Here is a 57,496-nt window from a genome sequence, read left to right as displayed (position 1 = left end):
AATTTATACTTAAAGACTAATAGTTAATAGATCTAATAATAAAAAGTAATACGTGACTAAACTAAAAATAGAAAAGATTAAGAGCTCTAGATATTAGATATTAAAGTGTAGATATTAGTCTAGTCTAGATAGATTCTATATATATTATAAATTATAATATATAGAAAAAATAGTTAAAGTTAAAGTATAGATATTACTATATTAGATATCTAGGTAAAATATCAAGACTTGCTAGATTATTCTAGCTCTAGAAGCTACTCAGTTATTCAACTTACTTGAACTTGGCAATGCGTTTTCTGTCATTCTCGCTGATTTGTATTGTTTTCCCAGGTGGTACAATAATTAATAATAATTTAATTAATTAATTAGATGAAGTGCTGGTAATCTCACCATAACATTTGTTGAGTTTCGTAAACATTCGTTACTATACCTCAGCAGTCAGCATAAAAAGGGATAGTGTGGTCAGCACTATGTCCAGATGTGTTTACCTAGTGTTAGTACCTACCTACATATGCGTTAGTCATGGGTGGACTCAGGGATGTTCGATCTGTGGACTTTAACCCGGATTCGACCTCAAAACTTTGGGTTAGCCTTGGTATACTTTACCGTTTGACCATGCCATCATATTATTAGCTTATTATGTTGATTATTAATTATAAACAGGTTACACTCTTGGTAAACTGTAAACAATATAAGCATATTTTATATTCTAAAATTAATATTATCTAAAATTAAAAGATTTAGATTAAATACAATAATTATCTCATTATATTAACAAGCGTGACAATTGGAGGGTAAAAAATTCCCAGATCTTTCCAAATGAGTGAGGTGGGGGGGTTATAGGCCTAATTTGGGGAGGGGTTCTTGGCACCGAAATAGATTGCTATACCTTTGTATATTACCCTGTCTATAGTTTATATAATATAAATATAATAAAAGTTATTAATTAGTATTTACTTTTTTATAAATGGCTATAACACGTTTTTGTGCACCATATGGATCGTGCCCTAGTTCACCTTATAGATAGCGCCATCCCTGCCATTGATATATAATTATTTAAATAATCAGTGCATTATCTTATCTTATTTTTTAAAGAAATAACTTCTAGGTTAACTTAGCACCATTTGTAAATCATTTGGTTAAGTTAAGCTTAACATGTACAAATAACAATTGATAATGTGTCATTTCAAAACCTAATTTATACACTTTTTTTTTACTTAAGCTTTAAGTATACCTCCTTTAAAATATTATGAAACCCTTACCCACATTAGCGTTTCAACTCATGTTAAAAGGTCCGATGGGAATCAAATTTTATTAAAGCATCTGAAATTTAAAATGTTCAGCAGGTATGTAAAAACAATACTTTTAGCAAATTTATTGGCTCATAGCCTAATTTGAACACTGGGGTTCAGAGCAAACTGGGGAGCTATATATATATATATATATATATATATATATATATATATATATATATATATATATATATATATATATAATTGTATATGTTTATATATATATATCTAGAGAGAGAGAGAGAGAGTGTGTTCTTTTGAAATCATATTTTTATAAGCTGTTATGTAAAAGAACTATTCTATTAATAATAGTGAAATAGTTTTTAAAAATATGTTTTCCAGACTGTTTCATGTGTCACTTAAATCAGGCACTGATGTACTAGCCAAAGGATTTAAAGCACATCTTGTTCATGGAGATGGTAGGATGACCTCTTATTACATAGATCAAAGTAAAATCTTCACTGGACATCTTTCAGGTTGGCAACTAAGATTTTAAAAGTGTTTAATAGACTTTAGAAACTACCATCACAATTAATTTTAAAATAATTTATATTGGTCTATGCCTATGTTATAATTTATTGTTTTTTTTTTTAATAAATTATATTTTAAGTTTAGATTATATATTGATGTTTGATAATAAGTGTTATATGTTTAGACTAAGATCAAAATTGTTATAACTGAGTCCATTGTTGATGTTAGTGGGTTATCCCCCACCTGACTTGGTACAGGCCTTAATTCGATAGGAAGGCATTTAAGTCTTACCTAGCTGGTCTTTGGCATGAGGTGAAAGGATAGGGGTGGATGAGATGGAGCCCCACCTGACCTGAACTGGGGATTCCATAGATAGGACAGTGACCCATTATAAACTAAGTTACTTTTAGATAAATGGCCCTAAGGTGTCTAAAGATATGTCTTTATATTAAATAAAAGTTGAAACAGTTATGGATGTGTGTTTATGTTTGTTAGAGTTGCCAGGGTATTAGAGGTCACATTTAATGTATGCATAGGATTGGGACCCCACTCCCCCTAGTAGTAGTAATAGGTGATGTCATCTGGGGGGGGGGGAGGCTGAAATAAGATCTGGGGTGAAGCTTTGGCTGAGAGAAATTTGATAATTGAATATTAGCCTTGTGACGATTTAGACGTGTTTCCTATTGTAAGGACTGGCGGCTAAGACAGGTCGCTGCTGACGACAAAGTTTCTCCTCTGCAATAGTCAAGAATTAAATTTTTAGAGATTAACTAATATCAACTATCATTAAAGTTTTGTGTCTTTAAATAGCCTACTTTTTGTATGTCTAATTCACCACACAACCTGTCACATAAAAAAATAATACCATCAGCTATACTGATGACTTTATAACAGAAAATTGTCCACCTATATTGTCAGTATTTCTCTTCTTTTATGTTTTTATTCTTGTACATCTAAATATGACTTTAAAAATGCTGTTAGAGAGGTAACAATGCTAATGTGTACTTGTAAACTGACCAATGCTAACACTCATCTTAACCATGATGTATTGCTGTACTGCCATTTTTTAAAAAGGGCTGATAATTTGATAATTCTTTTGCAGACAATACAGAATCATCAGTAAATGCCCACATAGAAGATACTCTCTGGTTTATCATTATTTTTGATGGCAATGAAACTTATACTGTGGAGGTAAATCTGATGTATGTTTGTCTGTGTGCATGTCTTAGCCACACATAAAATAATTATCAAAAAATATATATCAATTCAATGTTAATTTGAATTGAATCTTTATACAGAAATAAACTTTAGTAATTAAGTAATCATTAATTTGCTTAAAATTTATGTATGATTTCCTAGCCTGCAAGAAACCTTTTAAAACCTTATGAAAACCTTCATAATGACACCCTTATTGCTTACAGAGGTTCAGACTTAAAGAGCGAAGGATCTCACTGGTAGGATTTTTTAAGTAGAATATTAGAAACACAATTTTGAGTTATTTATGAACAATTTTTACTTGCTTTTTTTGTTCAAGATGGTTGATATACTAAAACTGGTAACCTGCTTGTTAAAAAATAAAGTCAGACTTTGGTTTTGCTAGTGTTCCTACCAAAAGCTATTACCATTTGTGTAACTTGACACTGACAGAAACAAAGTGCTATTTTATGTTAAGATTATTAGTTAAAATGCAACTTATCTCTCCTAAGATTCGGCATAAAAACCTAAAGAGCATCATTGTTGATGAAATGGAAAAACTGCAAGATTTTTTGCTTTCTGTTTGAAAAACAAAGAGACCAAAACCAAAAGTTTTGAATAATTCATCCTTTGACCAATATAAGTGAAAAGTCATCCTGTTAGCAGAGCTAGACCAGTTGATTTCAAGAGCTAATCACTGGTAAAAAGGAACCACTCATGACCACAGCATCTTATTTTTACTAAGCAAATAAATCATATATAGCCTATAATAAACTATAGCAAAGTGTGAAAATTTTTTCTAAAAAGACTTTTTCTTCTAGAATGTAGAATGAAATTGTTCATTTTGACCTGTATTTTCTAAAATTTACATTTCATTAGTAATGCTTTTAATAATGGACAGGAAAAAAAAAGGGGGGGGGGGGGGGGGGAGAGACTGAAACATGATATTCTTTTATAAGGATGGGGTAGGGCATGCACAAAAAATATGCCAAAAATAAATGTGATTTCATTTATGTATGAGCCCAGTTGTTCACAAATTTCATTATTATTTTAGACTAGCACTTTTACCTTTTTATAAACTGCAGTAACCAAGTTATTTCTTTTGATTTTTCTCATTAAACATGTTTTTTCTCTTACTTTAATAAGCAATACTTCTTTTATTTACAGTGGTGTTAAATATCCTGAAGATTTTGCAGGGCTGCATGTTAGACAGAGTAGAGGAACATTTGCTCATCATAGTAAAGGTTTGTCTTGTTTTCCATTTTAAATGATGGTAATCTATATTTCTATGTTAAAAATACAACATTATAATGTTAAACAAAGCTGTGTAAGATATAGAGTTTTGTGAAATATTTCATTATTATATTATAGGTCTATTTTACCTAAAATAATTTAAAATAGCTTTTTAGAGACTTGTGATGTGTTACATGGGGGAGTGGAGTTTATAGAAAAGTGAAGTATATATTCTGGTTAGGATGCATAACTTTATTTTACATAAGAATATGGTTATATGGTGAGGAGAAATTAGCTAAAGAAACAAAATAAAACTCATGACCTTCATTTAGTGGGTTCATTACTGTTGCTTGGATGATAATTTTATGACAGTAAATGTGTCTCTGTTTATATCAGATCGTAATGCTAAAATGAACACATTTTTTCCTCAAGGCAGTGCAAATCGTCCTAGAAGAGAAGAAAATAGGGATACCTGCTCCATGTACTATGTGGCAGACTACCATTTCTTCTCTAGGCGCTGTAGGAAACAGTACCTAACCTGCTCCTCCCTGATGGTATGTAACTTGACTTGATTGTGTGCATGTTTTTGTTTCAGGTCTGTCTAAGCTCAGTTGCAGTGGGGGTATTTGCTGATACACAGTGGGGGTATTTTAGGAATAACTTCTTGCTTGTTGATACACAGTGGGGGTATTTTAGGAATAACTTCTTGCTTGTTGATACAGTGGGGGTATTTTAGGAATAACTTCTTGCTTGTTGATACCAGTGGGGGTATTTTAGGAATAACTCCTTGCTTGTTGATAAACAGTGGGGGTATTTTAGTAATAACTTCTTGCTTGTTGATACACATTGGGGGTATTTTAGGAATAACTTCTTGCTTGTTGATACACAGTGGGGGTATTTTAGGAATAACTTCTTGCTTGTTGATACACATTGGGGGTATTTTAGGAATAGCTTCTTGCTTGTTGATACAGTGAGGGTATTTTAGGAATAACTTCTTGCTTGTTGATACACATTGGGGGTATTTTAGGAATAACTTCTTGCTTGTTGATACACAGTGGGGGTATTTTAGGAATAACTTCTTGCTTGTTGATACACAGTGGGGGTATTTTAGGAATAACTTCTTGCTTGTTGATACACAGTGGGGGTATTTTAGGAATAGCTTCTTGCTTGTTGATACACAGTGGGGGTATTTTAGGAATAACTTCTTGCTTGTTGATACACAGTGGGGGTATTTTAGGAATAGCTTCTTGCTTGTTGATACACAGTGGGGGTATTTTAGGAATAACTTCTTGCTTGTTGATACACAGTGGGGGTATTTTAGGAATAACTTCTTGCTTGTTGATACACAGTGGGGGTATTTTAGCAATAACTTCTTGATACACAGTGGGGGTATTTTAGGAATAACTTCTTGCTTGTTGATACACAGTGGGGGTATTTTAGGAATAGCTTCTTGCTTGTTGATACACAGTGGGGGTATTTTAGGAATAACTTCATGCTTGTTGATACACTGTGGGGGTAGTTTAGGAATAACTTCTTGCTTGTTGATACACAGTGGGGGTATTTTAGCAATAACTTCTTGATACACAGTGGGGGTATTTTAGGAATAACTTCTTGCTTGTTGATACACAGTGGGGGTATTTTAGGAATAACTTCTTGCTTGTTGATACACAGTGGGGGTATTTTAGGAATAGTTTCTTGCTTGTTGATACACAGTGGGGGTATTTTAGGAATAGCTTCTTTCTTGTTGATACACAGTGGGGGTATTTTAGGAATAACTTCTTGCTTGTTGATACACATTGGGGGTATTTTAGGAATAACTTCTTGCTTGTTGATACACAGTGGGGGTATTTTAGGAATAACTTCTTGCTTGTTGATACACAGTGGGGGTATTTTAGGAATAACTTCTTGCTTGTTGATACACAGTGGGGGTATTTTAGGAATAACTTCTTGCTTGTTGATACACAGTGGGGGTATTTTAGGAATAACTTCTTGCTTGTTGATACACAGTGGGGGTATTTTAGGAATAACTTCTTGCTTGTTGATACACAGTGGGGGTATTTTAGGAATAACTTCTTGCTTGTTGATACACAGTGGGGGTATTTTAGGAATAACTTCTTGCTTGTTGATACACTGTGGGGGTAGTTTAGGAATAACTTCTTGCTTGTTGATACACAGTGGGGGTATTTTAGGAATAACTTCTTGCTTGTTGATACACAGTGGGGGTATTTTAGGAATAACTTCTTGCTTGTTGATACACAGTGGGGGTATTTTAGGAATAACTTCTTGCTTGTTGATACACAGTGGGGGTATTTTAGGAATAACTTCTTGCTTGTTGATACACAGTGGGGGTATTTTAGGATTAACTTCTTGCTTGTTGATACATGCTGATCTAACTTAGCACTGGGATTTGTAATACAAGCTGATAAATGAATCTGACGGGTTGCTCATCACTTGACTTTATCAAAGTAAATTTCCCTTTCAAACCTGTATGTCTGCATAATTGATGCAGTAGAGCTCATCTTTAAGAAAAAGAATTTTTAGTATGCTCACTGCATAGCAAAGCGAATCCAATTTATAGTTTAATATGTCCTGTGATTTCTATTGAGAATAGCCCAGTGAATTAATACTTTTCACTTTTGGGTTCGATGTTTGCTGTTACTAGACTTCTTTTGTCAGAAATGTAAATCCACTATTACTTCTGTGTTAATATTTGTTTTTATTAGATTACTTTTGTGGAAAATGTAAATGCAATAATACTTTTTAAATCTGTGTTAATATTTGTTTTTTTACTAGATTACTTTTGTGGAAAATGTAAATGCAATATATAGAAGGTCCAGATTTGTAGACAGGAACTTTCATGTTATTGAAGGCGCAGGTCTTCAGATAGGGATGGTATGTTAATATTAGCAAGTAATCTGCTAAATTTCTTATACTGTCTTTAATGTATGTTACACTTACTATTACTTATTGACCATCCTACACATATAGGTCTTACACTGACCATCACACGCTGAAGTCTTACACTGACTGTCACTTACTGTAGTCTTATACTGACTGTCACACACTAAAGTCTTACACTGACCTTCACTTGCTTATGTCTTTGACTAAAATGTGTTAGATATTTCATAATTGAACAATGCTTTTTCTATAAGTCTTTAAAGCGATATATATAAATATATATATATATTTAATATTCTTATTTTTAGAGTAATTACGTGTGCTAATGTAAAGGATTTTTAAACTTAATTTTTTTTTCCCCCAACAGTAACAAGAATTTAAAACATAAAATAGTATGTCAGTTTTAAAGTTTTAAAAAACAATTTGCCGACAATTTTGTCTTTCAATTAATTCTAAATGAAGTTGACCCCTTTCCCCTTGCAGACATTAAGCGACCTAAGTAAAAGCTTGTAAAAAGAAAACCAATTTACAACCACGTATGATGTGAAAATGATTCCTTTTGCAGCTAATTTTGTATGTGACTCCAACATATTCAGCAGACACTATACAGCCTCACTTCAATGCCAAAGATATTAGGTGGGAAATGCGAAATAAACATAAAGTAAATATTATTTTTATACTGTCCACTTAGTTTTAGTGTTATATGTCCTTGTTTTTAAAAATTATCAGTTTTTAAAAAATAAAAGCTATAATAATCTTTAATTTAAATAATTAAAAATATCTGCTTTTCAATAAATAGCCGATAAATTAACTAATGATGTGAAACATTCTATTTCATATTTTATATTCACTTGTAACTTTCTATTTTCACAAGTACTTGTCATATAGGCAGAAAAGATGGTAAATAGTTCTAACAAAAATAATTTCTTTTGCAGTCATTTTCGTATTTTACCAGTTACGTTGAAGATTTTTACTGCCACCACCACTTACTGACTAGTTATCCGATGCCCGGCCGTATATTAGGAATGGCCTACATAGGGGGAGTATGCCATTGTAAGCTTTTTTCTTTACTTCCTACCTGTTCATTCCATTAATATAAAGAATGAAGATTACCCTTTCGGACCTGGCGGACGTGTAAAGTAGAGTTCACCTGTTTTAGTGAGTTTGGCATATGAAGGGGTGGTCAGTTCTATGCCTCGTTGTTTTTACTTTCTCTAACATCATTCAGAGCTAGCCGCTTGGTGGATTTAGGGATATCCCACAGACTTGAACCCACGATTAGCATTGGTGCTCTCTATCTCCCAGCCATCCCATATGTTTACCTAATACCTTTACATAACAGAAAACATAGTTTGACTTTTACCTTTATAATATGTGAACCAATTAATAATTAGTTTATTCTATGCGTTGTTCTAAAAATAATTAATATTTGGTGATATTTTTAATATATTCCTAATTAAATGTTAAAAGATTTTCTAAACATTGTTAGATTTTATTTGAGAATCTAAAATTAAGATTTTTATGTATTATTCTAAAATTTAAGCAGGAGTGACCTCCCCTAAACTATCTCGTATATCCAAATAGAAACAGTTTTCACTTATTTTGTTCTCTCCCCCCCCCCCCCCCCAATTTTCCAGTGCCTGTGAGAGGTTATCTGGTAATGAACACTGGAGTCTCGTCAGGTATAGACAGCCTGGATGGTGACATACCAAGTCTACAGTTTAACCTAGTGATGGCACACGGTAAGTCTAGTGCTATAGACCTGTCTAGTGCTAGTCTATAGGGCCTATCAAGTCTCGTCAGGTATAGACAGCTTGGATGGTGACATACCAAGTCTACAGTTTAACCTAGTCATGGCACACGGTAAGTCTAGTGCTATAGACTGTCTATGTCTAGTGCTAGTCTATAGGGCCTATCAAGTCTCGTCAGGTATAGACAGCTTGGATGGTGACATACCAAGTCTACAGTTTAACCTAGTCATGGCACACGGTAAGTCTAGTGCTACAGACTGTCTATGTCTAGTGCTAGTCTATAGGGCCTATCAAGTCTCGTCAGGTATAGACAGCTTGGATGGTGACATACCAAGTCTACAGTTTAACCTAGTGATGGCACACGGTAAGTCTAGTGCTATAGACCTGTCTAGTGCTAGCCTATAGGGCCTATCAAGTCTCGTCAGGTATAGACAACTTGGATGGTGACATACCAAGTCTACAGTTTAACCTAGTCATGGCACATGGTAAGTCTAGTCGTCTAGTGCTAGTCTATCAGGTCTAGGTCTAGCGCAGGTGCTATAGCCTAACAGTCTACAATTATACCAAGTGATTGCTAATTTTTTGTCAATAGTAATAAAACAAGTCGTTTTAGTATCTTTGCAAATTTGTGAGCAAACTAACTATTATTAGTTTCTGCATAAACCTTACTGCAGCTACCGTTTATATATATACATATTTTCCTCACTTTTTTTGTTTAGTGCTATAGCAAATCTGAAATTTAACTTGTTATTTGTACAAGTTTAGTCTATGCCATACCAAATGTAGCCTATTGTTTAACCAAGCTCTTTGTTGGCCTAAATCTAAAGTTATAGACCTACCTATATTTTCTTTCTGTTATTGCTACATTGTCTCGCTTATAATTTTACTTATTGAATTATTATAGGCCTACCTGTCTTCTCTGTCTGGTATTGCTACATAGTCTAGCTTATAAGCTTACTTATTGAAGTGTTATAGGCCTACCTATATCCAAGCTCAATTACAATGACAAAGACTCATCTATGACTGTTAGAATTTCAGTTCTTAAATTGCTTAGGGGAGCTTTCATAAAATATGACATGCTTATTTTACAAATTCTGCTGCTTGTAAAACTAGATTTCTTCATTAAAATTGGCAGATTATCAAAAACTGCCTTTGGAGGATTGGATTAGGTTTTAATATAACTATAGACTTTTTAGAACCCATTTTAATAGTGTAAAACAGATCATATCCTTGGTAACCCCAACCCTTCTGCTACTGTGAATGACTGTCTTTACTGTTCATGATAGGTTAGGCATTATGTTAAATGCAGTATTTTACTAATTGATACAATTTCTTTATTTTGTCTCTTGCAGAAGTTGGTAAGTTTTGTTTTTTTATTATTTCAGTTGTTTTTTTTTCTCACATTTTTTTATTGTTTTGTTATATATATATATTAGAAATTTTTAAACTCATGCTGCACGGTTGAAAGTTAAGTGAGAAGGTACAAATTTTTTCTAAAAGATCTTCATACTAAATTAAACATGTTAAAAAATAATAGCAGAATACTAAATGGCGACAAAATAAATTTATAGAACTCAACAAAACCAAGAAAATAATCGTAAAAATGATAGATAATGTCAATATAAAATATCCTTTGAATATATGATCATTTTTAAATATATAAATATATACGACTGAATATGCCTATATATTTAAGTAGGTACAAATGTTACTGAACATGAAGTAGCCTATCACTTACCTATTGTTCTTTTTAGGTTAGTAGGCGTATATTTTTGTGCTTGTCGAGTTTTTATGATGAAGTTTATTTTGTACGACTGTAATTTTAGGTCACATATTTGGGTCAAATCATGACCCAGACACAGGAGAGTGTTTGCCTCCCACAGAAGATGGTGGCAGGTATCTGATGTGGGATAGAGCTGTCACGGGGCAGAACCCTAATCACAAGGTAATTTACTAATTAAATTCCCTCAATTGTCAAACTGATAAAATCAAAATGATAAAAGTCTTTGAAATTTTGTGTCAAAAAGGACATTTTACTATTTAACTACAATCTAAAAGAAATGTAAAGGTTTGCAATATGTTGTATGGAAGTCTTCAAGGGACATTTTTCTACATCACCTTTTCCCATTAATGCCCAAGACACATGGGGCATATGAAGTAGAGTTTATCTGTTTCAGAGACCTCGCATATAAAGGAATAGTGTGGTCAGCACTATACCCAGCCACCTTTGCGGTAACCATCAGAGTTGAGTGGACACAGGGACATTCCACTGACTTGAACCCGGAATTGAACTTGAGACTTTCGGGTTAGCAGTCTAGCTCTTTACCACTTAGCCATGCTGTCCCATACACTTCTTATGATTATGTTGTTAACAGGACTTGAGTTTGTAGGGCTCACCTGACTCCACCCAGCTCTGGTGGGTACCTGACTCACAATTTGGAAAGTAAAGTGAGCTGGACACAGGAATGACCCCATTATCCCAAATGAACTCTACTTCATTTTCCCTACATACTGAAGAGCGTAAAAGGAAAAAAAAAGATTGTGTAGCTGATAGAATTGTAATATCAGGTTTAGTAGTTTGGTTAGAATTAGGGTTAAAGTTATGCTGGAACTTGGTTTAAGGATAGGATCAGTTCTATTGGTTGACATTTTCCTAATCTTTTTCCCCTTTTATTTTGCCTTGATGGTTTTCACAGGTACTCTCCCCTTGTTCTCTGAGAGAAATTGGTGATCGATTGAGTTATGCCTACTGCTTAGTAGGTAATGTACTCAGTACTTTGGCATTAGTTTGCTACTTGTATATTTGTCCTTCATGATAATTAAAAAATAATCCTCTATTTGAACACACAACCACAAAATGTGTATACCTATAGTGAGTGAGTGTGTGTGAGGGATATATAAATGTGTACTTGTATGTAGATGTATAGGTATATAGGCCCAAAATATGTATATATATATATATATACATATATATGTGTGTTTGTTTATGTATTTTATATATTTATTTGTATAAATATTTATATATATATGTGTATATATATATATATATATATATATATATATATATATATATATATATATATATATATATATATATATATATATATATATATATATATATATATATATATACATACATATTGCGCCTTTTATCCTTTCCCATCCCCATATCATGAAAAGATGGCAATATACTTTTAAATACCTATTGTTTTTTATTTTATTCTAAATTTATGTTTAATGCATCAAAAATATAAATTAATCTTTGAAAATATAAAGAAAGTAAAAAAAAAAATCCGGATTTTTTTTTACAGAAAAAAGTTCCATTTCTTATTTCTGTGGTAATGGGATTGTAGATCCCGGTGAAGAGTGTGATGCTGGAGCCTTAGGCATTGCTAATGCTGATGATTGCTGCACTAGTAGCTGCACATTGGCACCTGGGGTACAGTGTAGGTGAGTTTTTACTGTGGGTATGTCCCAGCGAACATTAGATACTTTTGTTATCAGTTCTGGTCTGTCCCTGCAACACTAAAACAAAGACATGAGCCCTTCTATGTCAAAAGCCCAGACTTTAAGTATTTATTAATGTAAAGTTGTTAAGAAAGTTCTTTAAAAAATTGTAGTTGTTTAAACATAGGATTGATTCTTGACAAACATCAGCCTGTTGTTTTTTCTTCCACCTGTGTCAGTGATGTTGTTTTTTCTTCCACCTGTGACAGTGATGTTGTTTTTTCTTCCACCTGTGTCAGTGACGTTGTTTTTTCTTCTACCTGTGTCAGTGATGTTGTTTTTTCTTCCACCTGTGACAGTGATGTTGTTTTTCCTTCCACCTGTGACAGTGATGTTGTTTTTTCTTCCACACGTGTCAGTGATGTTTTTTCTTCCACCTGTGTCAGTGATGTTGTTTTTTCTCCTGTGTCAGTGATGTTGTTTTTTCTTCCACCTGTGTCAGTGATGTTGTTTTTTCTTCCACCTGTGTCAGTGATGTTGTTTTTTTCTTCCACCTGTGTCAGTGATGTTGTTTTTTCTTCCACCTGTGTCAGTGATGTTGTTTTTTCTTCCACCTGTGACAGTGATGTTGTTTTTTCTTCCACCTGTGTCAGTGATGTTGTTTTTTCTTCCACCTGTGTCAGTGATGTTGTTTTTTCTTCCACCAATGTCAGTGATGTTGTTTTTTCTTCTACCTGTGACAGTGACATGAACACCGAGTGCTGTCAGAACTGCAGGATGGCAAAAAAATATCACGAGTGTTACAACAGTGGCAATATAGAGTGCAAGAAAAGGAGTGTTTGCAGGTATTGTATTGTATAGAGTGCAAGAAAAGGAGGGTTTGCAGGTAGTGCATTGTATTGTATAGAATGCAAGGAAATATCATGAGTATTACAACAGTGGCAATATAGAGTGCAAGAAAATATAAGTGTTTTAACAGTGACAATATAGAGCGCAAGAAAAGGAGTGTTTGCAAGTAGTGGATCAGTTCATTGTATTACAGCAGACCTGGCGTTGGTGCTGTTACGCTACCTATAGTGTGTTTGTGTGAGGGTGGGTGATCTCTTTTAACCCCCTACCTAGAATAACATGAAGGAAGATGATTCCACAAATATATTTGTTATTCACATTTAAAGACACATGCAATTCTTCATACAACCACTGCAACATCTTATACCTAACAACACTCACGCCCTAGTAGTGTTTTATTTGCTATCCCACATTTAACCTTTAGAGGGTGCAGTGTGGATATTATCAGCCAATTAAATCAGTATTATAATTTATTAGAGATGTGCTATTTTTAGAAAGGGGTTCTAAAACTACTGGGTGTATCTATCATGTTAATATGTAGGCCAATGTCTAAATTAAGCGATTAACTGTAAATAGAACACTTTACCATTGTTATAATAACATACATCTTGACAATACAGTGGAAATAGCTATTCCTGTCCCCTACCAAAGAATGCTCAGGACTGGACTCCGTGTTTTGATGGGTTGGTAACACATTTACTTCTAATTATTCTTTGTAAAAGGCCTACTTTCTTTTGTAAGGTAAAAAAATATTTTTATTAATTAGTAACCTTAAATTTTTGCATTCTGTTAGTAGATAAATAAATGTTAAGGTTTGAGTAAAAATTGGGGATTTGGGTGTAAAGGCTGAATCTATTGGAATTGGGGCTAAAGACTTCTGTTCAACTTTGGTCTATGGAAATGAAATAGACCAAAATATTTTGGGATATGGATTTATCATGAACCAGTCAACAGCAATTGTGAAATGAACATTTTTTTCAAAGTTTTTAATTCTAAGCCATGTTGTATGCTACTGATGCTGTATATTTATGACAGAGGTTTATGCTACAGAGGAAGATGTCTAGGATTCTGTGAGGTCAAGTCTATAAAAGAAAATGTGTCCTTGAAATCTTGCATGTGTCAAGGTAATATCATTCTTTTTAGTCATTAAAGAATAATAATCTTGCATGTGTCTAGGCAATATCATTCATTTTAGTTAAAGAAAAAATCTTGTAAAGGACTTGTGTCTATATCAGACCTAATGAACAGTAGCCATGAAACCAAATGAAATGAAAACTATAGAGTTGATGATTTTCCTCAAATTCTCATAAAGAAAAAAAGTATTTATATTAAAAAAAATACCAGACCACTTGCAGCTGAAAACATTTATAGGCAGAAACTGCCGGCATTGTGTACTATCCCCTCCCGTTTTGTTGAGTTGTAGGTTGATAGATAAAAGCTTAACAAAATTTGCTAGATAATTCACCATTTAAATCCTTGTGCAGTAGTATCTCAACAGTGGTACCCGGCACGCACAAGACTATTTTATTTTAGATTTTAGCAGTCAAGCAAACTAATTTTTGCCATTTCAGTTATTTCATGACACATGTCTAACTTATTTTCTTAACATTCTGGAAAGGAGGAAAAAACAAACCTCCTTTTGTTTTGTTTTAAATGAACTGCTGAAGTTAAAGTAAAGCGAAGACCATTGAAAAGAAAAGCCCTCACAAAAATTAAATTAAGCGAAACTAATAACAAATTATTAAGTAGCATTTAAGGACATTTATGTTCAGTGAATTTTAGTTCAGTTCCATTAAGTTTAGGGATGAAAGTTTGATACACAAGCAATGTTACAGAACAAATAAAATTTTTATATCGAGGTACAAATGTATTTAAATTAGGTTAACCAGCTAATATGGCCTAAAAAAACAAGTTTTAATTCACCATGTGTTGTTGATTTTAACTGTACTTTATCACATGCAGCTATGAATCTGTAACCTTTGAACTCTGTGTGGCTTCAATGAAAGCAAACTGTTTGTTTTGACAGGTGACAATGCATGCAAGTGGTGTTGTTTTGATTACAGCTCACCCAATCAACCAGGCCCTTGTAAGCCATATTCAGATCAAATTTTATTGGATGGACGCCCTTGTTACTATGGTTACTGCGAGGTAGACTTTATTTTGCTCATCTTGAAGCTTTGAGATTAATTCGGGCTGGTCCATAAACTGTATCACACACTCAGTGGGGTGAGGGGGGGGGGGGGTGTCAGAAAGCGTAATGAATTATAATGTTAAAGCAAAAAACATCTATCTGTTAGATATTCTGCAAAATTATCACAATGTTGTTACTCAGCTAAAATTTAGGCTGAAGATTTTATTCTATAATACAAAAGTTATTTTTCTAATTAAGGCAGAAAGAATAAGTATTTTTTTTTGAAAATATAGTCAATTGTCAAACAGACAGGAATACAGCTAATGTACTTTAAACAATTTTGTAGTTACCTAGAAACCTACTCAAAATAAATCACATAGCTAAAAAGTGAAATGTTTATGAGAGAATATTTCAAAGTGGCCTAAGGATAGATTCACGCATCCCTTTAATCTGCCCCACCAGAAACCTTTCAGACTTATTTCTTAGTTCAGCTGTTGTATGGAATGGTGTAGCCAAGCATTAGAAAGCCAGACTGATAACCTGAAAGTCTTCAGTTCAAATCCAGGTTCAAGTCTGCAGAACAAAAATGAGTCCACCCAGCTCTGATGGGTACCCAACTCAGGTTTACAAAAGTAAAGGCAGCTGGGCATAGTGCTGACCACATTATCCCTTCAAATGCCGAGATAACAAACAGGTAAACTCTACCTCACTTGCCCTATGGACCATCAGGTCTGAACAGGGGAACTTACAGCTATTTGTCCATTGAACAAAGTGTGTATTTGTGTATCAAAACTTCAAGGATATATTTGTTTTGTTTCAGGGGGGAGAGTGTAAGAGAAACATCACATCAACCATTATGAGGATATATTCCTACCTACAGACCATCCCATCATCAAGCTACAGTTTTGGTAAAATGGGTTTTCAATCATTTTTTAATTAACCTGATTATATGGTTCTTTATCTGTGTGGTAAATAAAATAGGACATATAAAATACAACAAATTGAAAATTAATACAAGTAGCAAACCATATTTTTTTCTCTCGCTTGATGCCAATCATAAATTATTTTAAAATATAGTAATATATTATATTCAAGTTGTGTTAAACCAAGAACATATTTTAAATGTCGTAATTGCTTTTTAAAAATTTCAGGTGAATTCTTGAAGTCAAATATTGTTTTAATGGTCATCTTAGTGGTTTCTTTGTTTTGGATACCAATTTCCTGGGTAGTTTATAACTTAGTAAGTGTGATGGTTTGTTTTGTTTGTGGTGGCCCAATGGCCTGTTTGATTGTGGTGGCCCAATGGCCTGTTTGTGGTGGCCCAATGGCCTGTTTGATTGTGGTGGCCCAAATGCCAAGGTTGTAGTGGTAGCTTACATAGTAAGTGTGAGGGTCCATAGGCAATACCTTAAGTAATACATGTGGGGACCCATAGGCCAAATATGAAGCAGTAACACATGCAGCAAGTGGGGGGGGGAGGCCAAAAAGCCTATTATTTAAAAATAGTGAATTATATTTTAATAATAATTGTAATCACAAAGTAAAGGGTATATCACTTATAGGATAAACTTTTGTGTCCACTGATAGTCTGGTGAAATAAAAGATTTCATCTACTTTATTTTAAACCACTGTTCAGTGGAAGAGGTATAAAACCTATTATTTTAACATAGCTTTTCAATGATAAACTCATCAAAAATCGATTTAGAAAAAGTAACTGGTTTTAAAAATGCCAAAGTTGTTGACTGTTTGTAAGCCTAATATCTTTCATTAATTTATTTTAACTGATATTTTTCTCATGTTAAGTCTGAGTTTTAAAGACATTAAATTGCTTTATTATGGGATGGCATGGCCGGGAGAGAGGGATCCCAGCTGCTAACCCAACAGCCTCCTAACTCCTAGGCTTAAGACTCTAGTATGTCCCTGAATAGAATATTCAGTTTTAAAAAGGGTTAAACTTCAAAACTTCTCAGGATTCTGAAAGTCGGGAGAAAGTTGAGAGGAGATTTTTCTGCATTTTCCGATACAATTTAGCTGCTGTTAATAAAGCTCACATTGTAAGCATTTTCTCTTTTTCTATATTTATATTTTCTTCAACAGAAACTTTTCTCCTATTTTTAAAATTATTTAATTAACTCTGTAGATAATGTTGCTATTCCTCTAAGCATATTTTTTTGTCAAGGCCATTTTTGTGTTTCATCCTGAGGTCATGTTTTTATTCTATTCACCAGAAGAGGATCCAGCAAGTAGCCAATGTTATTCAAGTGAAAGAAGATAAACAGTTCTTAATTGAGAGGTAGCTAACATTTTTATTTAATTAACCCAGGTCAAGATAAACAGCTCTTTACATTTACAATGAAGTTGTCTTTCTTACCATGGTAGAGTTCCAACCTTTGGCCCATTAGTTTGAATGACTATCCTTGGCCCACAAGTTTTTGTGGCTCGCTTTGGCCCACAACACAAGTTTTTGTGGCTAGCTTTGGCCTGCATATTTCAATGATCTTTGGCTTATACACTTTTGTAGCTAGTTTTGGCCTGCATATTTCAATGATCTTTGGCCCATACGCTATTGTAGCTAGTTTTGGCCTGCATATTTCAATGATCTTTGGCCCATACGCTTTTGTAGCTAGTTTTGGCCTGCATATTTCAATGATCTTTGGCTTATACACTTTTGTAGCTAGTTTTGGCCTGCATATTTCAATGATCTTTGGCTTATACACTTTTGTAGCTAGCTTTGGCCTGCATATTTCAATGATCTTTGGCCCATACGCTTTTATAGCTAGTTTTGGCCTGCAGATTTCAATTATCTTTGGCTTATACACTTTTATAGCTAGTTTTGGCCTGCAGATTTCAATGACCATCTTTGGCCCACAAGTTTTTGTAGCCAGCTTTTGCCCCGCAAGTCTAAATAATCACTTTAGCTCTAAAGATCTTGTGGCCCTTTCATCCCAGGTCTTGAAACTTGAAGAATGAGATGAAAAATATTTTATTACTTTCATTAATTAACCTACTCAGTGACTGTTTTGTTTTCTACCACTGAAACTTAGCCAAGACACCACAAGACATAGTGAAGATTCCGAAGCCACCTCTGTCAAGACAGACACCACAGTTGAAGGAACCACCTTCTCTGAAAAGCTCAGGCGTCCAACAAAAAGACATAAAAAAATAAAAGTTCCGCCACAGGAAAATGAACCCAAAGAAAGTTTGGTTGCCTGTATTCAGGGCCCATTTATAAGGAATGCATCAATCTCTGTTAGAAAGGCTTCAGATCAAGAGTCTGTAGAAGGCAATGTGTCAGGGTCTTCAGGTGGGGACCCTAGTTTGTCAACAGAGCTCCAAACACTAGACAAACCTAGGCAGGATTCAACTAACATAAAGTGATTCGTTGAATCTTTAGAGAGCAAGCCAGCATTGGAATTTTATTTTGTAGAAGTGATTGCATGAAGACAGTCCAATACAGAAAAAACTCTATTTTTGTTGTGACATTGAAATTTTTTTTTTTTTTTTTTTAATAAAGGCCCTAAGAGTAATAATACATTTTTTTATAAATAAAGTAGCAGTAACACTTTAATTAGCTATATAACCCATGCACATTATCTAGCTTTTACTTTAAGCTGTAACTTATTTGCAGTGAATTGTATGACTTAATTAGTTATTTGTATTCATTTCTTTTTATTTTGATTAAAATATTTTGTCGAAATATTTTTTTTAAAATTGTGTTGTTTACACGTTTCTTTAGAGTTAAAAAATAAATATGTCCAAAACAGCCTGGCTACTGTGATTAGACCAACATCCAAACAAATTTATCAGCCCAGCATAAACTTAGCATACACAAACATCAATTTCAAAAACAAGATCAGTTTTTACTTAGGATTTTATTTTAATTTATTTTTTTGAACCTAAGCAGGTTAAGAAATAAAATTTGGTTAAAAAAAAAAGTCCAGATCCTTTTTTCAACCAGAGTAGGTAGGATGGTGTGAGGTCAGTAAAAATAGATGCAGCATCCCTTCCTGCATGTTACTCTGTGCTTGTCCTTGGAGTAGCCCTGGCAGTCGTGTGACTTCCGGCATTGACCTACAGGGGAGACAGATTTGTCAACAATTTATCTGGTCGCTCACCCAGGCCTTCGCAAGTTTTATATACAAATAGGGTCGTTGAAGTAGAGTTCACCTGGAGTGACTTAAGTATATAAATGGAAAGTTTGGTCAGCATAAGGCCTAGTACTCAGCTTTTACATTTCCTGAATCAGACACCCATCAGTCTAGTATCCGAGCTAGAGACTTTTAAGTTTAAGTCATACGCTCTACCATCCAACCATGCTATACAATAAAATGTATTTTAAGAAGATCATCGCTGATGATGCAGCACATATAATAATATGGACCCATGATAGAGCTGATAACAAAAGTGACCAGTCTTATGGTAGACTAGTCAGATGATGATGACCACTGTTGGTCATAGGCCATCACAGAACTAGATAGCATTACAACCAGTCAGTGTGAGTTTTATAATTAAGGATTGTGTGAGTTAGAGTGTGATGTCAAACTATGTGTAGTATTAAAACTACATGGCCTCTAAATGGAGTATAATGTAACTGTATTACAGAATATTGCAGAATTAGTGTTTGTATGGGGGGGGGGGCGAGATTATGTTTGATTCGTGAGAAATTGTATAATTGGTGTTAGACTAGAATAGTAATTCTATTATTTGTGTTTGTATAATGGGTCATTGTATAATTGATGCAGGTAATTGTATAAAAGCTATTTATTTAAATAATAGCACATATATCTCTATATGATGTGGTTTGATTCACTACCCTCAAGACCTCATATGGTCAAGTGGAGTAGAGTTATTCTATTTGGCATGTAATAGATCAGTCTGTGAAACACATTACACCTATAGAATCAGGTACCCATCACAGCTGAGTGGATTCAGTGAAGTCCCACTCACTTGAACTCATATCTTTTAGGTTAACACACATTTTGGGACACATTATCCGGTTAAGAAATATGTAGACTAGTGAAATGAATTACCATGTAGGATACACGACATGTCGCGTGTTAGCTTACTTTTGGGCATCTGTTCACTTGGTAAAACTGAAAATAAAAATACGCACACATTGACTTGAATATTGATAACTAATACTATTACTACACATATTGTTGAACACCAACCTAGTCGGATAGTGATCAAGAGCTGTTACATAACACTTGTTATTAATAATTTGAATTTTTTTTTCAAAATTCCTTGTTTTTGTTTCCTGTCTAATTGATTTAATTTCAAAAGTTCTTGCAAGAACTGTGTGTAGAATTGTTTTATATAAATATATATATTGTTTTATATATATATATATATATATATATATATATATATATATATATATATATATATATATATATATTTAATAAGCAGTGATGACACTTAAGGTTTTGTAATAACATAATTAAATGTAAGTATTTCAAACTATTTGTAGTTTACAGTAAAGGGTGGGGGAAGGAGGGGGTAATGGTTTCTGGATTTGTGTTTATATGGGGGTGAGTGGTTCTATTGAATCGTTATATAACAGGTGGGGTTGTAGGTTAAAAATTGGTTAAGGTGTGACATCGCTGTCACATTTGTAAAGTCTATGTAGGGGAAGGAGACCTACTAAATTAGCATGTCATTTTGGATGACCCCCTGTTCCGCACATTTAAAACGTGTAACTAGTTTCAGCATAGAACATAGACCAACATCTGAACGATGTATCTAACAAGTAAAATGGCGGTACTCACAGGTACCATTATGTTAGTCTCTAACAAGTAACATAACGGTACTCACAGGTACCATTATGTCTGTCTCTAACAAGTAACATGACAGTACTCAAGGTACCATTATGTCAGTCTCTAACAAGTAACATAACGGTACTCACAGGTACCATTATGTCAGTCTCTAACAAGTAACATGACGGTACTCAAGGTACCATTATGTCAGTCTCTAACAAGTAACATAACGGTACTCACAGGTACCATTATGTTAGTCTCTAACAAGTAACACGACGGTATTCACAGGTACCATTATGTTAGTCTCTAACAAGTAACACGACGGTACTCACAGGTACCATTATGTTAGTCTCTAACAAGTAACACGACGGTACTCACAGGTACCATTATGTCAGTCTCTAACAAGTAAAATGGCGGTACTCACCGGTACAATGGCGTTAGTCTCTAACAAGTAATCTAACAGTACTTACTAACAAGTAACACTAAGGTACTCACAGGTACCATGGCGTTAGTCTATAACAAGTAATACGACATTAGTCTCTAACAGGTAGCTTAACAGTACTCACTATTCACTAACAAGTAACACTAAGGTACTCACAGGTACCATGGCGTTAGTCTATAACAAGTAATACGACAATAGTCTCTAACAGGTAACTTAACAGTACTCACTATTCACTAACAAGTAACACGACAGCACTCACCAAGTAAAGCTGTCAACAGCAGCACAGTCAGGCATACAGCTCTCATGGTGATTCTCTCGGCAAACTTCTTGTCGCAGCTGTCTCCGAGATGCTGGTCAAGTGTCTGACTTTAAAACTAATTAACACTGAAATGTTACATTCTAATTATCTGTCAACAAGAGTAATTAAAACACAATTAAACAATGCTATCACGTGCGGTAAGGCATGCCGGGAAAGATAGGGGGGAGGGTAATCTATAACAACGAGCCGACCCGCGGCGTATCATACGCCGCTATTTAGTTGTTTTATTTTTTACTTGTCAGTAATTCATAATTTGTGAATTCGACAGTACCAATGCTGCCACTGAAAATATTTGCTTTAAAAACACTAACCCCCCCCCCTTTCCCCTAACCCCGACCCTACACCCCCCCCCCCCCCCCCCCCCACGTGAAAGCAGCCTCCTCTTAGTTATTTCTTAGTTACCTCCTGTAAGTTTAAAATCGAACTAAATTATTTGCCCCTAATAGAAACCCGACTCTACGATTTGTAAACATTTAGCTTTGTAAACATTTAGTGTGACCACAGCTCACCAGACCATTTGGGGTGGGGTGGGGGTGGTAGTGATAGTGATAGAGAGAAAGAGAGGGGACTGCAAGGAGGCGCTTGCAGCTTGTTTTCTAACGGCTCCAAGAAGAGAATTATATATATAGATATTCGATGCTCGTGTTTATTGTTGAACACAAAATTTTATATAACCCTACACATCATGAAAGTGTGTTCGTTAACGCGCAGTTTACTACTATACCACGCCGTTCCTTATAGCCATAAGCTTGGGTCGTTAATGACCGCATACAAATAAACACAAAAGTAGATATCAACACGATAAGAGTAAATTATCCCTTCGAACCTCAAGGTCCGTGGGGCAAGTGAAGTAGAGTTCACCTGTTTCTGTGACCTCGGCATATGAAGGGATGGTGTGGTCAGCACTATGCCCAGCCGCCTTTACTCTCCCTAATGTGAGTCCGGTACCCATCAGAGCTGGGTTGACTCAGGGACGTTCTACGTTCTTGAACTCGGATTCGAACTCAAAATTGTAGGGTTAGCAGTCGTATAAAGACACGATACATAGGTATTAAAACTATTGATAAAAACACCTTTTTTCGTTTTAAAATAGATTTAAAACGTTAAATTACATATAAAACACGTTGTGTAAATTACATATCAACTAGAATGTGTTTAAGTGCATTATCTTTATTTAATTGGTCGTAAATTTAGTTTAACTGTAGAGGCTTGCATACAGAGTTTCTTGAAGAAAGTCTACCGCCCCCCCCCCCTCCCCCTCGAACGAAATGGAATTTATATAAAAACATATATTTTACCAGTGTCCGCCCTATCCCCCCCCCCCCCCCCCCCCCCCTGAGAAAAGAGTCTGGAAGAAACACTGCGAGCATACCGTACAAGTGTCGTCTTTGTTTTTCATCACTGCACTAATTGAATCGCCAACAGACCACACCGTCTACCACATGTCATCAGTGTATTAATTACTAAACGCCCATTTATTGTAAACACTTTTCCACAACACTGCGGTAATTAATTAGCTTGGTAAACAAAACGTGACTGAGATTTTAGGATAAATTTCTGTTCATTTCTTAGAGAGCGAGCAGTTTATCTCGTGTGTGTGTGTCTATCATGAAGGGTGCGTACTTCACGCTCTTGTTGATTACAGGACTATTTGGTGAGTACCATCACGCAAACGTTCGCTCTCTCATTGAGTTTTCATATTTCACTTTTATTTGTTATTTCCTGGTGAGTTTCAGCATGACCTGCGCACATGAATGCACTCACTACCAACCTCAATCAGACGTTAAAACGTACTGTTCACTTGTAACTTTCTTATAATAAACTACAGGCTTTGTTTGATGTTCATTGTGGCAATGCAAATAGATATGCATTGACTTTCATGCAGTGGAAAAACGGCCAATCAATAGAGCTCAAGATTGTTATTGATTTTTTAAAACTATCCTGTAATCGTTCTTCTGTCCTTTAATCTAGGTTGACCGTTGATGCGCAGTCAGTCGCAATTTGTGTTCTTCTGATAAAATTACTCCATTCTGCCATACAAAAAGCGACGCATTACCTTAAACAAGTTAATTAAAAAGTCTAGTGACATTTAAGCGCAATTTCCTTATGTTATCTAAAAATAGCTCTGTCGTGGCGTAAATCAAGAGCAGGGTTAGTAAAACCATTGGTTAGTTATTAAAACGTTTTTATTAAAAAAATTTCAGTATTTTACATGTTTTATTTACAACAGAGTTACATGACTAAAAACCATTGCGCCCCTAGCTACTGAACGTGATGTCGCAGCCATTGAACGTGATGGCGCAGCTATTGAACGTGATGACGCGTGTGGTGTGGTTGGAAAAAATGCCTACTAATTCGGTCCAAATTTTAATTAATTCAAAATTTTTTTTGTGACCGAACGAAAGTATATTTTTGAAAACTTTCTTCGGCAATATTGTTCTAAATTATGGCAGGAATCGATTGGTACATGTTTCAAGTCGCTAAGTGGTCTGGTTGCCGAGATATGGGCAAAAAGCTGCATTTTTTCGAGGTTTTTTGGCTTTTCCGGGAAATCCATGAAAGAAACCCGGAATTTGTATGGCCTATGCTCATCCTCGTAACTTGCTTAACGTAATTGCTTTTGGAACTAGTCATCGATATTGCTTCGTTGAGGAGGAGATACGACTTAAAGCTGCGGACACACATTCATCCATTCATCCATCCATCCAGAAATGACGGGTTAATAAACGCAATTCTCCAGAATGGAAATTGCGCTAAAAATCAACTTTCGGAAACGTAAACATCTTAATTAAGATTTGTTTCACGCTTTGCTATCGTTAAATTTTTTTAAAAAGTTATATGTGGGATTTATTCGTATATTTGAATTTTGTGGTATTTTGCGGTTATTTGACAATGGCTATAGCAGTCCGCACTAAATGATGAGTGCACTTCCGGTCATCGGAAATATAAGCCGGTAGAAAGGGAATTTTATCATTTTTCACTAGGAATAAACTATGTAGACGAGTCAGTATACACCGCAAACACTACGCGTGCTACGTGAGAGTTATGTTAAGAGTTTATGTCAGAGTTTCTTCCAGCCATCTCCTCAGGGGGGCTCTGCCCCCCCCCCCCGAACGAAATGGAATTTATATAGAAAATATATACTTTTAACAGTGTCCGCCCCCCCCCCCGAAAATTTCAAGTGTCCCCCCCCCCCCCCCCCCCCCACCCAGAAACACTGCTGGCTGTTTCGTTAGTTTGAAATGTTTAGTTAGTTTTTTTTTATCATGTTTAGTTATGTATAGAGAAATGATTAGGTTTTTAAAATGTGCAGGCTGTTTGATAATCTTTTGTTTTTGTAAACAAGCTGTAATTGGTTGATTATCTTTCTGGTTATATTAAATTGAGATTAAGATATTAGGAGTTAAACACTGCGTTTAGCCACAGTTTCACCTAAACCCGATAGTTTATAGTCATTGTGGGTAGATTAGCCCCCCCCCCTAAGTTAGGGCTTACATATTTATTTTCTAGCCAGATGAAACTTTTAGACATTTATTTTAGATTTTACTAGATCGTCCACACTAAGTTGGCTTTATTATTGCAATATGTGCTAAAATAGGAAAATGTAACACATTTTTGTTTGTTTCCCGGTAAAACTGTAACCACTTTTTTTATTAACTGTAATAATTTTTTCCCCCGTGGAAATAGCCGGTTTTTGTTCCACAGTTTAAGTTTAACCAATTTATTTTGAACTGATGTGAAGCTAACATTTTTTTTAGTGGCTGTCTCCTGTGACGGTACAGTGAAGTCCCTGTTGTGTGTTGCCAACGGTAGGTTATTTGTATGGTAGCTTATAGACCTTGCCAACGGTAGGTTATTTGTATGGTAATTTATAGACCCGTGTAATTATGATTTATTCCAAGTTATAGGTTAAACTAGATCGATGTGAAGCTTGCATATTGTGACAGGTGTAGTGACATGTGACAGTTGTAGTGACATGTGGCAGTGACAGTTGTAGTGACATGTGGCAGTGACAGTTGTAGTGACATGTGGCAGTGACAGTTGTAGTGACATGTGGCAGTGACAGGTGTAGTGACATGTGGCAGTGACAGGTGTAGTGACATGTGGCAGTGACAGGTGTAGTGACATGTGGCAGTGACAGTTGTAGTGACATGTGGCAGTGACAGGTATAGGGACATGTGACAGTTGTTGTGACATGTGGCAGTGACATGTGTAGTGACATGTGACAGTTGTAGTGACATGTTGCAGTGACAGGTGTAGTGACATGTAGCAGTGACATGTGCAGTGATGAAATAAAATAAAATAATTTGAATAAGAAAATGTATACTTTAATCATTCTTATGATTGCCCCTTCCCTTAGATTTCGAGAGTCCCCCCCCCCCCCCAAGAACAAAAATGTCTGAAAGAAACCCGGGCGCCTAACCTTAAGTATGTTTCAGGTTCCTGCAAGACGGCGGAAGACTGTATGAAAATGAAGACTGAGGCCACTGATGGATATGCACATACACCCATATGCAGATACGGGTGCTGCTACTATCGTCACTAACGGGGTCAACACTACAGAGATTGTCCATTCTGTTTTTATTCTATTGTAAACCAAGTCTCATTTGATTTAAAACAAAACACAATTTAATTTTTTTTTCCACATGGTTTTAAAATAAAATTTAAAAAAAAAATGTTGTTTTTTTAAAAGATAGAAAAGAGCTCATTCAGTTTATTGTTAATTTATAAATAAAGAAATTTTAGATCGCATTGTAGGACAATGTCAATATATTTTGTGTGGATGGAAATTACACTTAGGAAAGGTATTGAATCTCCCACACTCAATCGCAAATACGTAATCCTTAATTGTGATGGAAGCATGGTCGAGTCGGCAAAGCTCATGGTTGATAAATTCGAAAAAAGTCTCGAGTTCAAACCCTCTGGCAGATAAGGCTCGATCCCTCCCAACACTAAAACTTAAGAACGAAGAAGAAGACTCGCAAATAAATTATCAATAAATATGAACGAAAACAAGATGAACTGAGACATCTTCATTAACATTTGCTGAACAATGTTTTTCAAATTCATTTTACATCATTATAGCCATAGGCTACAGTCAGTGTGCTATTCAGGAAGACGGTACTCACAGGTAACATGACGGTGGTGCTCACTAACAGGTAACGCGTCAGTACTCACTATCAGCTTTCTCCGGTTACAACAATAAAATAGTGATTAAAGAGGGGACACCAAACTCTGAAGAAAAAAAAACACACAATGTAGGCCGACAAAAAAAATTGTATCACTCTTAAAAAAAAAAAAAAAAAATTGATGGGGGGGGGGGGGGGGGGTTAACTTCATTCACCACTGTCCGGTCACTTTAGGTCAATTATCCAACCCAGTAACCTGCCGTTGTCAAGGTCTATAAGCTACCATACAAATAACCTACCGTTGTTGCGTCGTGGTCGAGTGGATGACGCAGTACCTTCCGATTCTCGATCAGTTACGGGGTCGGACCCTATCAAAGCTCTCGTATTTGCGTGAAGTCTTGGAGACGCTAGAAAACAAGCTGTAAGCGCGCCTTGCAGTCCCTCTCTATGCATAATTAGTTTTTAAAAAAAAATAGATTATATATTTTTAGCGCAATTTCCATTCTGGAGAATTGCGTTTATTAACCCGTCATTTCTGGATGTATGAATGGATGGATGTGTGTCCGCAGCTTTAAGTCGTATCTCCTCCTCAACGAAGCAATATCGAGGACTAGTTTTCTAGATTTAGGTTTTTAAACACGCTAATTATAAAAACACGAGCCGGCCCGCGGCATAACATACGCCGCTATTTAGTTGTTTCTAATTTTCAATAATTCATAATTTGTGAATTCGACAGTACCAACGCTGACACTGAAAATATTTCTTTAAAACACTATAAATAGCTCGTTAAGGACCATAACCCCCCCCCCCTTCCTTCCCTCCCCCCTCCTCCCCCCCCCCCCCCCCTACGTTTAAAATCGTTGGCTCTGCTTGTAAACATTTAGAGTGAACACAGCTCACTAAAACCATGTAGGGGTGGGGAGGTAGGGAGAGCGTTTGCAGCTTGTTTTCTAACGGCTCGAAGAAGAGAATTATATATATAGATAGATAGTTGCTCCATTGATCGCCCGCTCGCGTTTTCTGGTCAGCGCAAGAAAAATACCGACACGGTCTAGCCAGGGTCACTGTGAGTTCACTTTGGTTTAGATGTGAACAGTGTAGGCGTATAGCTTACGTACGTCATAGCAAGACCATTGCTATGAGCTTGTCGAGATTTGTCGTCGTCGTAGTCGTCCCCCCCCTCCCAACCCAGCAAGAGGGAAAAACGGGCATTGTGAGTTCAAATGTTACATATTGCTTCTATTAAAGCGTACTACAACGCATGCGAGATATTCGTGTTCAAGAAAACGGGCCCGGGAGCTATAGTCTGCAGCCTATATGAGCTATTTTATACAATTATATATATATATATATATATATATATATATATATATATATATATATATATATATATATATATATATATATATATATATATATATATATATATATATATATATATATATATATATATGGACGGGTAGACCTATGAAATCAAATTATGTTTAAGGGCATGGGCGGGTGTACTTTTCGTCATAAATCCACTAAATCATCGATTTCCCACTTTTACTTGATCTATACAGAATAACCATCGTTGAATCTAAAAATGACATTGTTATGACCCTGAAAACATTATTTATTTATGAAAAACCGGGTTCAAAGTAGTGTGTTCAGGGTAATTTGTTCACTTTTTCGGTAAAAATAGCCATTTTTCGACCTAGAAAAGTACTATTAGATTTTGCGGAAGCCTAATGTGTTTCATATCAATGGAAAGGCCGTGACCTCCTTTCTTTATTTGTTCTAAAATTAAAGGACCAATCAAAATACCTATTTTAATGTGATTATTTTTCTACGTCATAAAGTTGTTTATTTTACTCAGTCGGGTTTTTCCGGTATGCAAATTTTTGACCTCAATTTTTTCATTGGCATTCAACGGCGGAAGCTAGTTAGCGATTGGTCGTTTCGCTTCGTAAGTAAACAATCCCTTAGTTTCGGCGCGTTGCTAAGTTTGATCTAGTTTTGTTTCTCTAAGCTTCTGTGAAATACTTACATTATTTTAACATATAATTATTTAAATTAAATATACTTTTAACAGTTTAGATTAGTTTGTGTGAATTATCATAAGCAGTCAGACGATTTAATTTGTTTCTCTTTCGATAATGGGTAGAACAAAACACTCGCTAAAAATAGATACACACATCTAACGAATTTACTAAAGCAAAGGCACGTCCGAATGCAACTGATTGCATCTACCTCTACTCAATCTAGCACTATTCAGACAAGCACTGGTGCAGATGTAATATGCACATTTACTAAGAAACTGCGGCAATGTAAGACAGTTTTTACAGACAGAAGAAAGCACTGTTACATCTAGTATGGTAGTGCTAATTGTAAACAACAGCCATGCAGAATTATTGTCGACTGTGATTTGCTTCTTGATGTTATCAATACATTTCCTTGCCCAGAGTGTAACTGTGATGTAGTGGCTACTATTGATGAAAAAAAGTGTAAAGGGTTTGCTTCAAGCATGGTGTGGCAGTAATAAAAATGTTGTAAACCGTATGTATACAACTGCAAAAGAATCCAGAACAAGGCCATTCATAATAAACAAAGACATCGTCTTATCATAATTGGCTTTAGACATGAGACCATGCAAAATATACTGCTGTTTCTGCGATAGCATAATTCAGTATTGGGCCCATGCATGCTATAGAATTGCTGTCAAAAGAAGGAAACCATAGTCGAAGACTCAGTGAAGGACGCCAAAAAAGACGCCTTCGCAACAGCTTTACTACAGCTCTAGGTACAACAAAGAAAGCCAGAAAAAAAGGAAACTAACAGCTGAACAAGCTCAGAAGAAATATATTCAGCAGCACCATACTTCAGGCAATAAATGTGGTCAGTTTTAGTGACATACAGCTTTAAATTTTCTTTTTTTGCAACTTTTTGTTGTTTTTTTGCGTTTTTCTCAGTTTGATACTTTTGTGTACAATTAGTGAAATAACTTTGTTAATAATTATCAGAACTGAACTAAATTTGCTCCAGTTACTCTGTATATATGTTCAAATAAAACTGATAGAACACTTTTGGAAATTTAAAAAAAAAAAAATTTTTATTGTTGAAATAGTGAAAAAATTGGACGAAATAATGAAATTTTTACAGTGATGTATAGGAAAAAAAAGTAAAAAAAAAACTATCGTCTTTTTTGAAAATGTAATCTATCAGAAGTGTTAAACACATGTGTCTTCAGACTATATTAAGTTTTTATGAAATTTGTACAAACCATTTTTGAGTTATTTCCATTTAAAAATCGTCAATAAAATCCAATATGGCCGCCGTCACCATGGCAACGGAGGATTTAAAAAATTTAAAAAAATATTTTTATGCTTATCTCTTTGAGTTATAACTATTAGCCAAGTATTACATCTTTAGACTCGGAAATAAGGAAGTTGGTACTCATCACCCGCCCATGCCCTTAACAGAAGAAAAAATAAATAAAACACATTTTAACATGTGCGCTCAACATTCGCTCGGCCATAGAAGTTCATACCATAGGCCATAATTATATTATAGACCTAACAACACCCGCTCGCCATTACATTTTCAGGAAAGATATCGGGTATTTAAAGCAAGATCTCAATATATAATTTAGAATTACAAGGAAAAGTCACAACAGAAAAGATATATTCTGCATCGTAAAAGATTTTTTGTATAACTAAATCTATTGGCTGGTCCCAATAGCGGCCGTTGCTATTGGGACCCGAATAGATGCATCCAAATTCAAGACTTAATGAAGTGAAACAAATGTGAAATAGAAATTTGCCAAATTGGCAAGAAAGTTATGAAGAATTATCCAGCCTAGTTTTTTCCTCGGCTATCATTTGTAATAACTTGGAAATAATTAGAATTTTTTCGTAATTTATGTTGCAGTAAAAATAATAATAGTACATTGAATTATAGTGAACTAATTTGACGTATGCATACATTTAATGAAATGACTATTTTTATTTAAAAGATATGACTACAAATTCGTACACGGCTCTGGTATATTATTCAAAGTAAAAATGTGTCATCGTTAGAAAAGAAACATTAAGATATTTTTAGTTTTTTTTTTAAATTCAGGCTAAAAACTTATAGATCTAGATCTAGCTCTAGATCTTGATCTAAAATGCTTTAGAGTCTAGAATCTAGATGTAGATCTAGATCTAGATCTAGAATCTACTAGACGATCTAACTACTTGTCTCTTATCACATTATTAGTCCACATTTTTTTGAAAGGCTTCTGTGTTGTTTGTTTCTAGCTTTCTACTTTCTACTCTTAACTACTACTTAACTACTAAACTAAGAATAGATCTAGATGATTAACTACTAATAACTAGTATTAACTAGGCCTACTTAAGAAGTGATGAACCCTTGCCACAAATAAGTTGAAATAACAGAGGGTCGGGTAAGGAAAGAAAAAGTGTTTAGAATTTTAATTAGTTATAGAATCTAGATCTAGATCTAATACATTGATAAATAATTTAAATTAATATTAGATTCTATGTCTAGATCTAGATTCTAAAATACTGCTATTTTTATTTTTAGATATCTGTATACTGTATAATGTATAAGTATAGTAAGTATACTGTATAGTTAACTTATTTAAATATTTATTAGATTCTAGATCTATTTTACTATTTTCTATATAGTTAATTACTAATAATTAGGTAATCTATCGTTTTAGGTAATTAAAATCGCCCGCGACTTGTAATGTGAAAAACAGGTGGCTTCTTAAATTTTAATAATAATTTCATATTATGAGGAGGATTTATGTTTTTTAAAATACAAAAATGTTTTCTTGTTTCGTTTATGATTTATGTACCTGTTTTTAATCAATTGAATTAAAACTTTTCTGTAATAAATGAAGACTAGCGATGTTTCCAACAGATGCAACCATGCTCATTTACTATAGCAGCAATCTTGCTTAAGTTTTATTTTTAAAAGCTTATAGCGCCGGATTCAGGGGGAAGCCACTCTATTTTACAAATGGCTGCTGTTTAATATATAGCAAATCTTGCTCTCAGACACTGCTGTTTAAAGTTAATTTCTGGCCTATATCGATATATTTAGCCACTGATTTAGGTTTATTATTCAGTTATCTATAATATTTGACACAAATACTTCAGAATATACTTCTTTTAAAGCCTTGACAATGAGGTAACTTTTTCGTACATTACTAGCCGCTGCCGATTTTACGTACCTAAAACGATAGATTACCTTATATATTATAGTAGGTTGTAGCCTAAGATTAGAAATGAAGAGTTTTAATGTAGTTTAAGTTTAATAACTTAAAATTTTTAATTTAAAAACCTGGTTAGTTACCTGGGGAGAGGGGTAAAATTGTCAAATCAAACACGATGTCATTTTTTGATGACCCCTCAGTGAAGAACAAAAGAAGGTAAATTGTATTAATTATAGTATAGGTCTAGGCCAGGGGTCAGCAACCTTTTGAGACAGAAGAGACAAAAGTTACTATCTACAAATTTCCCAATTTTTAAGGAGCCACTAACATTTTTATGTGCACTTCGTTAGTGGAAAGCATGGAACCATTGCCACTGGGCTGGCCACAGCACCGTTGTGGGGCTGGGCATCTATTCTACCTCCGCCCCCCTCCCAAACGAAATGAAATTTATATAGAAAACATACTTTTAACTGTGTCCACCCCCCCTCCTTGTGCGACATCAATGGTCAACCCTTGCAGGTCACCATGTGGTTCACCATGTATACAAGGTTCACCATGTATACAAGGTTACTCACCGTGTATACCTCAACCTTGCATGCCTCAGCCTTGCATGCCTCGACCATGCATGCCTCAACCCTGCTCACCTCAACAATATATTCCTTATCCATGTAGATCTCAACCTTGTATACCACAACCCTGCACATCTCGACCCTGCATACCTCAACCCTGCATACCTCAACCCTGCATACCTCAGTCCTGCATACCTCAACCGTGTATACCTCAACCCTGCATTCCTCAGCCCTGCATACCTCAGCCCTGCACACCTCAGCCCTGCACACCTGGAGCATATTTTCCGCATTCATGTAGATCTCAACCCTGCATACCTCAACCAAGCCCACCTCATTATTTTCCACAACTATACAGACCTCAACCATGCAGATCTCAACCTTGTGTACCTCTATCTGGCTCCCGTCCTCAGTCTCACTCAAGTTCTCCTTCACCACTGACCACATTAACAACCCTCAAGCTAGCCAAATTAACAACCCTCAATCTAGCAGAATTCACAACTCTCAAGCAAGCCGATCTCATAGCCCTCAAACTGGCCACAATTACGACCCTGAAACTGGCCAAACATACAACCCTCTAACTGGCCAAACTTACAAAACTCAAGGAAGCCAAAATTTCAACCCTCAAACTGGCCAAACTTTCAACCCTCAAACTGGACAAATTTATGACCCACAAACTGGCCAAATTTATGACCATCAAACGGGCCAAATTTACAACCCTCAAGCTAAGCGAACTTACAACCTTAAAGCTAGTCGAACTCATAGCCCTCAAAGTGGCCAAATTTATTACCCTCAAACTGGCCACAATTACGACCCTGAAACTGGCCAAACATACAACCCTCTAACTGGCCAAACTTACAAAACTCAAGGAAGCCAAAACTTCAACCCTCAAACTGGCCAAACTTTCAACCCTCAAACTGGACAAATTTATGACCCACAAACTGGCCAAACAAACTACCCTCAAACTGGACTAATTTATGACCCCCAAACTGGCCATACTTACAACCCTCAAACTGGCCATACTTACAACCCTCAAGCTAGCCAAATTAACAACCTTCAACCTAGCCGAACCTACAACTCTCAAGCTAGCAGAATTAACAACCGTCAAGCTAGCCAAATGAACAACCCTCAGGTTAGCCATACTTACAACCCTCAAGGTAGCCAAATTTATGACTTTGAAATGGGCCAAATTTATGACCATCAAACTGGCCAAACTTTCAACCCTCAAACTGGACAAATTTATGACCCACAAACTGGCCAAACAAACTACCCTCAAACTGGACTAATTTATGACCCCCAAACTGGCCATACTTACAACCCTCAAACTGGTCATACTTACAACCCTCAAGCTAGCCAAATTAACAACCTTCAACCTAGCCGAACCTACAACTCTCAAGCTAGCAGAATTAACAACCGTCAAGCTAGCCAAATGAACAACCCTCAGGTTAGCCATACTTACAACCCTCAAGGTAGCCAAATTTATGACTTTGAAATGGGCCAAATTTATGACCATCAAACTGGCCAAACTTTTAACCCTCAAACTGGACAAATTTATGACCCACAAACTGGCCAAACAAACTACCCTCAAACTGGACTAATTTATGACCCCCAAACTGGCCATACTTACAACCCTCAAACTGGCCATACTTACAGCCCACAAACTGGCCAAATGTATGACCATCACGCTAGCCAAACGCACAACCCTAAAGCTAGTCAAGTGCTCAGCTCTCAGGCCAGCCAGATGTACAATGCTAATGGTACCCAAACTGGCAGTCATTTTGGCATTCAAATTTGCGACCCTTATGGTACCTAAACCTGCATTCCTTATGGGACCCAAACTAGCACCATTCAAGCTACCCAAACTAATAGCCTTCAAGGTACCCAAACTAACAACCCTAGGGGTACCTAAACAAGGAAACCATTAACTAGCTCAACAGGTGTTAATCCAGGTTGGTCACAATCTAGGTCTTTGTCACCTGGTGTCACCCCTCGCCCACCATCTAGTAACTTTAACTTCAACACGTCTTCTGCAACACTCAATGTACTGTCTAGTGTGAGTTCTCGCAGACAGAAAAACTATGATTCTGTTGATCAAATCACTGTAACTTTCCCTCCAGCCAGAACCTACAAACCAAAGATTTAGCGACATAAAAACATGTGCAAATTCTCACACTTTCCATGTCAGCCCTCATACAATCCTTATGCCTTGTGTGCACCCTACAACACTTCAGGGTCTATTGAAGATGTTGATTTGCTTCACAACCCTTACTTCATGACCCCATTTGTCAACCAACCAAGGCCAGCTAAAAACAAAAATCAAAACAAGGATGAGTTAAATTTTTCTGAAAACAGCTCCACTCTGGGAGTTAAAAGAGGTCAGAAAAAGAAAGCAAAAAAATTTTACCTACACACCAACACAACTTTAATTAGCACAAATCTTTCTGAGTACTCACAAAGTGAAGAAACTGAATGATCTAAGGAGCTATAAATATTTAGTGTGAAGATAGAATATTGTATACATAAGAAACCATGTAAACCTCCCATTGTTAGATATTATATATACTAATATTTATATTATATTTCATCAAAAGTGTACATAGTGCTCATAATTGATGAAATGTTTACACAAATTTACTGATTTCATACAGCTTCATGTTTTATTTTAATATGAATAAATTTATGAGGCCAATGTGTTGTGCTGTTTTTTCTTTTATAAAAACAAATGCATTTTTTTATTAAATTTTGTAATTGTTTATTGCTTTTTACATGTGAAAAAACCTTTGAGTTCAACAATTTTATCACAAATTCCATTATGGGCCTGCATATCTGTCTTGAAAGTAGTCAAATTTTCTTCAATGAAGGACCTGACTGTATTCACTTCCTCATATTCTGAATGTTTTGTCTCTGTATAACAAAGTCATTTTTTAAAAATAATTTAATCAGGCAACAATAAAAAAAATCCTTTTTTAATAAGCAGTACTGTTTAAGATAGCTCAAAAAGTTAACTTTATTTTATAATGTATTAACTAGAAATACATTTCTAAAATGTACACATTTCTGTTACTAAATTAAAACAAACCTATTTCAAACTGTAATATTGGCAAAAGCTGGTGCATTCCCATTCCATACCGCTGAAGCCAGCTCAGTAAGAAAAGCAATTTCTTCTCTGCTGTAAAGACAGCTGATTTTAACAATTTCAAATCTTCCCATGGGTTTTCTTGATCATGAAGCTCTAACAACAAAAAGTTTAAATATCAATCAATCATTTATGAAACAAATAGTGTTCAGTTGTACTGTTTACAATTCTGCTGTCTATAATTAGAAACAAACCTGCTTTAATCACAGTAAGTGAGGACTTTAATTATACAACAAGGTCTGACAGGGCAGAAGACATAAATGTGAGGTTTGGTATCCTGCCTGGACCAGATATGATCATCTTAACATCCTCCAGAAGTGTAAAAAAGAACTTAGTTGAAGTTTGATCTTTGACTTCTTTTCCTTTCTGCAATTTAACAGTAATTATTTGTACCCCGTAAAACAAAATATATTGGTATGTATCAATAAAGTATCTATGTGTGATAGTTTGTCCATTGCAATATTTCAATTGAAAACAAACCTAATAGTTCTAAAAGCAATAAATACCAACAAAATAATATTACATAAGTGCGAAAGATAGGAATCTCCTCTCCCTTGTACATTACTGCCCTTTCCTACAAAAAAGGGTAAGTATACTTGATCACCACTGTACTATTTATATTTTTCTAAAGAGAAAGTCAAGCTCTTACTTTAATTTTATGAAGAAATTCTATTCCAGTTTGAACAGCTTCACCAACACTAGAAAAGTTACTTTGATCTTTTAGAACTTGACACGACTCCATCAAGTCCTGTGATACAAATGTACAACTGACTAATCAATTGCAAACATTTTAAAAACAGTTTAAGTTAATTTGATCTAATCAGATCTCACTTCTTAGTCAAATCAAAGTTTTCTATACATCAATACACATAAGTAGAGCTAATCAAATTTTGTCTAGGCTGCATGAAGCCATTAAAAAGTATTACACAATCAGCATTCGTAAAGGTACCAAAAATGTTACAACTGAGTAGGTATTAATTTCATACTTAGCTATTGTACTTAAACAAATAAGATTACCTGAGCACTATCAAAAGGGCACTCTAAGTGATTTCCATTGTGAACTCTTGTTATATACGCATAAGAAAATAAGATGTTTATCAAGTTAAATCTTAAATTAGCAGAAGGTTTATTTTTCTGTGAATGAATAAAACAAACTTTAGTTTGAAAATATTAAAATAATATTAATTTCATTTTATTAAGAAGAACTATTATTATTCAGCATTGTATGTAATATAGATGTTAAATTCACCTTAATTAAAATTTGATTCATTGCTAAAGCAAATAAAAGGTAGAATTTTAAAGAAGTTGCTCACTTTAAGAATATCATTAATGTCAGGCACATCAGGTGGGCATTTGTTCTTTAGCACTTTTATTATTTTTTTCTTGTTCTGAGATGAGGCTATGATTTATCTAAAATGGGTAAACCAATGTATTGTTTCTTTATTACGTGAAATATTTTTCAAAACATAAATTTAAGCGACAATAATACTTTAGGTAAAATTATTAGGACTATATATATATATATTGAAATATATATACATATAATTCATATATGTATATACAAAAAACACATACACACACACACTCACACATATATATATATATAATATATATATACTACATCAATATGTTAGAGTTTAACTACATATGTGACATTGAGCATACACATTTATGCAAATTTCACCTCAGATCTCCACTATGGTGTCCAAATTTCAATCAAATGAGACAACCGTCCATCTTGAAGTTTGCTTGCAAAGTCCTCTTTTTCTTTTATAGTAAGTCTACTCCAAACCAGGCTGTATTCTTTATCTATATTGTCAAATAATAATTATTAAATGATTTAAAAGATTTTTACTGTTTTTCTTGAAAGATAGACAAAACTTTGTATGAAGTAGCACCAACACTTACCTAGATCTAAGCCAGAAATTCTTTCAGCAAGGTCATCTTCAAGATCTGGAAAGATGTAACATGTCATTTAACTTTAAGTAATCATAATCGAGCTTCAATAACTTTTCACCGAGTTTTACCCAAAGTATCTAGAATTTAAACTCATTGTATACTAACATCTGTTTTAATTAATTTGAATTATTCTTTGAATATTACCTGTGGTTGACTATTGGTATTTACAATGAAGCCAAGTACTAATGAAAGTATTTTTTAAGGTTATAAGTTCCAAAATCTAAAAATCCTAAAAGCATGATATATAAAAGAGATTTTACATTAAGGAGTAGTAAAAATATTCATTCGACTTGAACAACATTATAACATACCTTTATCTGATTCATCAGCCTTTTGTTCCAAATCTTTGTTAAGCATGTCCAAAACTTTTTGTCTGTCTGTCTTCTGGCCTTTTAAAAAAAAAAAAAAAAGAAAACATTAGAAAATATATATATTTTATAGTACTTTTATACTAGCAACAAGTGATTTTAAATGATACTATTTGATAAAATGTCTTGATAAATGATTTTTTAAAAATGGTATCAAACTGTAACAATAGCTTCAAAAAACTGACACAAACAATTATTGTTATATCCATTATTTTGCCTAAACAGATCTTGAGGCTTATTACCCATTGGTCATTTCTTTAAGCTCGTTTAAGACCCAGTCTTTATAAAAGGTTTCAGAGCATCCACCATGTTTCTCACTTTGATAACATTGAACAGAACAATAACTGATGTTGCAGCGTGGACAAGTGTACTTTGCATCAGCATTTAAACACCTAGAATTTAAAAAAAAAAATTTTATTAAACATTTTAGTGTATTACTCAGTATTTAGTTATTGTTTTTAATTAAAGGAGGATTTAGATCTATGTTTTGAATGTTACAAAAATGTTTTGAAGCTTCATTAATGAACCTGTTTTTAAACAATTGTATGAAAACTTTTCAGTGAAAAATAAAGGCTAGCGATGTTTTCATCAGATACAACAAAGCTCAATCACTTCAGCAGCCATTTTTACCCGGGGACAAACTTTCGATTTGCACCCCCCCTCAAACTTTCGATTTGCACCGCCCTCATACTTTATATATATACCGAGGGGTCTATGGAGAGGGGGGGGGGGGTTATGACACCCCCAACCCCCCCACCCCTGCCTACGCCACTGACTAATAGCCTCAGCCGCTATTGGGACCCGGCATTAAGTTCGTTAAGCACTTGTACAACCTGTATTAAAATTATACCTTTTATGTTTATTTGATTTTTCTTGTGGATTTGCTCGTATTTTATTGTAATTAGTTATGCGGATTAGCTAGCGTTAGTTCTTGCGTTGCTATTTCTAAATACCATATTTCAAATTTATTCAAATTTATTTTAAAAAAAACGGTAACAATTGTACTTGTAGGCACGAAGGCCTTTTTTCACATTGGCCGTTTAAACAAATAAAACAACAATATATATATATATATATATATATATATATATATATATATATATATAGATCTATATAGTAAGTGCTCTCTACGTATTCATGAAATATAGACTCTAGATGTATCTAGATCTAGATCTAGATTCTATATTTTAGTTTACTGAAGGTTTTTGAGTCAGAAAAACAATAATTCGTATTTTTAGTTGGCCTGTTTTCGATACTAAAAACAGTAAACAATCAAAATGGCTGACTTCGATTGGCCATGGCAATACAAATTTCCTCCTTTTTTCACGTATGTTTCTAAAAACAACTTGAAATAATACATTCTAGTATCTAGATCAAGATATTAGTAGATATAGTATAAACGGTAATCCCTTAGTTTAGCGTCGGTTATTATTCCGGAATCGTATAGCAGTAAAAAACAGTAAAACATTGTCAAAGTCTGTCACACACTTCCGGAATTCACCGGAAGTACTGTAAACCATACTTTATTTGGCGTCATCTTTTATTTTTATACAGAATGTTTAAATTTTGGATATATTTATTTTTGTAATCATTTTTACATTTTGTAATCATTTTTACTATTTTCTTAATCTAGATTTTTTTACTTGGTCTAGCAGCTAGATATCTAGCTAGATCTAGATCTAATTAATTAATGGTCGCAAATCCGCTGCAAGCCAAAAACATTAAATTATTAAATTTGACTTCATTATTTATATTTATATTAGGCCTAATATATGTTTTTTTTTAATTTTTAGATCTACTAATTTAAATCTACTATTATATTTATTCTTGTTTCCTTTAGTCGATTAAACTTAAAAAATTAAAACATTAATTTACTACAATCGACTTTCAATTTATTTATATTTCAATGGTCAAATAAACCATGGTTTACCGTAACTCTATTTACCGAAACTCAACAAACATTACCCGATAATTTCCGACGCTAAACTAAGGGATTACCGTATAAACTATAATTAGACTTTGTGTTTAAATGTTACACTGTTCAGGCTGTGGCGAGTTGAGAAATTTTTACCCAGGCCTAGGCGGCTAGTCTAACAGTAACACTAACACTAACACTAACAGTGACTAACACTAACAGTCTAAGTCTAGCTAGCTAGTGCTAGTCGGTAGATCACAGCAGGGCCTGGCTTTGAGTCCTAGACTAGACTCTTACTCTTAGATCTAGAATCTAGACTAGTCCTAGACATTGTAGATCTAAAATCTAGATCTCTAAGTACTAAAAGTAGTAAGTTAGTCTTAGAGATGTGTGTACTTACTACTTAAGTTTACTACTAAAAGTAACTAGATCTAGTTACTAGATCAGTGGTTCCCAAACTTTTTCGACTGGCGATTATAATAAACCGGGAATGATCTCCCCTAAACTTTCTCGAATATTCTTATATATTATATAAAACAACAGGGGATGGGAACTCGGGCTATAGACATGATTTTTAATCCATTTTAAATACTTAAAGTTTTAAAAATAGAATAAAATCTCGTAGACAACAGAATTGCACACCAAGTGAACGCCAAATAAAAAAAGTGCATAATAGTGCGCAATATTTAAGTACTTTAAAAATTTACAATAGTTTTTTGAGAAATCGGAAGTAGCGTAAATTACTACTTCCGGTCAACGGAAATTACTCAAAATTTAACAGAAGGTAGAAAATTAGATCTTTTACTCACATGTGAAATTTCATTTATGTATCTGAAAAAGTACTCAAGTTATAGGCTTTTGAAAAATTCAAAGTAGAAAAAGTACTACTTCCGGTTATCGGAAATCGCTCAAATGTTGATACGGATCTACGATTTTGATAAAATATATATGAAATTTCATCTACCTAACTGTAACGGTACTCAAGTAATCGTGTTAACACACAGACACACACACAGACATACGGACAGAATTGCAAAGCCCAGTTTTTCAGACTGGATTATGCTTTTTTATGTTGTTTTTTTACCTTTTCTAATTTAAAACCACATTCATAAAAAAAAGTAGATCTAGCGTTTTCCTAACATTTTTGTGTGTTTTGGTTGTGTTTATAATAAAATACGCTCAACTGGAGGTGAACGTGAAGCGGGGAATAAAATACGCTAAAATGGAGGTTTACCCAGTAGCTACTACTGCTACCAGTACCCCTACAATACTCTACATAAATTTGAACGAGATCTAGATCCTAGTCGTCAGTGGTAGCTAGACAGCAGTAGAATGCCCTAGCCAGACTTGGGCCTAGATCTAGCTTCAGATCTAGAATAGAATTAGAATCTAGGAGAAAAAAAAATCTAGATTTAGAAAATAAAAGAAACTTTAGATCCATATCAATGATGAGTAGTGTTTCTTAATTGAACCCCAGGGGTTTGACTTGTCGATCTCAGGGTTTCTGCAGAGGTTAAGACACACACCTGACTCATTTGATTCAGTCTTTCTAAAATTGCGAGATGCAAAATAGTGAGGTCCTAAAATGCAAGAATGGTGCAAAGACAGCCTGTCACTGACATTTTTATCTCACATTATTATTTACCCTCAACCAATAGTAAACTTTACAATTATACTTTTAGGCTAGATCTATGCTGTAACTAAGGTTTCAAGTCTAATTCTAGAGTTTAGACTAATTTCTAAATGTAGTTGTGTCTATTGTATGTCTTAATAGATCAAGATGTACCTTACATACATTTACATGTAAAAAAGTGTCTAAAAAGTAGGCAGTTAGATAAAAAATTATTAATTTACAACTAGTATTTAAAGTTTATTAACTTTCCTTTATCTTATCTCAACAGAATACAGCCCAATATAGAGACACGTAAAAAACAGCTAGAAGCTTGGTGTAGTCTAATTCTCGGGTATCAGCGCCACATCAAGCAATACAATCTTGATGTTACCGAGGCACAGGCATCAGAACTGTTTTACAACAAACAATTAAATAGTAAGAATATGTGACAAAATAAAGTAAAGTACCCCTTCAACATTGTGGTCCATGGGGCAGGTGAAGTAGAGTTCACCTGTTGCAGTGACCTCTGCAGATGAAGGGATAATTTGGTCAGTACTATGCCCAGCAGCTTTTCTTTTCCCTGACTTGTCGCAGAGCTGAGTGGACTAATGGGCATTCTATGGATCCCATCTCCAGACTTTTCGGTTAGCAGTTAAACACTCTACACATTGTCCCATGTGTGACAAGAGGACTATAATTAATATTTTACTTGACAACAATTGCTTATAACAGAGAATCCAGGTTTAAAAACTAAGTAATTTTAAAAATATTTATATCAAAATTACTTTATTCTTTTATAAAAAACTTTAATCAAACTATGCTCCAGAGGCATCAGCTGTTGGCCCAGAAATACCCAATTTCTATTGTTCCGAGTTGAAAAAGACAAAGACTAATATCTATTTCAGCTTCTGACTAGCCCTAGTAAAACTAAACATTAAAAAAATAAAGATGTAATAGTTGTTACCATTATATGTTACCAAATTTGTAAATGTAATTTTTTCTTCGTCAAATATTGCTTAGTTGCTTAAACTAAAAATATCAAACACAACAGATTTGTACAAAAGTGATACAAAAAAACATATTTTTTCTAATCATGACTTTAATAGCACTGAAAACATTATTATAAACTCCCATTTAGGATTTAAGTGGGCTGATGCCTTTTACAATCTAAACTTTAAACAACATGAGTTATTACTCATTTTAGTTAAAATTGTGGTGGCTGTACATTTCTTACTCTGCTCAAATAATGTTTTTTTTATTTTTTAGGAAGGCTCTCCCTTGATGCAATTTACACAGTGCTAGAAGAATTAAGGAAAAGAGGTAGAACTTTTTAATGATTCAATTGCTTTACACCATTATCTTTTTTTAGAGTTCATTGTCTTTAAGTGGCATTGTTTAAGAAAAAAAAAACTTGAAGTATACACCCACCATTGCTTTTTAGGTTGGTGCAGAACATTAAATAAGATTATTGTTGTCGAATGGATTATAACAAATCAGATGTGGTAACTAAAAAGAACACTTGATTACTAACTTAAAGTTCAGATCTCTATATATGAACACTTTGTTCATGCTAGAAAGTTTTTTTCCCCAGGTAACCTAGAATGGAAGGACAAGAACCGTAACTCATGTATGCTCATATGGCGGTCACCAGCAGAATGGGGAAAAATAATATACAACTGGGTTAGTGTTCTTAATCTTAGGTTGTCTGTGTAACAACTAGAATAGTGGGTTAGTCTTATGGATCTTTACTGCTAGTGGGCTAGTCTTATGGATCTTATAAAATTGTATTATTTCTGTATTATGATGCCTTTATGATTATATATTCACATTTTTTTGAAGTAAGGATTAAAATTAATACAAAAGAAATGACTGCTTGTTTATTTCACTGTATATTGAAATTAAAATTTTTTTTTATAGCCAACAGCATTTTCCAGTTCTTAATTATTTTTTATTGTAAAGTTATGGATCTAATTTGGCTTTCTCTGTAATTCCTCTTAATATCTTGTATCAGTATTTGAATGTAAGACTTTAATATGGTTTCCTCTTTTATTCCTGTAGATATCCTCGAAGTCAATGAACAACACAGTGTGTACACTGTATGAGCTGACCAATGGGGATGACACAGAAGGTCAAGGTAAGGATTAGCTTTAAAATAATTTGTTGCTAATAATATATTAACTTTTTGTTATAATGAGAAGGAAAACTTTTCAAATTCGATTAGCTTTGAATAGGTAAACTTATTTTAAGTTTAAAAAAAAACATTTCAAAATCTATTAGCTTTCAAAATGTAAATGTATTTTAAGTTTTACTTCTTTAAAATTAGGAACCTGTGTGCTTAGCTGACATTGGTGGTACATTATTAATTAAGTTTTTTCTCTCCATGTCTGTGTAAAAGTTAGAGTAGAGCTATCTATTGCAATACAACCCATGCAGAGAAACACAAATAGCAAAAGTTACGCTACACACAGCATTGTTTTTGTTTCATTCACTTGAGGGTAATTTAATTTTAAAATTACATCTTTTTAAAAACTATTTTATGAATCACTTTTTTTAAAATTCAGAGTTCCATGGACTAGATAAAGAAATTTTTATAAAAGCCATGAGGAGTTTAGAAGCTGAGGGTAAGGCTGAGCTAATGGATTTTGGAGGCACTGAAGGGGTGAAATTTTTCTGAGAGGCTGCAAGCCTCAGACTGATGATGGCTGAGATGAATGTGTTGTGTGTGAGTATCTGTGTGTATGCGTGTTGCCTGAGGGGAAAAATTGAATGATGGGCCACTTAAAAATATTTTAATGTGAATGCATGTTTGACTACTGACAAATATTTGTATGTGTCACTGATAAATAAATAGTGGTATGGTTTTGAGAAATTAACTTCATTAAGCCATTGAAAATGTATTTGTTTAGTTTATGTTATGTACATATTTGTATGAAATATCCACCTAAAATGTTTATGATACTAAATCTGAGTATGAATTATAAGTGAGAAGAACGGTCAGATGTTTTACTGTAATGGTGTTTTAAATGTTTTAGCATGGTATGAATTGTATAAGGAGTTTTTTCAACTTGTTTATTTTATTGAAGATAAAATGTTCATTTTAAATGCAAAATGTTTATTTTAAATGCTTGTAATATGTATGTCTATGCTATTTTTGTAATAAATTAATTGTCGCTAAATGATGTTTGTTTTGTTACTGGTGCCTCACTGCTGTGGTTGTCAGGTAGTTCCCCTGTCTTTCTGTCAGGTAGTTCTCATGTCTGTCTGTCAGGTAGTTCTCATGTCTGTCTGTCAGGTAGTTCTCATGTCTGTCTGTCAGGTAGTTCTTATGTCTGTCAGCAAGTTCTTCAGGTATAACACATCATGGAGTCTCCACTAAGTGACTGCACAGTGCTGCTATTTTCCTGACGGTTCAACTTACAAATGATGTTAATTGTGATCCATTAAGCTTATTGTTAATAGAAATCTAAATAAAATTGTGATATTAAAATGCGGATATTTTAAAAGGTTAAATACTGAAAGAATTTCTTAAAAGTTCTCCGTTTGAAAGGCAGCAAAATTTTGTTAAATTAAGGGAAACAACTTGCCACCGGATTATCAGTCTCTATTAATTTTGGTTACTTCCCTTTGCTCTCTTCGGAATCTCATTTCACTTCTGGCGCAAATGATTCAGAACGGATTTCCTGCTGTGTAAAACAGTGACAAATTTGCCCAGCCGCCTTTACTTTCTAATCGTGAGTCTGGTACCCATCACAGCTGGGTGGACTCGACTGAACTGGAGACCTTCGGGTTAACAATCAAACGCTCTAACGTTTGACTACAGCGTCCGAAAATAAAATGAATACATTTCATCGAGTATTTTTGTTTTATAAACTACTGTTACTATTTACATATAGATTAGCAGTTGCTCTAATACTACTACAAATAAAGCATTATTGATCCCTTAGCTGTGGTTTATTTTACATCCCTCAGTGACTAGCCGTGGTACTAAGAAGAAAGGCGCCTGATGTCAGGTGTTCCTATCGCGTGTACACATGACTAACGGCCAATTAGCCACGTCAACAGCCTGCTGGAACAAGACCATCTGCCACTGGGAGCACAAACTAGGCTACAGGTGGCCAGAAAAATGTACGAAACTTTAGGTCAAAGGGTGATACTCGGGGGTGATGTTCAAGGCGGTTAGATTAATTTGGACTTAGATTATAAGATGTATAACCAAATTGGTTTAGAATAGCAAAATAACGTTCAGATAAAATATAATGTGTGCGTGTTTAAAGCGTTGTTTAGCTGCATGCAACACAAGCTTTAAACACCGACTGTGTTTTATACATACATACATACATACATATATATATATATATATATATATATATATATATATATATATATATATATATATATATATATATATATATATATGTGTGTGTGTGTGTACGCCCCTCACCCTTGATGTTTAAAGTGCTCCTCTCTGCACAAGAGTAAAATGTCTAAAAAAAGTCTGATTCCGTGATCTATTACCTGGCCACACCACCCCATCATTGTAATAATGTGTTGAAATACTCCCAAAAAGCATTTGTTTAAGCTATTTGGTAATGTCGGATCCTGGGCTGAGTATGCCGTCTACATCTCGCCATTGTGATATTTTCATGACAAGAAAATCAATTCGGCCTTGTCCTGGGTTTATTTTGTTTGAAGCTGTCCCTTATTTACTTGTATTGCCGCTCTTCTCGCGCGGGTTACCGTCTTCAACAAAAAGAATAATTGCCACACCATTAAACGACAAAGAAAAATAACCCTTTGTCAATTATCTCCCCTCACTCTTCCCTTCCAGAAAACCACGAATCCGCCATTACAAGCAAAGGTCAAGAGTCATTCAATGTATCGACTGGATCTAATGAGTCTGGTACGGAGTCAACATCTGCGCACTATATGGCACTGGTGCCATCCTCCAGACTCGCCATTACTCCCCGTCATTTATTATTCTTACTTCTGCTAAGATCTTTTTTTTCGTGAATATAAGCTCAGAAAACATCGACGCTCAAATCAAAACAGCTCGCGAAACCCAAATAACATTAGCGGTGACATTTGAATCATTTAAAAGCTCTTTAGCAACCAGTCCACTTTGCAAGTCATTTTCCCACTAAAATATGTTAGTGTTTGTGAAGAACGACAATAAACGGTGTGCCATAGAAATGAGTTTTTCCCCCCATTCTTCTTCCTGTTCTTGTTTTGACGTGGGACCTAAATGTATGGTGCGCCGTGTGTACCAGATTCGTGTTGACTCAGACATCTTAGGTGTTCCTATATAAATAAGCAACAGAGAGCGCCACACACACGGACGGAATTTGTTTTTCTTCTCGAGCTAAGAAAACGACAGCAGGAGAAAGTGGCACTAGAATTTTATCTTCTGCTTCCTCTTTAGGTCCCGCTGTTTCTGAAATGAAAAATAATCCAGAAAAATTGATCAGTAATGGACATATTTTTGTTGATTTTCGTGAAATTTTTCTTTCCCTTTATCCTCAGGTATTTAATTTCTTTAGTTGCCTGAGCGATTAAAATTCGATGATAGTTTTCTTTTACTTAAAACATGAATCCTCCATTTAATGTGGACTTAAATAATCAATTAACTGATGCCGATTGAAAAAAGTAAACCACATCAGTTTAAATATGTTGATCATATCTATTATTACCATGCTTACAGGTTATTATGACTGTTGACTAGTTACGGAGATCAAACTTGGAATAATATGGTTATCTAAATTGTCACGTGATTTAGGCTAGATGTCAAGTGATCTAGGCTGAATGTCATGCCAGCTAGGCTGTATGTGACGTCATCAAACATGGTTCCCAGAAAGATGCGCAACAAAAAAAAGCGCAAACGGAAAAAAAAGCGCAAACAGAAAAAAAGCGCAAACAGAAAAAAGTGTTTTTTTTTCTGTTTGCGCTTTTTTCCTTTGCGCATCTTTCTGGTCACCATCAATCCTACCTGTGACGTCATCAAACCTGTATATCACGTCAACGAGGCTGTGTCAACACCTCTCTCTTTTGTTTTTTTTTCTCAATTTACGAGTCTTTTTCTAGGCTTGTTACTATCTGAGATAACTTTAAGTTTTGTTGCTGTTTAGTGCCAGATATTCCTGTTCTCCCACTGTGCCATTAAGTGCCAGATATTCCTGTTCTCCCACTGTGCCATTAAGTGCCAGATATTCCTGTTTTCCTACTGTGCCATTAAGTGCCAGATATTCCTGTTTTCCTACTGTGCCATTAAGTGCCAGATATTCCTGTTCTCCCACTGTGCCATTAAGTGCCAGATATTCCTGTTCTCCCACTGTGCCATTAAGTGCCAGATATTCCTGTTCTCCCACTGTACCATTTAGCGCCAGGTGTCCGCGTCCTTGCGTTGCTTTTAAAATCTGGACTTTCAGGAGTTCCTTAAGACAATAGCAGCTGTTTACGTTCCACTCCCCCATCCCAACAGCAATAGACACAACACCCGGGGGGGGGGGGGGGGGGGCTGTAAGCTTGCAGTTTAAAAAAAAACCTTCTTCTAGTAACAGATGCAAACATTTCGGTGCTGTTCATGCGCTGCTGGCATGTGAATATGTAATCATTTGTTTCTTACATATCGACATCTTCATTACACGTATTGCTAAATTTGATCAATTTACATGCTTAAGTTATTGTTTTGTTCCTCGTTTTCACATTTATTCTTGTAAGTTGTCTACATTTCATTTTTTTTTTTCGCTTTTTCTTTTGAATAAAAAATATGTAGGCCCTACTGGTTAAAAATTCTGATATTAGTGTATCTCTCTCCTTTATTTTTTGACAAAAATAATTCATAAACGTTGGTTTGTAATAAATAAACAATACAAAAACTATTAGCATCATATTAACAAAATCACGTTGCAATTACATTGTTACTTCGAATTAGGTTTGGAAATGGTATGAGTAGTGATACAAATTGTAAGTTTATATCATGATTGAGACATTGGTTTAATTAGTAGTTGAAAGATCGTGTTTAATTCTGGAACTAATCAAATAGCCATAAAAAGTAAAAAAAAAAGATTCATATTTAGACCTAGCGATTCATTGGACAGATGAGTTCATATGTTTCGTGACCTCTGCAAATGAAGGGATAGTGCGGTCAGCAATTAGATATTCCTACACCCGCTTTATTTTCTCTAATTAAGTAGAAATTACCTTAAGAGCTAAAAATAGCAACACATTCTGGGTGGTATGTGATTCACGTGTTAGAAAAACTTGTTACAATTCCAGGAACCAAAGACCAGTCTAAGAGTGCGCGTGTTGGTTGTGTGATGAAGAAGGCACGTGCATCGTGAGCACTTGTCTTGTGAGACAGCTGAGTACAGGTGGCGGGTGCTGTGGGGCTCGAGTTTCACGTGCAGGAAACGCTGCGACTCCTTGCAGGGGAGTTGGAAAAATTTTTGTTCGCCGGCACCTGGCCAGAACAATGTGCGGTCCCGACAAATGGAGAGAAGATTTTTGATGAATTTAGCGGAAAATGTTGACAAATGTAGCAAGTTTTTGGTAAATGTAAAAGCCAACCAGAGGCGTAGCGATGGAGGGCAGGAGGGGACATATGTCCCCGGGCGCCGACCTTAGGGGCGCCAAAATGGGTTGGAAAAAGTAATCGAAAATTTGAGAGGGGGGGGGGGGGGCAAATCGAAAGTTTGTCCCCGGGTGTCGGGAAGGGTCGCGACGCCTCTGCAGCCAATGTGACGACTGTAGCATGTTTTTGGTAAATGTAACAGCCTACTTGGACGAATGTAGCTAGATATTTGACTAAATGAAACTGACAATATGGAATATTGACGAATTTAGCACAATATTTGGACAAATGAAAAAAGAGGATATGGACGAATGAAATGGAAAATATTGATTAAAACAGCCACTTTGAACCAAAATAAAATTTTGGACGAATATGACAGGCTCTTTGGAAGAAATGTAACACGCAGTAAGAAATGAATTAATAAAGTTTTGATTGTGTGGTTCATTCGGTCAAATGTGAATGGATGGGACCAAAGAGTGTTCTGGATTGTGGGAGGAGGTTGTGGGGAGGTGGTTATGGGGAGGTGGTTATAGGGAGGTGGTTATGGGGAGGTGATTATGGGGAGGTGGTTATGGGGAGGTGGTTGAGGGGATAGTTATGGGGAGGTGGTTGTGGTGATGTGGTTGTGGAGAGGTTGTTATGGGGAGGTGGTTATGGGGAGGTGGTTATGGGAAGGTGGTTATGGGGAGGTGGTTATGGGGAGGTGGTTATGAGGGTGGTTATGGGGAGGTGATTGTGGGGAGGTGTTTATGGGGAGGTGGTTGAGGGGATAGTTATGGGGAGGTGGTTATGGGGAGGTGGTTGAGGGGATGGTTATGGGGAGGTGGTTATGGGGAGGTGGTTATGGGGAGGTGGTTATGGGGAGGTGGTTATGAGGGTGGTTATGGGGAGGTGATTGTGGGGAGGTGTTTATGGGGAGGTGGTTGAGGGGATAGTTATGGGGAGGTGGTTGTGGTGATGTGGTTGTGGAGAGGTTGTTATGGGGAGGTGGTTATGGGGAGGTGGTTATGGGAAGGTGGTTATGGGGAGGTGGTTATGGGGAGGTGGTTATGGGGAGGTGGTTATGGGGAGGTGGTTATGGTGAGGTGGTTATGGGGAGGTGGTTGAGGAAAGGTGGTTATGGGGAGGTGGTTATGGGGAGGTGGTTATGGGGAGGTGGTTGAGGAAAGGTGGTTATGGGGAGGTGGTTATGGGGAGGTGGTTGTGGGGAGGTGGTTATGGGGAGGTGGTTGAGGGGATGTTTATGGGGAGGTCATTATGGGGAGGCGGTTATGGGGAGGTAGTTGAGGGGAAGGTTGTGGGGAGGTGGTTGAAGGGTGGTTGAGGGAAGGTGGTTATTGGGGTAATTATGGGGAGTGGCTGTCGATCGTATTTCGTCTTATCACAAAAGTTTTATAATCATTTTAAATAATAAAAGGTTCATCACACACTCCCAGCGTAACACAAGAACCACACTATCATACAGTTGTCAACAAATCAAGCCGCTGTAAATCAAATTTCGATACACCGTATCACAAAACCTTCATTTATTCCCTACTTTCATTCCACGACTTAGAGTTCGAAGCCCTAAAACCCCATCAAACCCCTGTGATGTTGTGTGTGAGAGTTCCAGCAGTCTAGTGCCTTGTCTCTAACGACATAGCCATGTAACCCCGGCAGGAGCTATGGCTTCCAATCATGTCCTCAGCCTGACGCTGCTAAATGAACTAATATCAGAAAGCCGTAGCAAGTCTATTGGAATCTCGTTCTTTATAAATCAATCAGGTTAGAAAATGTTCAGAGATAGGATGAGTGTGCGTGCGTGTGTGCGTGTGGGGGGGGGGGGGGGGAGTGTAAATTACACATAAAAAACTCACACTACAAATATATATGGGGCATATATATATATATATACGTGTGTGTGTATAGTCTTCTGTTTAACTGCGAGGTCGAATGGTAGAGCGTTTGGCTGATAGCCCGAAAACTCGAGTTCGAATCTCGGCACTGTAGGACCTACCTGAGTCTACCCAGCTCTGATGGGTATATGACTTGCGTTTGGGAAAGTAGAGGCGGATGGACAAAAACGCTGACCACACCATCCCTTTATAATCCTAACTTAAGAAACATGAACTCTATCTGGCCAATAGATCGCTAGGTGAAAGATAAATCTTTACTTTTTTGTACTTTTTACATAAATACTTTAAAAAAATTTAATAGAGAGAAAAGTAGAGCTACTATTGTTGATCAAAAGATCTACGCTACTTTGGATGTTTAGACTCAATAGTCAAACAGTAGTCACATCCTAGTGCTATAAACTCAACACTCTAGTGCTATAAACTCAACACTCTAGTGCTATAAACTCAACACTCTAGTGCTATAAACTCAACACTCTAGTGCTATAAACTCAACACTCTAGTGCTATAAACTCAACACTCTAGTGCTATAAACTCAACACTCTAGTGCTATAAACTCAACACTCTAGTGCTATAAACTCAACACTCTAGTGCTATAAACTCAACACTCTAGTGCTATAAACTCAACACCCTAGTGCTATAAACACAACACGATCTCATCTTGTGCTGTACTACAGGGTTACATTGTTCACCCTGAGTTTAAATCCAATGCACCTCGTGTGTGAGTAAAAAAATCTGCTCACCATATGGTGACACGTGACGTAGATCGTCAAATGGTGACACGTCAATCAGGGGGTGACACGTCAGGAGGACACCCTTAAGTGTCATTAACTTGTCAAACCCCCGGCCCAGATTTTGACAATGGAAATAGAAAAAATTGTCGGGACTATCCACGTCACTTCCGGGGGGAGAGTGGCCGAGGTCAAGTCACTAGGCTCTTGACAGGCCTTGTGGGGGTGGGGGGGGGGGGGGGTGGGGTCACGTGAGGAGGTCTGCACCCCGCTGCATGGGTTCTCACAACGTTGGCTGTGTGGGGGCTGACTGGGTGGGAGCTGGCTGTGTGTGGGCTGGCTGTGTGTGGGCTGGCTGTGTGGGGGCTGGCAGTGTGGGGGCTGGCTGTGTGGGGGCTGGCTGTGTGGGGGCTGGCTGTGTGGGGGCTGGCTGTGTGGGGGCTGGCTGTGTGGGGGCTGGCTGTGTGGGGGCTGGCTGTGTGGGGCCTGGCTGTGTGGGGGCTGGCTGTGTGGGGGCTGGCTGTGTGGGGGCTGGCTGTGTGGGGGCTGGCTGTGTGGGGGCTGGCTGTGTGGGGGCTGGCTGTGTGGGGCCTGGCTGTGTGGGGGCTGGCTGTGTGGGGGCTGGCTGTGTGGGGCCTGGCTGTGTGGGGGCTGGCTGTGTGGGGCCTGGCTGTGTGGGGGCTGGCTGTGTGGGGGCTGGCTGTGTGGGGGCTGGCTGTGTGGGGGCTGGCTGTGTGGGGGCTGGCTGTGTGGGGGCTGGCTGTGTGGGGGCTGTGTGGGGGCTGGCTGTGTGGGGGCTGGCTGTGTGGGGGCTGGCTGTGTGGGGGCTGGCAGTGTGGGGGCTGGCTGGGTGGGGGCTGGCTGTGTGGGGGCTGGCAGTGTGGGGGCTGGCAGTGTGGGGGCTGGCTGTGTGGGGGCTGGCTGTGTGGGGGCTGGCTGGGTGGGGGCTGGCAGTGTGGGGGCTGGCAGTGAGGGGGCTGGCTGTGTGGGGATTTGGCTGTGTGGGGGCTGGCTGTGAGGGCTCTTGTGGGGCTCAGTGGCCGTTATACAGGTCCACGGTGGACAAGAGAGTCGTGGATAGCACGGGGTGGGGGTGGGGGGAAAGGGGGAGTGGGAGGAGGAATATTTATGTATAGGACTGTCTAACAGATGGGGAATCGGTATAAATAGAGCAGTCTGACTGTGGGGGAATTTGTACGTATAGAAAAATTCTGATTGTTGGGGAATTTGAACGTATGCAATAGTCTGATTGTGAGGGAATCTGTACGCATAAAAAAGTCTGACTGTAGGGAATTTGAGCCTACCGTCTGCTACACCGATGGAATCTTGTACACAACTACAGCCTACCGTCTGCTACACTGAATCTTGTACACAACTACATCTTACCGTCTGCTACTCTGAATCTTGTACACAACTACAGCCTACCGTCTGCTACTCTGCCAAACTAACCAGACTCTTCCCGACAGGCAAAGTTCTTTCCCTTTACTCGACAGGCCCAGTTCTTTCCCTTTACTCAACAGGCCCAGTTCTTTCCCTTTACTCGAGAGGTCCAATTTTAATTGTCCGTAAGTCAACATACAAAATGTTCGGTAACTCTAATAGGGTGCTGCTAAATTTATCTTTGTTCAACGTCGAAAATTTTTTTTTTATAAAGACGACAGAAACTGCTGTCGATTAAGGCTAATTATTGGAAGCCGTCTACATCACGCTTAGGTGTACCTACACTTCTTAAATCGTCGTCTTGTTCTCAAAAGTTGGGTAAACTATGTCGTCGAAAGGATTTTTTTTTTGTTCTCCCGGGAGCCTTCCTTCTTCGCACCTTAGTTTAGTGTCACCAGGCTTAAGGCCCTTAGCTTCACCAATGAAATCAGATCTGTGCAAATATTGGTCAAGAGTTGTATCCCCTGAATAAAGTTCCCTCCCCTATGTTGACTTGTGTGTATAATGAGTTTGCTCCCTGCCCCTCGGTAAGACTGCTGGCGTCATAAGGCACGATGTACTAACAGATATAGAGTTACCCCCTTCGCACAAAAGAGTGCGCCCCCCTGAAGAAGGTATTCAAACACAACGCCATTTTAGGTTCGCCATCTCCTGTGTTTGACTGCAATGTTCTTACAAAAAATTCCCAGTGGCAAAATTTTTTTATAAGTAGAAATTTAAACTTCAGGTATTACATTTTTTTAAAGTTTGCTGTTCTGTTCAAGACATTAATAATTTTTAAAATGTATTGAACTCATCACATTACAAAAAGAAATGTAAACATAATTTTATTTTTATTTTTTTTCACCACAAGTAACAATAGTATTTCTCTTTTCTATGTACATTTTTAAATTCGATATGTAAACCATGAAAGATCACCATCAAAACCAAGACCATTTTGTACAAGTCATACAAGAGCTCAAATATAAAACAAAATATTGTATCTCATTTTTAATAATTATCTTACATTTGATCAATTCGAGTTAATTAAAAATCAATTCTTAATTAGAAAACAGAGTAGTTTTATTTCAACAAACACAAAATGACGTCACTCCCCTCGACAATTAATTTAGATGGTCTAGTGGGCATGCAGACAAACCAATCAGCCCAAAGTTTAAAAGTAGTGGACCACATAAAACTGGGCATATATAAATACATACACACACAAACAAACACTCATATATATATATATATATATATATATATATATATATATATATATATATATATATATATATATATATATATATATATATTATTTATTTATTTATTTATTTATATTTTTATTTATATATATTTATATCGTAAGGTTAGATACAATACACCATCGTATACAACTGTTAAACGGTAACCTTGTAAATATTCGACATTACCAAGAGAGACAACCAGTGGTGAAAATAACCAAAGTCGAAAAATATTTATAGAACTATAAAAGTAACGATATATTGCATAAAATTCATTAAGTACTATTTAGATAAGTACAAGCATATAAAAGATTTAAATAAATATTGCTGTTTTTTAATTTCTTTTTTATTTACTATTATTATTTGGCTCTATTTTAAATAACAAAAAACGGTGAGTGTAATAAAAAATATTTGGAGACAAATTAGTAAACGATATCGTAAGTTTGATCATGAGGTGTTAAAATTATACCTACAACAATTTTTATTATTTAATTTATTATTGGTTAAGGAATAATTAAAGATGACATGCTTAATTAGAATATGGTGAAAATTATATGCAATACTATGTATTACATGTCTATTTTAACATGCAACCCATGCACACAGCTAGCTCCTGGCTCGAAGGGAGTGAAGCTGTGTGGAAGGAAATCTATTAAACGAAAAAACACAAAAATTATTTGTACCTCTCCCTAATTGAAGATGGAAAGTTTAAAATGGCTGGAGACCATAATTCGGAGATAGATCTAGTAGATTTTAAAAATAAAAATGCAAATTTAATAGAACAAAATAAATTAAATATGTCAAACATATCTGCCACAAATCCTTGGGTCAGTGGCGTAGCCAGGATCGTCTCAAGGGGGGGGGGGGTCCAATTTTTACCTGGGAACAAACTTTCGATTTGCACCCTCCCCCCTCAAACTTTTGATTTGCACCCCCCCCTCAAACTTCGATTTGCACCCCCCCCCCCTCTGCCTACGTCGCCACTGCCTTGGGTTATCGTTGAGTTGTGGTTGCTACTTCAAGCATTAAAAAATAGATTAGGCCTGGCTCCTTAGTAACTTATAACACCCTGCATCGTTACCCTCTACTAGAGGAACTATTGAAGATTATAATCAGGAATTACAATTGTTTGACATTGTTCATTTAAATCAAAAAGAAAAAAACATTTTATTGTTGTGAGGTAGCTTTGCTCTGACTTGGATAAAGTTTTTTTTTTTTAAATATAGAAACTTTAATAAATTGTTTGCAAAAACCATTTATCAATAACTATATCAAGTTGAATGCCTCCTACCACAGGTTCGCTACTGAAGTATTTATTCAGCTGGTTTTGAGCCTCAGTGAACTAAGTCTACATACAGACAATATAACTTGGATATCAAATAATAATTTTGTGATGTCGGAGTTGGGAGCATTATCAGCAGAAATCCAGAGCACCATAGCAACAATTCAAACATCATTTTGATACAGCATCACATATAATGTAAACAGTAAAATACATGTCTGCGGCAGAAGGAATATACATACATATATATACATATATATACATACATATATATATACATATATACATACATATATATATACATATATACATACATATACATATACATATACATATACATATACATATACATATACATACATATACATATACATATACATACATATACATACATATACATACATACACATACATACATATACATACATACACCATACATACATATACATACATACACATACATACATATACATACATACACATACATACATATACATACATACACATACATACATATACATACATACACATACATACATATACATACATACACATACATACATATACATACATACACATACATACATATACATACATACACATACATACATATACATACATACACATACATACATATACATACATACACATACATACATATACATACATACACATACATATATATACATACATATACATACATATATATACATACACATACACATATATATACACACATATATACACATATATATACACACATATATACACATATATATACACATATATATACACATATATATACACATATATATACATATATATATATATACACATACATATATATATACACATACATATATATGTATACATATATATGTATATATATATATACATGTATATGTATATATATATATATATGTATATGTATATGTATATATATATGTATATGTATATGTATATATATATGTATATGTATATGTATATATATATGTATATGTATATGTATATGTATATGTATATGTATATGTATATGTATATGTATATGTATATGTTATTATATGTATATGTATATGTATATGTATATGTATATGTATATGTATATGTAGATAATGTATATGTATATGTAATGTATATGTATATGTATATGTATATGTATATGTATATGTATATGTATATGTATATGTATATGTATATGTATATGTATATGTATATGTTATATGTATATATGTATATGTATATGTATATGTATATATGTATATGTATATGTAGTATATGTATATGTATATGTATATGTATATGTATATGTATATGTATATGTATATGTATATGTATATGTATATGTATATGTATATGTATATGTATATGTATATGTATATGTATATGTATATGTATATGTATATGTATATGTATATGTATATATGTATATGTATATGTATATGTATATGTATATGTATATATGTATATGTGTATATGTATATGTATATGATAGTATATGTATATGTATATGTATATGTGTATATGTATATGTATATGTATATGTGTATATGTATATGTATATGTGTATATGTGTATATGTATATGTATATGTGTATATGTATATGTATATGTATATGTTATATGTATATGTATATGTATATGTGTATATGTATATGTATAAGAGTATATGTATATTTGTATATGTATATGT

General features: G+C 35.4%; 5 protein-coding genes and 2 long non-coding RNA genes across 11 annotated transcripts; 4 read left to right on the top strand and 3 right to left on the bottom strand.

Moving 5' to 3' along the window:
• The first annotated feature begins 215 nt into the window (after positions 1 to 215).
• Positions 216 to 18,873, top strand: LOC131943678 (ADAM 17-like protease). Its single transcript, XM_059303892.1, has 24 exons — positions 216 to 330; positions 1,223 to 1,346; positions 1,635 to 1,768; positions 2,866 to 2,954; positions 3,123 to 3,217; positions 4,125 to 4,201; positions 4,623 to 4,744; positions 6,984 to 7,082; positions 7,654 to 7,749; positions 8,024 to 8,141; positions 8,726 to 8,830; positions 10,192 to 10,197; positions 10,666 to 10,784; positions 11,536 to 11,599; positions 12,151 to 12,289; positions 13,030 to 13,131; positions 13,756 to 13,818; positions 14,171 to 14,259; positions 15,162 to 15,283; positions 16,087 to 16,174; positions 16,418 to 16,506; positions 17,237 to 17,320; positions 17,495 to 17,559; positions 18,311 to 18,873. Exons 1-24 carry the CDS (start codon positions 288 to 290, stop codon positions 18,642 to 18,644), a joined length of 2,466 nt encoding a protein of 821 aa, XP_059159875.1. The 5' UTR covers positions 216 to 287; the 3' UTR covers positions 18,645 to 18,873.
• Positions 18,874 to 19,119: 246 nt separating this feature from the next.
• On the bottom strand, positions 19,120 to 26,976 carry LOC131943659 (uncharacterized). Of its 5 annotated transcripts, none has more exons than XR_009386929.1 (4): positions 26,962 to 26,976; positions 21,724 to 21,848; positions 20,297 to 20,359; positions 19,120 to 19,337 (listed from the first exon to the last, which is right to left on the bottom strand). It is a non-coding gene; the product is annotated as an uncharacterized LOC131943659 (long non-coding RNA). The 5 variants fall into 5 exon arrangements; XR_009386925.1 differs by lacking the exon at positions 26,962 to 26,976 and adding an exon at positions 26,207 to 26,330; XR_009386928.1 differs by lacking the exon at positions 26,962 to 26,976 and adding an exon at positions 23,156 to 23,174 and having other exon boundaries at positions 21,724 to 21,838.
• On the top strand, positions 23,273 to 26,362 carry LOC131943660 (uncharacterized). Its single transcript, XR_009386930.1, has 3 exons — positions 23,273 to 23,437; positions 25,542 to 25,592; positions 26,223 to 26,362. It is a non-coding gene; the product is annotated as an uncharacterized LOC131943660 (long non-coding RNA).
• A 3,912-nt stretch (positions 26,977 to 30,888) lies between the features above and the next one.
• LOC131943658 (uncharacterized) lies at positions 30,889 to 35,359 on the top strand. The gene is made up of 2 exons (XM_059303863.1): positions 30,889 to 31,338; positions 32,788 to 35,359. Exon 2 carries the CDS (start codon positions 33,049 to 33,051, stop codon positions 34,492 to 34,494), a length of 1,446 nt encoding a protein of 481 aa, XP_059159846.1. The 5' UTR covers positions 30,889 to 31,338; positions 32,788 to 33,048; the 3' UTR covers positions 34,495 to 35,359.
• A 74-nt stretch (positions 35,360 to 35,433) lies between these two features.
• On the bottom strand, positions 35,434 to 39,283 carry LOC131943677 (zinc finger HIT domain-containing protein 2-like). Its single transcript, XM_059303891.1, has 12 exons — positions 39,276 to 39,283; positions 38,387 to 38,536; positions 38,221 to 38,227; positions 38,088 to 38,160; positions 37,726 to 37,770; positions 37,519 to 37,626; positions 37,131 to 37,225; positions 36,835 to 36,951; positions 36,467 to 36,565; positions 36,049 to 36,183; positions 35,761 to 35,911; positions 35,434 to 35,585 (listed from the first exon to the last, which is right to left on the bottom strand). Exons 1-12 carry the CDS (start codon positions 39,281 to 39,283, stop codon positions 35,434 to 35,436), a joined length of 1,140 nt encoding a protein of 379 aa, XP_059159874.1.
• Positions 39,284 to 39,386: 103 nt separating this feature from the next.
• LOC131943623 (vacuolar protein-sorting-associated protein 25) lies at positions 39,387 to 44,822 on the top strand. Its single transcript, XM_059303821.1, has 6 exons — positions 39,387 to 39,471; positions 41,961 to 42,106; positions 42,938 to 42,991; positions 43,263 to 43,351; positions 43,730 to 43,805; positions 44,233 to 44,822. The coding sequence occupies exons 1-6, from the start codon at positions 39,422 to 39,424 to the stop codon at positions 44,343 to 44,345; spliced, it is 528 nt and encodes a 175-aa protein (XP_059159804.1). The 5' UTR covers positions 39,387 to 39,421; the 3' UTR covers positions 44,346 to 44,822.
• A 2,950-nt stretch (positions 44,823 to 47,772) lies between these two features.
• LOC131943676 (uncharacterized) lies at positions 47,773 to 52,842 on the bottom strand (the record flags this gene model as incomplete). Its single annotated transcript, XM_059303890.1, has 2 exons — positions 47,773 to 48,081; positions 52,149 to 52,842. Coding segments are annotated over 2 exons (1,003 nt in total), but the record flags the coding sequence as incomplete, so codon positions are not given.
• Between the last annotated feature and the right edge of the window lie 4,654 nt (positions 52,843 to 57,496).

The sequence above is a fragment of the Physella acuta genome, unplaced genomic scaffold (assembly GCF_028476545.2).
Source record: "Physella acuta isolate Inbredline_101_S28 unplaced genomic scaffold, ASM2847654v3 ptg000464l, whole genome shotgun sequence".
Classification (NCBI taxonomy): Eukaryota; Metazoa; Mollusca; class Gastropoda; family Physidae; genus Physella; species Physella acuta.
Note: the sequence above shows the minus strand (reverse complement) of the source record. Positions and strands in the feature narration are given on the sequence as shown.

Bases quoted from the DNA above. Each gene is read 5' to 3' on its own strand.
- LOC131943678 (XM_059303892.1), top strand. From the start codon at position 288: ATGCGTTTTCTGTCATTCTCGCTGATTTGTATTGTTTTCCCAG. The intron at 7,083-7,653 runs GTATGTTAATAT...TTCCTTTTGCAG, and splicing joins CAGGTCTTCAGATAGGGATG to CTAATTTTGTATGTGACTCC. The intron at 12,290-13,029 runs GTGAGTTTTTAC...TACCTGTGACAG, and splicing joins GCACCTGGGGTACAGTGTAG to TGACATGAACACCGAGTGCT.
- LOC131943658 (XM_059303863.1), top strand. From the start codon at position 33,049: ATGCAGATCTCAACCTTGTGTACCTCTATCTGGCTCCCGTCCTCAGTC.
- LOC131943677 (XM_059303891.1), bottom strand. The intron at 36,566-36,834 runs GTAATCTTATTT...TTTGTATCACAG, and splicing joins GCCCTTTTGATAGTGCTCAG to GACTTGATGGAGTCGTGTCA. The intron at 35,586-35,760 runs GTTTGTTTTAAT...TTTGTTATACAG, and splicing joins AATATTACAGTTTGAAATAG to AGACAAAACATTCAGAATAT.
- LOC131943623 (XM_059303821.1), top strand. From the start codon at position 39,422: ATGGCTGACTTCGATTGGCCATGGCAATACAAATTTCCTCCTTTTTTC. The intron at 39,472-41,960 runs GTATGTTTCTAA...TTATCTCAACAG, and splicing joins AAATTTCCTCCTTTTTTCAC to AATACAGCCCAATATAGAGA. The intron at 43,806-44,232 runs GTAAGGATTAGC...TTTAAAATTCAG, and splicing joins GGATGACACAGAAGGTCAAG to AGTTCCATGGACTAGATAAA.